At 38.6% G+C, this 69579-nt stretch overlaps 6 protein-coding genes and 4 non-coding genes across 15 annotated transcripts in view; 7 read left to right on the top strand and 3 right to left on the bottom strand.

The window, feature by feature from the left end:
- The window catches only part of usp20 (ubiquitin specific peptidase 20), a 26534-nt gene extending 1399 nt beyond the window's left edge, over nucleotides 1-25135 (bottom strand). The window contains exons 1-25 of one of the 4 annotated variants that reach the window (XM_053618163.1): nucleotides 25032-25135; nucleotides 22006-22128; nucleotides 20392-20445; nucleotides 18737-18799; nucleotides 18490-18624; nucleotides 17925-18027; nucleotides 16437-16506; nucleotides 16145-16258; nucleotides 15890-15968; nucleotides 13407-13842; nucleotides 12677-12823; nucleotides 12142-12254; nucleotides 11760-11932; nucleotides 11126-11220; nucleotides 10951-10984; nucleotides 10755-10800; nucleotides 10468-10648; nucleotides 9594-9720; nucleotides 9170-9339; nucleotides 7303-7384; nucleotides 5547-5655; nucleotides 5364-5466; nucleotides 2811-2879; nucleotides 2555-2713; nucleotides 1-1004 (exon numbers count right to left, since the gene is read on the bottom strand). The exon at nucleotides 1-1004 is cut by the window's left edge and continues 1399 nt beyond it. In XM_053618163.1, the coding sequence (XP_053474138.1) occupies nucleotides 2559-2713; nucleotides 2811-2879; nucleotides 5364-5466; nucleotides 5547-5655; nucleotides 7303-7384; nucleotides 9170-9339; nucleotides 9594-9720; nucleotides 10468-10648; nucleotides 10755-10800; nucleotides 10951-10984; nucleotides 11126-11220; nucleotides 11760-11932; nucleotides 12142-12254; nucleotides 12677-12823; nucleotides 13407-13842; nucleotides 15890-15968; nucleotides 16145-16258; nucleotides 16437-16506; nucleotides 17925-18027; nucleotides 18490-18624; nucleotides 18737-18799; nucleotides 20392-20445; nucleotides 22006-22086 (2739 nt within the window). In that variant the 5' untranslated portion in view covers nucleotides 22087-22128; nucleotides 25032-25135 and the 3' untranslated portion in view covers nucleotides 1-1004; nucleotides 2555-2558. The remainder of the gene's footprint in view (nucleotides 1005-2554; nucleotides 2714-2810; nucleotides 2880-5363; nucleotides 5467-5546; nucleotides 5656-7302; nucleotides 7385-9169; nucleotides 9340-9593; nucleotides 9721-10467; nucleotides 10649-10754; nucleotides 10801-10950; nucleotides 10985-11125; nucleotides 11221-11759; nucleotides 11933-12141; nucleotides 12255-12676; nucleotides 12824-13406; nucleotides 13843-15889; nucleotides 15969-16144; nucleotides 16259-16436; nucleotides 16507-17924; nucleotides 18028-18489; nucleotides 18625-18736; nucleotides 18800-20391; nucleotides 20446-22005; nucleotides 22129-25031) is intronic. The other 3 variants (XM_053618166.1, XM_053618165.1, XM_053618164.1) reach the window with 3 other exon arrangements.
- Nucleotides 25136-27531: 2396 nt separating this feature from the next.
- c28h9orf78 (chromosome 28 C9orf78 homolog) lies at nucleotides 27532-37759 on the top strand. The gene is made up of 9 exons (XM_053617823.1): nucleotides 27532-27722; nucleotides 27931-27990; nucleotides 31479-31530; nucleotides 32382-32452; nucleotides 32579-32650; nucleotides 33010-33207; nucleotides 34840-34976; nucleotides 35183-35281; nucleotides 36771-37759. Exons 1-9 carry the CDS (start codon nucleotides 27640-27642, stop codon nucleotides 36863-36865), a joined length of 867 nt encoding a protein of 288 aa, XP_053473798.1. The 5' UTR covers nucleotides 27532-27639; the 3' UTR covers nucleotides 36866-37759.
- Nucleotides 37760-37804: 45 nt separating this feature from the next.
- med22 (mediator complex subunit 22) lies at nucleotides 37805-46199 on the bottom strand. Of its 3 annotated transcripts, none has more exons than XM_053617825.1 (5): nucleotides 46126-46194; nucleotides 45717-45872; nucleotides 43608-43688; nucleotides 43270-43478; nucleotides 37805-38337 (listed from the first exon to the last, which is right to left on the bottom strand). In XM_053617825.1, exons 2-5 carry the CDS (start codon nucleotides 45837-45839, stop codon nucleotides 38148-38150), a joined length of 603 nt encoding a protein of 200 aa, XP_053473800.1. In that variant the 5' UTR covers nucleotides 45840-45872; nucleotides 46126-46194; the 3' UTR covers nucleotides 37805-38147. The 3 variants fall into 3 exon arrangements, with proteins under 3 accessions (XP_053473800.1, XP_053473801.1, XP_053473802.1); XM_053617826.1 differs by lacking the exon at nucleotides 46126-46194 and adding an exon at nucleotides 45975-45993; XM_053617827.1 differs by lacking the exon at nucleotides 37805-38337 and having other exon boundaries at nucleotides 40828-43478; nucleotides 46126-46199.
- A 42-nt stretch (nucleotides 46200-46241) lies between these two features.
- rpl7a (ribosomal protein L7a) lies at nucleotides 46242-50691 on the top strand. The gene is made up of 8 exons (XM_053617824.1): nucleotides 46242-46262; nucleotides 47165-47285; nucleotides 47486-47635; nucleotides 48185-48325; nucleotides 49583-49662; nucleotides 49938-50068; nucleotides 50277-50346; nucleotides 50525-50691. The coding sequence occupies exons 1-8, from the start codon at nucleotides 46260-46262 to the stop codon at nucleotides 50627-50629; spliced, it is 801 nt and encodes a 266-aa protein (XP_053473799.1). The 5' UTR covers nucleotides 46242-46259; the 3' UTR covers nucleotides 50630-50691.
- On the top strand, nucleotides 47341-47410 carry LOC128603952 (small nucleolar RNA SNORD24). Its single transcript, XR_008385113.1, has one exon. It is a non-coding gene; the product is annotated as a small nucleolar RNA SNORD24 (small nucleolar RNA).
- Nucleotides 47753-47821, top strand: LOC128603954 (small nucleolar RNA SNORD24). Its single transcript, XR_008385114.1, has one exon. It is a non-coding gene; the product is annotated as a small nucleolar RNA SNORD24 (small nucleolar RNA).
- LOC128603966 (small nucleolar RNA SNORD36) lies at nucleotides 49729-49805 on the top strand. The gene has a single exon (XR_008385126.1). It is a non-coding gene; the product is annotated as a small nucleolar RNA SNORD36 (small nucleolar RNA).
- LOC128603951 (small nucleolar RNA SNORD36) lies at nucleotides 50119-50190 on the top strand. The gene has a single exon (XR_008385112.1). It is a non-coding gene; the product is annotated as a small nucleolar RNA SNORD36 (small nucleolar RNA).
- On the bottom strand, nucleotides 50537-63056 carry LOC128603416 (surfeit locus protein 1). Its single transcript, XM_053617822.1, has 9 exons — nucleotides 62864-63056; nucleotides 59856-59925; nucleotides 57414-57541; nucleotides 57001-57083; nucleotides 56712-56903; nucleotides 56488-56560; nucleotides 56075-56237; nucleotides 54596-54677; nucleotides 50537-52377 (listed from the first exon to the last, which is right to left on the bottom strand). The coding sequence occupies exons 1-9, from the start codon at nucleotides 62924-62926 to the stop codon at nucleotides 52311-52313; spliced, it is 921 nt and encodes a 306-aa protein (XP_053473797.1). The 5' UTR covers nucleotides 62927-63056; the 3' UTR covers nucleotides 50537-52310.
- A 56-nt stretch (nucleotides 63057-63112) lies between these two features.
- On the top strand, nucleotides 63113-69363 carry surf6 (surfeit 6). Its single transcript, XM_053617821.1, has 5 exons — nucleotides 63113-63339; nucleotides 63494-63601; nucleotides 64688-64912; nucleotides 65003-65082; nucleotides 68265-69363. Exons 2-5 carry the CDS (start codon nucleotides 63508-63510, stop codon nucleotides 68973-68975), a joined length of 1110 nt encoding a protein of 369 aa, XP_053473796.1. The 5' UTR covers nucleotides 63113-63339; nucleotides 63494-63507; the 3' UTR covers nucleotides 68976-69363.
- Nucleotides 69364-69579: the final 216 nt, after the last annotated feature.

Below are 69579 nucleotides of genomic sequence, written 5' to 3'. Positions count from 1 at the left end.
AGTCAAACAGTGTCTGACGTGATAGCATTAGCGTTGAATGAGTCAGTACTGTTTTGATCACATTACATGGAAGTCAAACGGTGCTCTGATGTAAGTGCTAAACAGTTCACTATGACTCAGTCTGAAAGTAGGATAACTTGCCACATATACCTCCTTTAATCACATTAGCAGCCACCAGAAGAACACATTATAAAAATGTGGAGGACTGACCAAAGATCAGGTGTATTGTGGTTTAGTCTGCAGTCTGCTTGGGTATAAGGTTAGTAGTATCACTCTAAAAAGCAGCAACCAGGGTTGGGTTGAAAACAAGGTAGTCAATCAGCTGAAAACAAGGAAGAACTACAACAGCTGAATTTGAATGAATTATTATCTGTGTGTGTGTGTGTGAGAGAGAGAGAGAGAAATAGAGAGAGGAGTATGAGTGAGTGAGAGACACAGAGCGAGAGAGAGAGAGAGAGAGAGAGAGAGAGAGAGAGAGAGAGAGAGAGAGAGAGAGAGAGGAGTGGACTGGGTTTTCTTTTGCGTATGCACATATGTGGAAGTGTAGCTTTATGGTACAGTAGCCTTCATTCCTGCTACAGTAAGTTATGCATCAATCCCAGTTAGAACTTTGTTTGCTGGGAGTAAATATTTACAACCTAGAACGTTGTGTTCATACCACAAAGTGCATGAAAAGCTTTTTACTGTATATGCTTTATTCAAGAGAACCTGTGCATTACTGCACATGTGTAATCTGAATTCTGGAAGAAATCAAGTTTAAATGTGAGTGTGAGAGATCTGAAGAGAGGAAATGGGCTCAGACTCACAACTGCATGAAATGACTGACTCACTGTACATGACACTCTCCAGAAATGTAGACCTTCTAGTGTACCAACCCTGTGTGACTAGACATCCAAGTCCTATAGAGGTTACAGACCATGGCATTAGGTGCGCTCACAAAGTGCTTACAGGAAAGCAGGCGTAAACATGGTGCAAATAAAGTTCAGCCACATTCAGGATGCCACCTACATGGGAGACAAACAAGAATTAGAAACCATGCTTGGAGTATAATCCTGCATTTCACAATGACAGAAGACAAAGTGACATATCATACATATCGCAAGACGAACATAAATGAATGTTTTAATACTTGGTTCAAAATTCCCTGCAGTCAATGACTACGTTTACATGAACGGCGGTAATCTAATTATTGACCTTATTCTGATTAAGATAATATTGTGATTAAGGTGTTTACATGAGTTGCTTTTAGAATACTCCTTTCATGTACCCGTTTTACATGTTCTAGAACAGAGATCAATTAACAGCACACGTCATTACGTTCCCTCCAGAATTTCACGTATCGACATACAGTTCGTCTTCGTGAAGGTACAGTTTTGGGTGTTTCATTTTAAATTTTACGAAAGCCTCAAGTGCAGTTAATTATTTGTCATGCTATATGTGCTAACAGACTACTGCTTGAAGCCGTGGGCTGCGCCCCAAACCGTATACTTAACTACTACGTAGCAGCCGAAACACATGTTTTTCGCCTACTATATAGTAGGTAAGTACACGGTTTCGGACGCAGCCGTGCTCTCTGGTTTGGTGTAAAACGCTTGATGCAGTGAAAACTCTCACACAATGTTAATAGTGTGATTAAGGTGTTTACATGTCTGTAATACACGTCGATAATGCAACTAAAACAGGAGTACTCCATGTCTTAATTCGATTTGTGTTTACTTCGTGTATGACTTTAATCGGATTAAGGTAATTAAAAATTGCTGTTTACATGGTAGTTTCTTAATCAGAGTATTGTCTTAATCGGGTTAATATTGGATTATTGTTGTCCATGTAAACGTACTGGCAGACTGCCTGAAGTCTGGAACCCTTATAAATCACCAGACGCTTGGTATCTTTGCTGATGATGCTCTGCCAGGTCTTTACTGCACCTGACACCAGTTACTGCTTGTTCTTGCAGTGCTATCCTTCACCTTTTCCTTCAGCAAGTGAAATGCATGCCCAATTGGATTCACAGAAAATGACACTTCTTTGCTTTTAAAAAGTTTTGGGTTGCTTTTAAAGTATGCTTTGGTTCATTGACCATCTGCACTGTGAAGCACTGTCCAATCAGTTTAGAAGCATCTGGCTGATAATGTTGTTTATCTGGCTAACTGTTGTGAAGATTTTGTTTTCCATCATCAGGTAAGGAATTCATCTGTCATTCATCACAGTTGTCTTCCGGGCCTTTTGTGTTTTCTGAGCTCGCCAGTGTGTTCTTTCTTTTTATGAATGTACCAAATAAGTGATTTGACCTCAGCTAAGGTTTTTACTATCTCTCTGAAGGGTTTGTTTTGATTTTTTTCAGCAGAATCATGGCTTGCTTCACTGGCAGTGACAGCTCTTTGACCTTCATATTGAGAGTTAACAACAACAGATTCCAAATGCAAATACCACAGTTTAGATCAACTCTGGAATCTGGGTCACATCAGGGACTTGCACCTTGCTGCTGTGAACGCAGTGTAATTGATATCTCTATGGTCAGATCTTGTTTAAATAAAGTGACCGTGTTGAGTCTTACTCGCTCAGAGTGCTCTAGTTTCTGCCTCAATCTTCCTCTCGCCATGTGTGTCTGATTCAAGAGTACTGACGCTCTGCCTCACCGCAATCTCAGGACCGCCACCATAAATTCCCAACAAGTACTGCCATGTCTCCTCTGAGATTTGCCCATAGTCAGCCCCTGTTCATGTACACACACACACACACAAAATTGTGTCAGTGGACCTACAATAACAGCATTCAAAGACTTTAAAATTGCGCTCGTCAATCAAACTCACCGTGTTTTAACTGTGCATGTCCCCCCTTCATCACTGCAATCTTGCTGTTGTCAATCGGGCCTGGAGGCTCTAACACAAGGAAAAGAGAGAGAAGATGACTGATAATAAGAGGAATGAGAGTAGGAATGAAACATGAGAAGAACCTTACATTTTACTGTTTACATTTTAAAACGGAGTGTGTAGGTGGTCTTGGCAAACCTTTGATGGTATCACAATGTTTTTATTATAGACAGTGTGTGGCTGACAGAGAGATCTGAAAGGCAAGAGTGTAGACTATTTGGAGCTCGTAAAGTCTGTTTGTTTATAGCTCACTTCAGTGTGTGATGATTCAGGCATGCACTGCTAAACTAGCAGCTAAAATCCTCCCTTACTAGTTAGCTACATTAGCCTCATAGCTTTAGTTTTGACTAATATTTCCAGTGCATATATCCACTTCAAATGTACAGAATGTCTTTTGACTTCGTACTTATAAATTTTTTTTTTTGGGGGGGGGGGGGGGGGAGAGAGAGTATGTATTCAATCATATGTATTTAAGTATAAACAAATGCATCGTTAAAAAACAAAACTGAGGGGGGGGGGGGGGACGTCAGACAGCTTTTTGCGACATTGCATTTCAATTTTGGCAATTCATCTTCAATTCCCCAAGATTATGGGGGTCCTTCTGATATCCTTGGAATTTCTAAATCCTCCCTAAAATTTCAATGGAATTCAAGTCAAGAGGTGCGAGGCTTTCTTGAGGTATTTTGGCTGTATGTTCTGCCAAGATTCAGTTTCTTGGCCGATGAAGTTAAATTATCCTCAGATATGTCCCAGTACATCGCTCCATTCATGTTTTGTCATTTGTGCTTTCATTGCTTCATTCATGACTTGTAATGCTCCAGCACTGTTTGCAGAGAAGCAGTCCCACATCATGGTGCTTCACTGTGGGTGTGGTGTTCTTGGAATCATACATGCATCCCATTTCTCCAAACATGATGAGCTGAATTATTGCCAAAATGTTCTAGATTTGTTTTGTCTGAACGGAGCACATTGTTCCAAAAGGGTTCTGATTTGTCTAAATGCTTTTATATGCAAATCTCTGTGCTTCGTTTTTAGCAGAGGAATTCTGTGTGGGGTGTAGGAGCAGAGAAGGTTGTGGTGTAGTTCTTTGCTTATTGTTCTCTGTGTAACTGTTGTTATTCAGATGCTTACCTTCCTTATCATTATTAAAGGTTTACATATACCAAGTCGACTGTCTCTTTAAACAGTTTGCAAGATTCCAGAAATTTAAATAATGACTTTTAGAAGCTTCTGATTGGCCAGTTGTCTAATATAGCCTACGTTTGGAGACAGTGCTTTTTTGGTACTGTAGGAAAATCCAAGCAACTCAGCCATGACCTCAGAAGAAGATTTGTGGACCACGTGTGTGGTTACTTCTTAAGAACAAGTACTAAACTGAAGACACCATGAGTTTCTGTACAAACAACTGTATGCAAATATAAAAATCCTGGGACCACACAGACACTGCATCGTTCAAGAAAGAGGCAAAAAAATAACACCAAGGGATGAACAAACTTTAGTCCAAAAGGTTCAACTGAACCCCAAGACAACAAAAGAACTGGTGAAGGTGTTTGAGGCATCAGGTACCAAAGTATGGTATGGTATCCACCACTAAGAGTATCTTACATCGCCATGGCTTGAAAGGTTGTTGTGCAAGTAAGAAGCCCCTATTCTAAGACCAGCATAAAAATCCAGACTGAAGTTGGATTGAACTGTTTGGCAATAATGATCAGTGCTTTTGACTAATTTCACCAGTGTTTTTGATTTTTATTCCAAAGAACACCATCCCAAATGTGAAGCATGGGGTTGCATCATGATTTGGGTTGTTTTCCTCCAGTCTCCTCTTCAGGTGGTGAAATGCATGCTCAATTGGGTTAAAGTCTGGTGATTGACACCCCCCCCCCCCCCCAACACTACCATGACACCAAGCCATGACACTACCTCCACCATGTTTCACAGATGAGCAGTGGACTGGGATATGGAGGTTGTTGGTGATGTCTGACTGTTGTTTTTGGCTTTTTCTTCAGAGCTCTCACAATGTTTCTCTCATCATCTATTGTTGTTTTCCTTTCTATGTCTGTAGCTCAGGATATTAGTGGTTTCTTTCTTTTTCAAAACATTCCAAATGGTAGTATAGGCTTTCTTCTCATAGACAGCTCTCTGATCTTTATGTTGACTTATCCTGAAATTCTTTATTAACTTCTCACATTCATCTTTTGATCTCAAACCCAAATGTCTTCAGTCTACAGCAAAAACAAATGAATTGGCCGTTCCATTAGTTTTAGAGGGGACTGCATACTATGAATAGGAATCCTGAGGTGAGCATAGGATAGTGTTTATGTTCACAAAAGCAGCTCTTAGGAAGTATAAGACTCTGTGGTATCTAGCTATATAGTCATTACAAGACTAAGCCAATACAGTTTCACTTATAGAAAGTAAAAGCAACCCTGGTAAAACAATGTAGTTTTTTTTTAGTTTTTTGTAAAAGTCAGATGTATTTTCTTATGTTCTTACCATTGTCTTTACCCTTGACAAAGTTCTCCCACTCTCTGAACCACTGCATGCTGATACACAATATAACTGTTGGAGCCTCCTCAGCCTGGAACTCCTTATTGAGCTATATAGAGAGAAAAGTGACTAAGTTGCAAGCCAAACAAATAATAGTTACATACTTGTTGCGTATGTTCATGTTCTGACCTTGATGAAGGTGTCAATCTCAGTTTTCCTGCGTTTGGCTAAGGCCTCAATCTCCACTTGGCAGGTAGTGCACACATACAGATGATTTACAGCTGGACCTCCTCCAAACCTGCATTGTGGGAGAATGCAAGCATGTTGCACAATTTTATTGCTGTCTGGATTATGAATTGACTAAGAAAGAGGATGTATGTGGGATGATGCTGTACTAACAGTGCTGAGATGAGGTCAGAATACTTCGTCTAGGTTTAGGTTTGTTTTTTTAATCCAACCAACTCCACCGTCTCACTAGATATATCTACTAACTATTCTTCTTGAAATATTCAAATGTTTTTCAAATGAATTTGTCTGTAGAATATGTGTGATTACCACAGACAAAAATTTTAACATGTTTCCTGTACTGAAATTTGCATTGAATAGTACAATTTTACTGTAAAATAAACATATTTTCAAAATAAATTAAAAAAAAAAAACCTGCTCATAGATTGCATTACACTGATCAGCCATAACATTAAAACCACTGAAAGGTGCCGTGAATAACATCGATTATCTCATCACAATGGCACCTGTCAAGGAGTGGGTTAAGTGAACAGGCAGTTCTTGAAGTTGATGTTCTGGAAGTAGGGATGTGAAGGTGAGGGACCTGTCCAAGCAGTTAATCAACATGCGACAACACCGGAACTATTTGGGGGGGGGGGGGGGGTAGTAGACATCATAGCTTCAACAAAACAGCAGGTCTTGTGGAGTATTAGCAGTATGCAGTGGTTAGTTCCTACCAAAAGTGGTCCAAGTAAGGACAACCGGTGAACCAGCGATGGTCTCGGGTGCCCAAGGCTCACTGATGTGCGTGGAGAGCGAAGGCTAACCCATCTGGTCTGATCCCACAGAAGAGCTACAGTAGCTCAAATTTCTGAAACGGTTAATGCTGGCTATGATAAAAAAGTGTCTGAAAAAAAACAGTGGATCACAGCTTGTTGCGTATGGGCTGTGCCCATGCTGACCCCTCTCCACCACCCTTGTCCACCCAAGGAAAGCGCCTACAATGAGCATGTGAGCATCAGAACTGGACCATAGAGCAATGGAAGAAGGTGGCCTGGTCTGATTAATTTTCTTTTACAACATGTGGACGGCCGGGTGCGTGGGCATCACTTACCTGGGAAAGAGAGAAGCACCAGGATGCATTATGGGAAGAAGGCAAGCCAGCAGAGGAAGTATAATGCTCTGGGCAGTGTTCTGCTGAGAAACCTTGGGTCATTTGGATGTTACTTGAACATGTATCAAATACCTAAACATTGTTGCAGATCAAGTACACCACTTCATGCACCCTGCCACACTGCAAAAATTGTTCAGGAATGGTTTGAGGAACATGACAAAGAGTTCAAGGTTCACTTGGTCTCCAAATTCCCCAGATCTCAATCCGATTGAGCATCTGTAGGATGTGCAGGACAAAAAAGTAAGAATCCATGGAGGCCCCACATCGCAACTTACATGACTTAAAGGATCTTCTGCTAACGTCCTTGTGCCAGATACCACAGCAGAAATTCAGATGTCTTGTGTAGTCCGTGCCTCGACAGGTCAGAGCTGTTTCGGTGGCACAAAGGGGACCTACAATGTTATGGCTGATCGGTGTGTACTGTGTCTTTGGTGTAAAATGCAAGGACATGTGTTACACATCTGCAACAGATTTAGTGAATTGCGATTAGGATGAAAAATGTGCAAGAGTTCCTTTAATATACTCAGAATTGATTACCATACTCACCTGTTGTAAAGGTATTCCCACACATTCTGAGGCAGAATCACCACCAGATCATCCACATAGTGATATTTGGTAGGAGGGATTCCTGAACAACATGGCAACTCAAGTAAGCATTCGTCCAACTACACAGACATGGACCCTGTTCAGACTTGGTATTAACATGTGTACTGGGTGATCCGATCACAAGTGGACAGCCGAGATAAATAGCTGTTTACGCCTGGTATTTACATGCATCCTCAGGAAACACTTGTACTGTCAGTAGTTTGTATTGGCTCTAGTCTGCATTAACCATCATTGTCAGATCCAAAGAGGTTTGAGCAAGCCCCTCATTGTCTGAGTAAATTAGGAAATAGAGAAATGTGCTGGGATCAATAAAATAGGTAATGTACAATTTAAAATATATTTAAAAAAAATAAAAATACATTAAAAAAAAAAAAAGAACAGTTTAGGATAAATGGAGATGAAATAACTTTTGTCTTTTGGGGATTTCACATCAAACAGTCTGTATTCATATAGTAATGAGCAGAGCTAATGTTAAGAACAGTAAGAAGAAGTCTGTATATGAGAAGAAACCTTGCATGTTTTGTTAAAAAGATTTTAATTAGTGTAATGTATTCAAAACACACAAGCTGTCTGTGACAAAGAAAACAACCCATTACATGTCTTAACAGTTGGGCTGGGCAGTTCAAAAGTAGACTGATTCCACTAATTTAGCATCACTCAGTGACTAGTTGTTGTTCTTATAATGTCAGGGACATTATAAAATGTAACGGTGCCACATGTGTCCCAGACCTCCACAAGTGGTCACAATACACTACTCACATCTCAATTTAATGTTGTTCACTTGTGATCAGATCACCCAAGATGGAGGTCAATACCAGGTCTAATGTCAGATTCCTCAGCAGTCAAATGTTTCCACCCCAGTTTGATTTGTGGTATATACAGGAATGTAGTTGCTTAGCCAAAAAACAACAACAAAAAAGAAATATATATATATATATATATATATATATATATATATATATATATATATATATATATATACACATATATATACATATAAATATAAATATATATATATATATATATATATATATATATATATATATATATATATATACACACACACACACACACAGTACTGTGCAAAAGTCTTAAGCACATGCAAATAAATGCTGTACATTTACTTGCCTCCAAAAATACTGAAATTAAATGTTTATCCATTTAAATAAACACTATAAATAGTAGTAAACAGTAATAAATTAAACAAAGGCAATATTTAGTGTGACGACCCTTTGCTTTATATAAAAAAAATTAAAATAAAAATTTTTTTAAAAGAAGTCTCATGTAGAATTTGTGCAGTTTTATAAGGAAATGAGGAAATTTTATTGAGCATCTTGCAGAAGCAGCCACGGTTCTTCAGGAGACTTTGACTATCGCACTTGCTTCTTATTTTTGCAGCAAAAACCGGCAGCCATCATTGTGGTTTTTTTTTTTTTTTGTCTGTAAAGTGTCTCTTACCTAATATGCTGCTTTCTTTACTGACATACAAACATTTTTCTGTAACATTTAATTTTATGCTGGAAAACTAATGTTTGGAAATCTAAAATGTTTTGTACTGACTTGATAATGTAGAAGTCATAAAATAAGAAATCTATAACAAAGGTTATACTAAAAAAAAAAAAATTGGGTGCCTAAAACCTTTGCATAGTATACATACACATATATTAAATAATAATAGTCTGAATAATTAAACCTTCAAGCAAATGAAAAAATCATTATACTCTTGCCATTTTGTAGTTCAATCAAAATATTTGAAACAAGTATGGTATGCATTGGAGAGTAGATGTGTTTATGTGTATTTGTATACCTCCATGCTGACACAGGAAGGTATGATTAGTGATGGGTCCTGGTTCGGTAAATGTGTTGAACTTGTTGAGCCATTCTCTGGAAATGTAAAATTGTAAAAGGCTGGGCTCCTTCAAATTAGCCAGAGCTATGACTTTCTGCCGTTCTCTTACAGATTCCTCACTGCTCTTCCTTGGAAAAGGAAAAAAACAAAGTCATAAGCAAACATGAGGAAAATGCAGTGCCTTGGTCTTGTTCCAATGGCAAGCCATGGCTATAAAAAAAAATAAAATAAAAGGGATTATCAACTCATCTGTAAACAGTCTTAAGTTTACTTTAAAATAACTCTATGATCAAGGGGTTGTAGATTTCCATCACAAACAGGTCTAACTAGTCAACAGAAAAAAGGCAGGAAGGCCGTTTAATGTAAGCCGAACATGTCTCACCTGTAAAAAAGGACGTAGGCCTCTGCGTTCTGCACGACCGTCTCATGGACCTCTGTTACATACTGGTCATCAAACTCGTACCACTGGCCATTGATAACGTTCTGACAATATGCTATGTAGTGGCCACCTAAGAGAAGGTCAAAGCAAAACATATATTACACACCTGAGTGTTCGAACACAAACACATGTTTATGTAAAGGTATTTATGTAAAGCGCTTCTCAACCTTTTGTAACTAAACTCTGAAAAACAGGGTTCACAATTCTCGTGGAAAAAAAATCCCCCTCAAACGACATATTTTGCATATTTATCTTTAGAATTAACATGTAATCTTTAATATTGTCATCAAACATTCATTTTAATCTGATTAAATTCTCAATTAATTCTAAAATTCTCCACTTACAAAGAGCAATGCAGCAGCGCTTTAATCCTGTAGTCTGAGATTAGCTGCCTCACCTCATAATCTGTACACTCTGCTCAAACAGATCAGCTTCCAAAGCTTCAACATTCATGCTAACACCACCATCAACACCACTGTGCTTCTCATCTCTGCTGTAACCCAACTCAACTGTGGCGTACAACTGCACTTCATTCTGAAAGTCCCGCATTTCCTTTCTCCACTACTTACACACTGGATTTCTCGTTAATATGACACTGAAGATTGTGAGTGGGAAAAGAATTGAGTGAGAAACAAAGCACTTGTTCTTTTGTTTTTAGGTTCAATCAGCACAACCCAATTGTTATCACTTAGTCAACCAACAAATTAATAAGCGCATCTCAAATATTTTAATATAAGCATATTTATTGCATTTGAGATTAGAGGTTTTCAAACGCTTATAGAAATGTGTAAGTGCCAGTCAGCAATTGTTGACTCACTTCCAGCTGTGCCGTGGTGGCAGATGACAGATAGGAGATCATAAGTAGTAATCTGAGAAGGGCTGTCTTTGGCCAAGAAGGGCTGCAGGTCCAAACCCTCCAGAGGGAAAGACACGTGGCTGCTGATCTTAAAGGAGTACATCACCTCATGCCGGAAACGCTTCAAGTGAATGCACAAAATCTGTGTACAACATATGAGGGAGAAATATATAGAGTTATAGAGATACAAAGGCTTTAAACTTCCTCACGATGCTCGGTTCTTAAAAATCATGGATGCAAATGTTTACCTCTGGGAGTTGTAGGACTTTACAATATTTCACACCATTTCTCAACCTATAGTCAGCAAAAAAAAAATGCATATTTGGTCACATGATCAAACTGGCATAATATTATAGCTTCTTTTTTTTTTAATCGTGTATTTATAGCAGTAGTACAGCAGTAGGCAATATGATCTTAAATATGAACATTTGAGGAGGTGCTTACTTTTTACATCGTTCACAGCTGTACATGTTATCCCCTAAGACAGAAAATGATCATTACAAAAAAGATATACATTTTTGTTGTCACAGAGAATGACAAAAGTTTCAAAAGTAAAGTGGAGATTAAAATCATAAAATAGTCAAATAACACTAGTGGGGGATTTTTCCAGGTGTTTTACCTTTCAGTTCATCTGCAGCAAAGAAGGCAGCGAGGCAGTCCTCCAGTGTCACCATGGGACCCCAAAACCAGCTGGGGATACATGACACTACAAACCTGAATACACAACACACACAGACACACACATACATGGATGTGCGACAGTTCAAAAGAAAAAAAAATGGTGGCTGTGTTATTCTGCGAGAAAGTTTTGCTGTCATGGTCACCTGAGAAGAAACTAAAATGACACTAAAAGTCACTAAAAACTGAAGTTCTTCTGAAGTTCACCTTCACCCTATAATGAAGCATTACTATTCTGACGAGAGTGGCCTTTTCTAGGATGACCCCACCCCATCCACACGACACAAGGACTTACTGAATAATTTAATGAGTATAAAAATGATGTAAATTATATGCTACGGCCTTCACCGTCCCCAGTTCTCAAGCCAGTTAAACACCTACTGGAGATTTCAGACTGACATGTTAGTCAGCACTCTCCACCACCATTATCTAAACACTCAAAGGAATGTAGTGACTACCAAAGGAAGCGAGGTTCTGACCACACTTGTAATTTCCTTTGTGTACAAGCATCTGCTAAATAAAAGCAAACAGACAGTTACGTGGAAATGTGAATTTTCTCTGTCTGGTTTTCACACCTGCGTATCGACTCCATAATGTAGGAGAGCCAGCCCTGGGCAGCATAGGTGTCTGTGCACACACCCATCTTGGCTGGAGTGCCCTGGTGGATGGAGGAGTGGAGTTTAGCCAGGTCTTCTTTACCTGGAATTGGCAGAGACAAATCCTGAAAGGTCTCGACTGTTGTTGACACCTAGAGAAGAAGAAAAAGCACCGTTAATACTTTCACAAAACATTAACACATTAATATAGTTACTGCATTCTAATAATTACTACATTTATTTTAATTCAAAATATTTTCCAATTAGAGGTCTTCGAGGATTGATGCCCTAATGTATCACCACAATCTCTTATACACATTGCTGGTGCTGCCCTCTTGTGGAAACACATGAGCTCCCTCACCCGGTCACACGTCAAACACTGGACCAGGCTCAGAATGGAGCCGTCAAAGATGTCGGAAATAACGCTCCGGAACCGAGACTGCTTCTTCTTCTTGGTGCCCAGGAGCATCTGAGCTGTAGGTTAAACAAATATGAGTGGTTGTGAATAATGCAGTGTACATTTTCATTTCTTTTAAAGACTTGGGAAAGCATACTAAGGCTAAACAAAATCAATAAAAAAATAAATAAAAAGCAAATGATGCAAATAAATACATTAAAAACATTAGGAATATTCCAGCATTTGTAACATACTCTTATAACATCAACTGCCTCTGTATCAACAACTATTACTACAGACAAGAATTGGCACAAGTACTGAGAATAGAAAAAAAAAAGTTGTTTTTAGTAAACAGTATCTCTGTCACGTAAACATACTGTAATTATTTTCAGATACACAACTGAGATAAATTAGATAACAATTAGCAGTATATAAAGATTTGATTACAAAAATGCTGCAACAATATATTACAAACAATCATAATTGTTCAATATCAGACCTTTCTTGAAGGCATAGGCGGGGCCGGCCCGTAGAGGGCTGGACCTGGATGGGCTGCTTGACAGTTTTGAATGAAATTCCTGCACGCTGTGAGTAGGGCTACAGGGACGAGAGGACGGGTGATGCATGGACACCTCGTTGTCTGGTTCTGAGAAGGAGAAAATGTGAAGAGGATAAAAAAATTTAAAAATCAACTTATAAATGACTGTGATGGATTAATATAAGATTCCCCTAAGAAGAGGATAATGAGCCCAGTGTTAAGAGGACCCCATAATAAATCACAATGTAGCTACTAAAATATTATAAATCTATTGTAGGACTCATTCTACATTTATTATTTAAAAGGTTGTCCTAGTGACAATGGTGCTATGGTAGAAAGTCTAGAGCCATGGTTCTCAAAGATTAGCCAAGTGGTCCGTGATTTTATAATTCTGTTAAAGTTGGGGAAATCATAGCTCATCATTATCAAAGTTATCACGCCTGTGTGTGGATTTCCCTCTAGGATTAATAAAGTAATCTATTTATCTATAAATAACATGAAGTGGAATCTAAATACAATTTCAATAAAAATGAGTTTTATGATTGGAAAGCTCCGAATGAAAAACTCTTAGCAGACAACGTATTATTGTACATATTTAAATATTGTGCCTTTTTTTTTTTTTATCAATTATTATTTATACAACTTAGTACAAAAGTATACCGTATTATATACAGTCGGTCTTTGTGTGTACCTGTATTTCCCTGAGCTCTGCTGGTCCCCATCTGCTCTCCACCTCTTTCGTTCTGCTCCTCCTGCACTGCCGTGTCCACATCAGCATCCTCATCCATCTCTGGTGTTCTCTCCTCTCCTCGGTCCTCCCTCCGTCTCTCCTTCAGCTTCTCTTTCTCAGAGATCCCGCCGCTCTCCCTTGCTCCTGAGCACTCATCCTGAATAAGAAGCTCGGTTTCACCTCCTGCTCTATCTCCGTCACCTCTCTCGCTCCCCGAACCCGAGTCACATGACAGGAAGTCATCCTCGGAGGGGCTACGGTCTCCGTCGGCATGGTTCTGATTGTCGTGGTTGCTCTCTGAGTCATTATCAGTGATGGAGTTGCTGCAGTCAATGAAAGGCTCCTTCAGTTCCTCATGCAGCTGATCCATCAGACAGCGCAGGAACTCCTGAGTATCCTGAAGGGCACAGAGCACGCTGAGAAAGCTAAGTTTAAACTGTTTGCAAAAGATTCAAATGCATTGCTTTGCATTGAATAATATTGGTTGCTATAAACCGGACTGTTTTTCACATATTACAGGGATGGATCAATCATAAACATAAGCTAGTGAATGACATTAATATAGGTTAAGGAACACAAAGAAGTTTATGATCATCATTCCCTTCTAATAAACAACACATTTTTTCTCTTAACAAAAAGTCAGCAAGTCGTTAGACCAAGGTTTAAGCTATGAGATGTGGTGTTCTGTCATCCATTCAGACTATTTAATCTGTCTAGTAAATAAACAGTTACTACTATCTGATCACGCCTTGGGCAACATGTAGTGCAGTAGGCAGTGGAACGCGAGACAAGTAGCTGGAGAGAGGTGCACTGTACCACCGTGAAGTACTCTGAAGATGAAAACTTTTATTTTGCAAAGGTCAGTAAGACATTTTGTTGTTCTCCTTGGCCACATACAACAAGCAATTCAAACTGGTGTCAGCATGATGTGTGAATTCTGCTTCTGATAATTCCTCAACCTCAGCTACATCACTTGAGTTCATAACTGATTGACAAATTCAGTTGACTCTAATTCACATTAAGGATGCTATAAATGCACAAGTAACTCAGCAGCCTTATTTAGACTACTGTGACCCTGATCAGGCATTTACTAAGGATGGTGATGGTGATAAATGTATCATGCAGTTTTGCACATTCTTGTAAACAACGTGATCTGACAGTTTCACTGTGTATCTCCTATTTGTATCTGTTTAGAACACATTATCTGTTCATTCAGAATAATGTATTAGGTAGCATCTCTAGTACTAAACTGTAGAGTTTTCCCTAGGTTTTCGGAGGGCTTAGGTGCTGGATGGCTTCCGAGGGGTGATGGTGGTTTGAAATTATTTGAAGGAAATTTGAAGTTTTTTCCTGTTTTTTCAAGTCCTTACCATATTTGTGAAAGAAAGCTGCCAACTCTTATTATACTTACAGACAAAAGTCTATTAATTTCCCCGAATACCATGTTTGAGATTTAATGCAAATAAAATGCCTTTTTACGTTCACGCGACATAAGGTGCTCCGCCAAAACACACGGGTTTCTATTAGAGATGCACCGATACTAAATTTCTCATCCGTTACCGATAACCGATTATTCAGAGTGATTTCGGCCGATAACGATAACCGATAGTTCTGCCTTTTATGCCTTCTTTTAAAGTAATAATAATTAATTCCACAATTCTGAAAGAAATGCAAATTTCTCCATTTCAACAAGTTGTTTCACAGTAACTGGTCTCAAACAGAAAACACATTACTCTACTTAACATTAACACATGAACTAAATTCTGAAGATTAAAGTAAGATTTCTCAACTTATTGACTGTTATTAATTCATATTAACAGAATTAATTGACTGAATTCTAAAAAACCTCCTGATAGACTCACATTCACTCAACTAACAAAAGCATTTCTACTTCATCATTGACATCAAACTGGTATTTTATATCATCAACTTTTTTATACAGTAACATTAACTGGATATGAAATATACTACTCTACAAATATATTTTTCTGTGCAATATATACTTTTTTGTCAACTCATCTTCATTTACATCTTTCAACGGTGTACTGGCGTGTTAAATCAGAGCGAGCAGCACAACAAAAATAATAATAATTAGACTCGACGCCGAAACTCCCGCTTCAATGCTGCTACGTCCAGTGTAAAATTTTGGCAGTGCAGAGCTTACAGAGCTTACAAACTGCAGTTTTGTCGTCATTCTACACAAGAGACATCTTCTTTACACACAGCATGAAATCAATGTGTTTTCCCGCCCTCTTTTGATTGACAGGATATAATCGGCCCTGATCATCGGATGTTTTAGCGTGAAAACTAGCTTTTAATTGGTATTGGTAGATCGGTGCATCTCTGTGTGTGAGACAAAGAAAATCCACATTGCTCATTGCTTAGGAGACTAAACTGCTGTGAGTTAGTGCATGAGTGTGTATTGAAAAGTATTCTTTACAAACCTGTTGCGCATAGCCTCGAAACATAGGATTCACCAGTTTAATGCCATGAAACAGACTAGTGGGGACCACGTAACTGGGTCTAAACGGGAAGAAAGAAACAGGAGATGGAAAGCAACATAAGTAACAATTTTAATGCGGATAAAAAAGGAGACAGAATGAATTATGACTGAATCCATTAGACTATCCCTAAAAATAGAAAAGCCCTTTTTCAACCTAGGCATATTACATTACGTACAGCAATGGGTGTGTGTGTACCTTTTTTTATGCCAGAGCTCAGAGATGAGTTTCTGATAGCTTTTGCACAGTGCAGGTTTCTTGTCTGTGCGCACCAGCCCACTGCAGTCCAGGAAAAACTGAGTCAAAGGAGGACTGGTAAAGAGACAGAATTGAAAAGAAATATGAGAATGAGAGTATGAGAATTTTGTTTTATAAACACACAACAAACAAACAAAAAAAAAAATAAAAGGGTTCCGTTCCATCATTTTGAACAAAACTCCATCCACTCTCCTCATATCACTAATTAGGATAAAACGAATGTTGAACACACCAGTTTGAGAGGGCCTGCAATGCTGCGTTCATGTAACACGAATTTCCAATGTTCTTCATCCCCGTGAGGCCTGCAGAAAAGGGGGAAGAAGTTATAAATACACAAACATGGATACCCTAAAGAGTTGCACTTCTCAAAAGCAATGTATGCCCAAGTCCCAACCTTCCTTCAGTGGAAGTCCTTCTCACATGCATATTTGCAGATTTTTATCCCAGGACTCTTATTAACAGTGGTCATACTGAACATCTTTTGTACAGTAATGATTTTGGGTGTCACCCAGTAGAGGATGGGCTCCCTTTTGAGTCTGGTTCCTTTAAAGGTTTCAACCTCATGTCGCCTGGGGGAAGGTTTTCCTTGTCACTGGCTTGCTCATTACGAATGTAAATCGATATCCAGATTTCTGTAAAACTGCTTTGCGACAATGTCTATAGTTAAAAGTGTCAGAAAATTGGACTGAAAAAGGGGGCCAAAAAAAAAGTTCTCTCTCATATATCAGTTACCCAAATCTTCAGCTAACATTTTGCTAACTCGGCTAAAATCACAACAGGAGCGACGTTGTGACAAATTAGCTGGAAGGCATTAATTTTTCAACCACTGGCAAAGCAAAGTGGGGGCAGGGGGAGGAGCGATGAGACTGACCAACGTTTAGCCTGATGTAAATGAGAAGCAAAACAATGTGGCGACTACCGAGGAGTTGAGGATGATGAGACTCAGAACACCATATTTTTCCCCACTGTGAAATATCAGATATTCCTTCCTAGATGAGATGGAGGAGAAATTGATTGATGCAATATATTGCTTCAATTGTATTATGATGTATGGCTCCAGAATCGGTACTATTACACAGGCTGTAACGCTTTGCTTAAATCACTGCTACTTTATTCAGCTTGTCACTAAACTGTTTTGATTGTGTATGGATTAAAACTGAGTGAGGCTAAATAAATAACATACACTATATGGCCAAACGTTTGTGGACACCTGACCATCACACCCATATGTGGTTCTTTCCCAAACCGTTGCCACAATGTTGAAAGCATACAATTGTATAGGATGTTTTAGTATGCTGTAGTATTACAATTTCCCTTCACTGGGACCAAGAGGCCCAAACCTGTTCCAGCATGACATTACCCCTGAGCACAAAGCGAGGTCCATGAAGACATGGTTTGCCAAGGATGCAGTGGAAGAACTCGAATGCACAGATCCCTGACCTCAACCTCATTGAAACAGCTTTGGGATGAACTGGAATGCCGAAGGTGCCCCAGGCCTTCTCAACCAACATCAGTGCCTGACCTCACTCATGCTCTTGTGGCTGAATGAGCAAATCCCCACAGCCACGCTCCAAAACCTAGTGGAAAGCCTTCCCGTGAAGTGTAGCAGTTATTATAACAGCAAATTTGGAATAAGATGTTCACACAGCACATATGGGTGTGACGGTCAGGTGTCCACAAACTTTTGGCCATCTCAGAACTGCCAGTTGTGTTTATTTACCTCTGGGCTTAAACTCATCTTCCTCAGACTCCGAACCTTCATCATCCGCCACAGCAATCGGCACTGCCTTTAACGGGTGACGTGCATTCTGGGGAGAAGAATCCTGGGAACAACAAACATTTTTTGGGGTATAAACACAGTGTAATTTCACTTGCAAATGTATTCCGTAAAAAAAAAATATATATATATATATATAAATAAAAGATATGTCTTCGATCCTTTACACTAGAGTTATAAAGTCAATTTAATACAGTTTAAAAAATACAGACTAGAATAAGGTCACAAAAAAGGTCAACGGTGAAAAACAAAAATTCACATTCACGTTACTGGCCTTCCCTGTTAAACACTGATCTTTCTTGGCAGACTTCTTTTTTTTTTGTCCTCATAAAATTAAAAAATGTGTTGACAACAATGCTTTCAAACATGAAAAGTGGTCACACACCAGTCTGGAAAAATGCTACCTGGCTGAAAAACTTCCCTGTTATCAATTGAGGAGTGTTATGCACAACATCTTCAAGTTCAGGATTCAAGTAAGTTCAGCTGAGGATAGGAGATATGAGGATACCTGTTCGAGAGGTTTGTAGCGTTGAGTTGCTGCCACTGGGCTTACAGGCCTCTGTTCCAGAAACACCTCTCTCTCACACACATAACACCATACCCTGAACGTAGTCAGATTCACTGTCAGATTGTGTTTCTTCGCCTGGAGACAAAAGGGAAGTTACACAGACGAATGAATAAGCAGAATACACACTGAAAGATGATACTGAAAAACGATGGAGAGAGGCGTGGACGTATGTGAGGTTCAGAGTTACCTGTGCATGTGTGGTGCTGTGGTCCGAGTACGACTCTCCGCAGCCCACATAGGGACAGTCCCACTGAAGAAGCAAGCACTATACATTAATCTCAATTGCGCTTAAGGTAATAAATAAGATTAATTAATAAACTTGATAAGAAACACAATTATATAATCATTTCAAATATAATAATTTCAAAATACAGCCTTTGTTCATAGACTACAGACTCTTTTTAGTAGTCCAGCCCATCTATCAATCATTCCTTTTTGAATACTACTACTACTAATAATAATAATAATAATAATAATATCCCCTATTTTATATAAACAAGGCAGCCAATATTTGTGGAATATTAGAAGTCATTATATTTACATCTTAAATGCATTTATGAGCACTTAAAAACACTGCGGTCATTTCTATGTTATCTCATTTGGAATGATATTAAACTCATTAAACAAGCAAACACCCTGCCTACCTCTACATCTGTGACATAATGTACTATCGGGGGAAAAACAAGAGAACATCAGCGACGCATTAGTAAAATTTAATTCAAAAATAACATTCAGTGAGTTCTGTTCTGGTGGCTAAATTTCCCATAGTTTTATTATGTCCTTCAAACATTTAATCCTTTGTTCACTGTCATCTGTGCAGTGTGTGTGTGTGTGTGTGTCTCAGACAATCTGACAGCCAGCTGATTACGTCCATTTCACATGTAGCAATCCAACAATTTCATCAAAACAGTGATATTCACTGTGTGAGGAAGTCACACTTATTTACCAACGTTTTAGACATTTTTAGGCAGACTGACTGCAAGTCTAGTCCTTCGTGTTATTCATTTGTAGGCTATAAATACCCTTTAAAAAATACTTCAAGGTGCGCCGGAGTTGTGCGACAGAAAAGCGCATAGGAGATCACGAGTTCGAATCCCGATGATGCCACAGCCATCCGTGACCGGGAGACCAAGAGAGCAAAATTGGCAGCTCTCTCAGGGTAGAAAGAATGGCAATACTCTCTCTCCCATGTGAATCACAGTGACACTACCGTGTGAGCTCATGCATGCAGAAGGGGCGGAGTGTGTTACATCGTCCCATGATGCAGCATGAGCAGCAGTTCAAAAGCCATCCCAGGTTGATAGCTGTTGTATGAGGGGACACCAGGCTGGTGGGTGAGAATCGGCCAAGATTAAATTAGGGACAAAGTTCCGCTACTGGGAACCTATTGAAAAAAAATCCCTATTTCAGACAATTGATCCTGTTAGGATCATTACCAAAATCTAATCAATTCATCTGCTGGTTACAACGATAATCCCAAATAAATCCTATAACCATTCCACCACACCGTGAGAAATCACGCTAGAGAGATTCTCGGACAGACAGAGGGGGACAACCTAAAAACATAATGCCTCCACCAGCAGAACCATAAAAGACAAGAAAAAAAACAATCTCTCAAACAATCTAAACTTTAGGAAATAATAAATATTTGCTAGAATCCAATCACTGCAACATCCAATGGATTTTCCCAGACTGCCACGTAATCATAATAATATCATACATTTGGTGGACTACACATTCATGCTGATTCAGAATGCAGGAACAGTGTAGCAAATGCAAGCAGAACATTTTCATTCACCAAGTAAAGGGGGGGGGGGGTAATCCCTTAATTTTCCTTCTCACCTGAAGACATGCCCAGAGGTTGGGACCACCTACCCCACATGATTGACAGGTGCCCTATAAGTAAAGGAAAATCGAATGTTGAAATGCCTTTCACAAATACAGTTGCAATCAAAATTATTCAACCCCCATTGCAAATCAGGTTTATTGTCAATATTTATATACTTTCAGTTTGCAATGAACAAATCAAACAAAGCAATTGAAATAGTTCAACAAAACAAACGCATCAAGTGGTTTCTCCAAATTCAACTGAAAATGCAACTTAATAATAATAATAATAATGATTTCACCAGTTTCAAAATGATTCAACCCCCTGAATAGAATCCCTCACAACAGCACAAATATACAAAACAGGTGCTGTCTCAAGCACACCTGATGCAACTAATCAAGGGCTTCATTAGTTGCACCAGCTGTGCTTGAGCTGGAACACATGAAATACCTGAACTGGCTAGGGGTAGAAAATGCATAAAATACCTGGACGGGGCAGAAAAAGGAAGCTATCAACGGCTACAACCAGATTTCTGAGAAGGCAGGTTGTGAAAAACCCTCGACTGACTGCAAAAGACCTGCAGCAAGACTTGGTGGCAACAGGCACTGAGGTTTCAGTGAGAACAGTAAGGTGTGTACTAAACGCAGGCTTCCATGCCAGAACTCCATGACGTACACCACTACTGAACCAAAAGCACAGGAAAAGTCGCTCAAAACCAAATAAATAAGCCACAGAAGTTTTGGGATTCTGTTCTGTGGAGCAATGAAACAGAACTGGAACTTTTTGGCATGATGGATCAGTGGTACGTCTGGAGGAAGAGGAATGAAGAAAGAACACACTGTCCAAAGTCAAGCATGGTGGTGGCTCGGTGATGCTCTGGGGCTGCTTTGGAAACCTGCAGCGTGTGGAAGGCAAGATGGATTCAGTGAAGTGTCAGGAAATCCTAGGAGAAAACTTCATGCTGTCTGTGAGGAAACTGAAGCTTGGCCATCATTAGACCTTCCAACAGGACAAGGATCACAAACATACCTCAAATTCCACCAAGGCTTGGTTGCAGAAGAAGTCCTGGAAGATTCTACAGGGCCATCACAGTCACCTGACTTGAACCCCATAGAAAATCTCTGGTGGTATTTGAAGAAGGCGGTTGCAACACGCAAACCCAAGAATATTACTGAACTGGAGGCCATTGCTCATGAGGAATGGACTAAGATTCTTCAGGAACGCTGCCAGAAGCTATGCATCTTGTTCACAGCAGGTCCTAGCAGCAAAAGGGTGCTCTACCAAGCACTAAAAATGCAATCCCATGAAGGGGTTGAACAATTTTGAAACTGGAGAAATCATTATAATTGCAATTTCAGTTGAATTTGGGGAAACCACTTGAAGCATTCATTGTCTTGAACTATTTCAATTGCTTTTGTTTGATTTGTTCACTGCAAACAGATAAAAGTCTGTAAATTTTGAAAATATTCCTGATTTGCAATGGGGGTTGAATAATTTTGATTGCAACTGTATGTCATGTAAAATTCAGCTTGTACATACTGACATTTCTACAGCGTAGTGAGTCAACCATTACAAATAAGTAGAAGTGACCAGATTTAATATTAGTTGTATTGACATTCAAGCTATACCTTTGATTTTTGCAGAAGTTCCTCCTTGGTCACTTCACCTATGGAGTCCAGGTGAGGACAAATGTCTCCACAGTCTGTCATGTTTTGGCTCGAATGTTGCAAACCAAAAAATGAGGCGTCGAGCTAAAGAGAAGAACCACAACTAATTACACATTGTATTTACCAATACTGTAAACAACAAGCTGTCACATATGACAAAGATCACATGGTGTCGGGTGAATTCAGGTAATAAACAAACAAATAAAACGTTTCTTTACTTCATTGTCAGAACCATATCTCTAAGTGTTGTATATACACCTCTTGACCAATAAAACATGACTTCAAGATGGTTCGAGAGGGGCGGGGCACACATCCAAGCACAGAGACCTCATGTAAACAACATGAGTTCAGGTAAAAAGGGACACGTCTTAGTATAGAAAACACTTTTGGATGTAACCTATTACTTAGCATTTAATTTGTACTAAATATTATTTTACATGAAAAATTGTAAAAAGTATAAATAGGCTCGCAGGCCAAATTATTTATTTTGCCAACATGCAGACAGACAGATTGCAAGCTGCAGGAAAAAAACGGTGGCTCTGTAGAGACACTGCAAATCAGTACATCTCCTCCATCGAGCTTGAATAATCAGGCGTGTTAGACAGTGCTCTCTTTTGGAAGAACGGTGCTCATCCCTCAAGTACAGTTCCAGAGACCTGTAGAAACCTATGACAAGGCACGTTGAAGCTGTTCCGACAGCTCATAGAGGAAACGTACTAAAACTTTTACCTGCTTCATCACGTGGTCTCGGGTAACCTGTGCTAAACATCCTTCTGGATTGGCAGAATTATAATTAGAAAGAGTTTGTATGTTATTTATTCACTGTTTCTACTTCATCCTGGTCAGGGTCCAGGAACATCGGAGGACCCACACACACTCATTTACACCTAGGGGCAATCTAGAATATCAGTTCCACCTACTGACATGTTTTTGGCAGGTGGAAGGAAACCGGAGAACCCGGAGTAAAGGCCCGTTCACACCAAGGACGATAACTATAATGATAAAGTTCTAAAAATCTCTCTGAATATAAAAGAATAGCAGAGTCCACACCACAACCATAACAGCACAGAGAAACAATATCGTTGGAATTTTTTTCCAGCTGATGAAAGATAAAAACGTTGACAGCCAATCAGAATCCATCCTGCTTTAAAGAGCTCGAGGACTGAAAGCAGCAGGCGACATAACTGCAGCGCGTGTACGCTAATATAGTTATCGTTATTGTTCTTGGTGTGAACGGGCCTTAACCCAGGATTGAAACTCAGACCCCTGGAGCTGCAAGGTAGCAATGCCTGGTTGCATGTTATGTTTGCAACAAGTGCTTGAAATTCACTTTGAAATGCATGTTAACACAGGGATTATGTTTATGAGACTTCCAGCACGATCATGTTCCCATTTTCTATCTCTCACAATTAAGCAGTCTTGAAGCTTTCTGCCGATAATTTTCTAAATTTCTACCCAATGTTATTTGATCCACATGATGATAGGGAAAGTCAACCACTTTCCATTTATCTAATGAATATTTCGCAAACCCAGCAAGCGTTTTTCAACGTTCGTTCTTATCCCTAAATAACGTTATATTACAGAGGAAATTCTCCAAACATTCATTATTCTTGGATTTCTGTTCGATTTTATTCTGAATGGCATAATTTTTTTAAGCACACCTATTATAGTTTTGAAACATGCCTAGTTTTGTTTTAAAGCTCTCATACAGTAGATTTACATGCATCCAAGGTCAAAAAAAACTTTATTGTGCTCATAATTTAAACTGCAGCATTATCCCCCCTCCCTCCCTCCCTCCCTCCCTCCCGCCCTCACATACTCTGCTCTGATTGGTCAGATGTCCCAGTCTGTTGTGACTGCTCTAGCGCTGTCAGCATGTGTAGAAAAGGAAACGCCCTCTACCACAACGAGTTTCAGCTCAACCTATGAAGACCAGATCCAGGGATTTTTGTAACAAACCTACGTAGGTTAGTACAGGACGTAAATCTGGAATTACTAACGAATCGTTTCAGCTGTTCAGAATCGGTTCCTTCTTTTGGGCGTCAATAACTCCGTTTGTTGTGCGCTTTGATTTTGGAAACTTTGCAGACTTTTTACATTCACAAACAGCTCTATTAACACGAGGTAATATTTGAAAGAGCATAATAGGTGCATGGTGGTTTCTTGGTTCAACAACAAATAAATGATTTCCCATCAAACTTTTGCGTCTTGAGTGTCTTCGCAGAGAAATAAATATTTCATTTAAAAAAACAACCATTTATGAAGTATGTATAAATGTATGACGTATAAATAAATGTCAGTTTAATGTCAGAGTCTAATAGAAAACATACTTGCAGGAACATCAGCAATAAAGTGCTGAAGATGAACTGCTCTATCTTTTGTTTAAAAAATAATAATAAATGACCCAATTCAACTGTAGTGTCTTGCATTAAATGAAAATCTCACTGATATAACATTACACAATGTTTTCAGAAATGTACACTGTGAATGTTCACCAAAACCAAAACAATCATATCTAAGTGTTACATCAGACAGGAGTTAAAACATGCTGGACAAGCAATACTTCGGCTTTTTTTTATATATATAATACATGTTATAATCCTCTTTTGATTGTAACAGTAATAATACAAGACAGCTTCATGTCTGTGACACATCATACACAATGCTCCTGTGGTGTTTTTGTGTGTTACCTATAAGGAAAAACATGTTCCTTCGACATCATTGCTGCTGTTTCATGACAACGACAGCACACAGACCTCTGGCAGGAACATAATTAGCTAGTTATAATATTATCTGCTGCATATAAACACTCAATAATAATTTTATTAACTGACACTCTGAGGAACTGTTAGCAGCAAAAGCCCTCAAAAATTCATTTAAACGTCTATAATAGCGCAGGCCACTGCCCAGAGAAAACCGCTCGACATGAACAAAAATAACACACAACGACTTTTCTGTTCAGTTAAATAAACAGTAAACAAACGCACCTCACCAGCAAATCCAAAAGAAATGTTCAAAAACGTTCATTTTAGGCCAAAATGAAATGCGCAAATTCCCTCTATCCTCCTGCAGCACTAGCAGGCTAAGCTAACCAACACAGACTAGCAGTCAAAGCGCTGATGATGCGCAGGGTTGCCAGGTCTTCACCAAAACAACGCGTTTTGCAGTAAAACAAATACAAAAACTCGATATATAGAGACGATATATCTTATATTGTTGTGTCTGGAAAGCATTCCTAGAAGAGTGGAGCTTATTATAACAGCAATGGGAAATAAATATGGAATAGGATGTTTAAAAAGCACAGTTATGAGTTATTAGAGTTATGAGTTATGAGAGTTATGGGCGGGTGTCCACAAACTTTTGGCCATATAGAGTATTAATGTATAGTACTGTGTAACCTAGGCATTTACTGTTTGCTGCTTTTTTTTCTTTTCTTTTCTTTTTTAGCTCAGCCTACCTATTTGACTTAATCTGACGTATGCAAAATTCCCAACCGTCAGACAAATTCTCAGACACAAAACAAACAGTATAACAAGGGAAGTATACAAAGGGACCTGGCAACACAAAGAAAAAGTGGCTATGTGCAGGATGTGGATGAATCTTATTTTTTATTTTTTTTTAAAGTGTAGTGACTGACTGTACTGGAACTAAAAATAAATAAATATAATAATAATAATAATAATAATGATAATAATAATAATAATAATAGTGTCTGCTGCTCTGTTGTTGGAGTGTTAATGACAGTACAGTTTTAATAATAATGATGGCATATCAATTATGGGAAATGACCTTCATGAAATGAAAATCTCACTGATATAATATTACACAATGTTTTCAGAAATGTACACTGTGTATGTTCACCAAAACCAAAACAAACATATCTAAGTGTTACATCAGACAGGAGTTTAACATGCTGGTCAAGCAACACTTGTGGGTATAATAACAGAAAGGTAATAAAATGTCGAAACCTCCTGAAGCATAGAAAGATGAGACTGCTTATGGAATGTATGATAATGTATAACAAAGAAACCCCTCAGGGAAACTAAGCATGGCTTTATTATGGTAGTGAAACCAAGGTTAGTGTGGTTGTTTGTTAAAACATGGCTTTCGACCGTGACATCAGGGAATAAGAGTGCAAAGCATGCAGCTAAATGAGTAATCATCCATGGTAGAGCTGGTATTGAAACACCAATAAGTAAAGCAGAAATGAAAAAGGTCATATGGAATATAATTATTAAGAAATTGGAGCAGAGTTGTGAAAGTGAGAGAAATGGAGGACAACTTTTCAACATTTAGAAGAAGGGTTGGGGCATTTCACAGAAGTGAAGACGTTCACTATATTGTGAATTAAATCCATCCATCCATCCATCCATCCATCCATTTTCTGTACCACTTATCCTACACAGGGTCACAGGGGAACCTGGGCCTATCCTAGGGAACTTGGGGCACAAAGCAGAGATACCCTGGATGGGATATCAACCCATCGCAGGGCACAATCCCACACACCAATCACAATCAGCCTACAGTGCATGTCTTTGGACTGAGAGAGGAAACTGGAGTACCCAGGGGAAACCCCTGAAGCACAGGGGGAGCATGCAAACTCTGCACACACAGGGTGGAGATGGTGTGTGGTGAACATGCTAACCATTAGCCACCGTGCCCCCTGTGGATTAAATTAGACTTTTAAAATGATTGGGACGCATAATCCAGGGAGGTGAAATAGATGCCAGGCAGAAGAGTCAGTGTAGAAAAACAAACTGAAATGTATGCTAAGAGAGAAATGAGTCCAAGCTAAAAATTCTACCACAGGATGAATCGAAGTAGGTTAGCACAGTACTATTTACATTTTAAGGAGCATGGGGTTGGTGAATAGGACATAGATCCTGTGATGCTTGACTGTTGATTTATTTGTTTGTTGTTGTTGAGTTCATTGTTACATTGATGGAAACCCACCATTATGAATGTATATGTATATGTATGTGTGTGTGTATATATATATATATATATATATATACACACACACATACATATACATATACATTCATAATGGTGGGTTTCCATCAATGTAACAATGAACTCAACAATATATATGCTATTGAGTTCTTATAGCTATAAGCTTGTTTGACCAGTCACTTGAATTGCAAGGGATTCATCCAAACCTCAATAACTCAAACACAAGTTGGCCTAAAAACAATGTCAGCTTAAATCTAATGTTTGTTGTTAATCTGTTGATGGAAAGTTCGGAAACAAAAGCTCTGTGGCTCAAATAAATAGACAAATTTTTGCACACATTTGAATAATGACCCTGATATTTGAATAGATGGATTCAAACAAATTCATGAAATTGGTATTATATAACAGTTAAAGTTTATTTGTTTCGTCTTGTTTTTTTGAGAACCCTGGTTTAAACAAACAAAAAACGAACAAAAAGTACACATCAAGTCCAGCAGGTGGCGGTAATCAATCACAACGTCGGATGTCTCCCTCGTCAGTTAGGAGAAGAAGTGACCATTGTTTTTTTTCCCTCAAAAACGCTTACGGTCAGGAGCAGGAGAGATTTACCTTTCATAACAATACACAGTGGAATATCAGATCATGCCAGCGGGTAAACATTTCAGGAAAAGGAAAGAGGAATCTTCTGATGAAGAGGAATCTGACGAAGTGACTGCTGAAGTCAGGTTAATAATTCGGCCGCCGCATTAGCTAATTGCTAATCGATCTTGTAACGTTAGCTAGCTAACTGTCTTTCTGTTTTGCTAATAAACCGAACCAGTGTTTGTTTGTAGGCTACTTTAAAACTTTTTCACTCTTATTCTGATACTGGCCCAATATGAAGACAATGTGCTGTTTTAACTAATGTAATGTTTTAAATAACTACGTCCACAGGACTAAACTTCATGAAGTAAAGGAGCTGCAAAGTTTACGGAGGATACAGAAAGGTGTGAGGTAAGCAATATTCTGACAAAAAAAAAAGACAGAAGAGATGTTATCCAGTCACATGCTGTTTTTGTAGGTTTATACCACTGCGCGGTTGAATTCTTGATTCTAAAGGTGTTGATTAGTTTTATATAACAGTAGTTCCGGCTGCATGGCAAATCACAGCTTTATATTAATGCGCGCGTTATAATACGTTCATATATTATCATGTGGTACGCCGCCCCATATTGGAGGAGACCAGGTATAATTATTAACTATTGTATATTTTATAGCTTTTATGACTTTTATAAAACTATACAACGCACAGGTATTGAACATGAATGATCAAAAATGTTTCTGAACACTATAACCACTTTTGAACAAGAGAACTAGGCTGTAATATTGTGGATTATTTTACATGTAAAACATGTTGCACTCAATTCATCTTGCATTCTAAAAAACATTCACATATGAATGATGTAAATTGGGACTAAGGGCGCGTCTCGTTATCCATGACATTGTTAAATCTCCGGCTCTCAGCCCCTCACTGAACAGAGCAGATGCAGTGAGAGGTGTGAGTGCAGCCGGAGAGCAAGACCTCGCGCTTGCAGGACAGTACTGGGGATATTTGGAAAGTTGCTAAGGTTTGGCTAAAAAGTCGCTAGATTTGTCATTAGACACTTTTTTTAGTAAAAAAAAAAAAAAAGTCGCTAAAGGGGTCTGAAAAGTCGCTAAGCTGGCATCACTGGTCTGCACTGACAGCTAGATAAAAGGCAGACTAAGCTCCGCCTCTCCACAGCAAAAAGAAAATACAGGGAGAGGGAACGTGGGGTTTTTCATTTATGCACATCCTATTTGAAAAGCAATAAAATACACAGAGAACCCCAATAATGCCCTGTCTGTATTTTTTTTCTTGTGAACAATTCGCGTCCCGCTTCCGCCTGGTTTGAGAACCACTGCGTTAGCAGATTGGATTATGGGCATTGCTCAAGGGCGCAACAGTGGTAGCTTGGCAGTGCTGGGTGCTTGAACCCCGACCTCCTGATCACTGATCAGATCCTTAACCGTTGAGGCACCACTGCCATTCAGAGTTGGGTGTAACACGTTACTGTATTCTAATTACTTTTACTGATAATGCAGTAATGTAATGCATTACATTTTAAATTTATGTAATTTGATTAGTTACTGATTAAAATTACGTTGCTTGCGTTACAAAGTTATTGTAAGAAAACAATATTAAAGTAAAATGCATTTTTAAAAGAAATCAAATTGTTCTCTGACGATTTTTGCTTTAGTCCTGAATAATTCTCCACGTGGAGCAGTTTGTCACTACGTATCTGAACGTCAGTAAAAGAAGACCGACTGTAATTTTATATCTTCAGTGAGAGGAGGCAAGACCAATCAGACAGGGTTTACAGGAAAATACATGGAAACACTCGTGTATTATTGGTGTATTATCTCAATTCTGCCAATGCTAGCTCACACAGTTAATGTGAGGAAAAATGGATATACGCTGATTTATTTTTATTTTTTTAAACCAGTAAATGAGTTGAAACTGAAACCGTAACATCCTCTGACTCTGAGCAGGAAAACAAGGTGTGTAAATATCTATGCGTTCCAGTTCATGTGAACATGATATGAGCAGAGCATAAGGAAATATGATGTACTTTGCATGGCATTGTAGCAGCTAAACCCATACAGTGATAGCTTGGCTGTGCCTCCCCTTGGCTAGTGACTCCAAACTAGCCTAGTTAGAAAAGTTTTATGTTTTATCGGTCTGGTAGTTCTACAAACAGTGACAGCACCCAAGACAAGTTTTATGATAAATCCGACTTTTTCTGATCATGTGATACATTAACATGCGCTAAAATTGCTGAAAGAACTGAGTTTCACTTTGTAGTGTATTTTTGTAGGTTTGATAGGTTTTGAAAGTAAAGTAATTAGTAATCTGATTACTTTTTCCATGCTGTAATCAGATTACAATTTTAAAGTAGTAATTAGTAACCTGTAGTGGATAAAATTTTTTGAGTAACTTACCTTTTTTGAGTACTTTCACTGCTGGTCATGGCATCTCTTAAAGGAAACCTCCAGCCTAAAACACAGTATGTTTATATTGTAATATTTGTGATGTGCTTAGAAACTGTTTTTTTTTTTTTTGGTTGGTGCTGTATTCTCATTATTCCCATGAGAAGTTACATCACAGGGGAAAGGGACCTACATGTACTTGAACAGTATCGCTATCTTGCCTGGAAGATCTTTGCTTTATTTATTTATTTATTTAAAATGGATTAATTAGGTTGTGTATCTCATTTCAAGTTTGATTAATCCACATATCTATGGAGCCGTGAGGGTGAATGAGTTAAACAGTGCGTAATGTTTCATTTTACCATAATGAACCTTAATCTGGTTGAGGTGCTGTAAGTCAGTAGTAGAATCAGTAGTTCAGAATTCACCATGTAAATTCGTATTTAACAACATTTTACCTTGCTGTGAGGTTTTACCCTATATTTTACCAAATATTGAGAAAGAACTGACTGTTTCTCCTCGGTTGCGATATCATACGATTAACAGCAGCCTTCTGCCTTTCTTCAGATAACATCGAGGCACTGGTTTATAATTATAATGTTCAGAGCCTTGAATAATCTTAACTTGTTTTGTGGTGGTCAATTGGAGCATCCGCGCGGTCGGTCTTTGCACAGAGAGAGGTGTTTGTGTAGGGAATCAAAATGGTGGACAGCAAAGTACACACGTTTTGTCATGTCGTATGTTGGGACGTACAGTGGCTTAGTGGTTAGCATGCACGCCTCACACCTCCAGGGTTGGGGGTTCGATTCCTCTCCCCGTGCTGCGGGGGTTTCCTCCGGGTACTCCTGTTTCTCCCCCAGTCCAAAGACATGCATGGTAGGCGGATTGGCATGTCCAAAGTGTCCATAGTGTATAAATGGGTGTGTGAATGTGTGTGCATGGAAGGAGCCTCTCCTGGCGCACCCTGAGCAACGTTCAGTATCATACTGCTGAGCGGCTAATCCTTCCACCCCGATGGTTCCACTATGAAGTGGAACCTCGACACGAAAAGATGATGTCGCATGAAAACAAATGTAACTGACCTCAAATAAATATGATCACAGTCCAGCTTTGTTGTTAACTTCTAAAACAAAAGAGCAAGCACTTTTTTCTTTTCTCATTCAGTGTTTTCCAGCAACGTTCAGTATCAGTTAATGAGGAAACCAATGCAGAAGTAGTGCAGCACTTTCTTTTTCTGTTTTAGGACTTCCCACAGGTCTTATTTTGACTGCTAGTGTCAAAAGGGATAAAAACTTTTGTCAATAAGCATAAATGCTGAATTAGACAAAATTGTTAGAATTCTTGATTGTGTTGTAACAGTCGTCGATAGGAAAAATATGATTAAATGAACACAGAAGTCAGTTTTCCCTCTGTTATTTGTGTTCCTTGTTATATAGTAATGGTAGTACAAGGGTAACATTTTAAGATTTTCTATTTTTTCTTTTTCTCCCCAGTTTAGCATCATTACTTGTGGGAGAGAAGTTACCATTGGAAGCAGAGATAGAGGTATGTGCTTATCTCATGATTGATGATGTTAGATCTATATCATCATCATCATCATCATCACAGTTTGTTGTAAATGTAAGCATAGTGTTAGGTGTTTAAATAATATATTGACACTGACTATGTTTACATGGACAGCAGTAATGTAATAATTGACCTTATTCTGAATAAGACAATACTCTGATTAAGGTGTTTACACGAGTCACTTTTAGAATACTCCTTTCATGTTCCCGTTTGAAATGTTTTAGACCATATATCGATTAACAGCACACGTCATTACGTCACCGTGCCATGCCGTCCGACGTTCCCTCCAGAATTTCACGTATCAACATACAGTTCGTCTTCGTTATGGTACCTTCTACAGTTTTGTGTGTTTCATTTTAAATTTTTACGAAAGCTTCAAGTGCAGTTAATTATTTGTCCTTATTTTTCACGACTGCTTGAAGCCACGGGCTGCGTCCCAAACCGCGTACTTGCATACTATATAGTAGCCGAAATACATGTATATCTCCTACTATGTAGTAGGTAAGTTGCCGTGTGTGTGTGTGTCCTGTCGCAAAATGCGGTGAAAACTCCCACACGACGTTAATAATGTGATTAAGGTGTGTACATGTCTATAATGCACTTCCATAATGTGACTAAAACAGGAATACTCCACATGTCTTAATTCGATTTGTGTTTACTTCGAGTATGACTTTAATCGGATTAAGGTAATCGGAAATCGCTGCTAACATGGTAGTTTCTTAATCAGAGTATTGTCTTAATCGGATTAATATTGGATTAGTGTTGTCCATGTAAACATACTGATTGATGCAACAGAGTTCTGTGTGAGGTTTTTACTTCCTACATTTCAGGATGATCCATTTAAGCTCAAGACAGGTGGCATCGTGGACATGAAGAAAGTGAAGGACAGAGCTGCAGATAAGTAAGTGTCCCAGTGACTAAATATGAAGGCCAGTGTTTGGCCAGGTTTTATCACAGTGGGTGTGTGTGAGTGTATTTGTAACCAAGGCTGCATTTAAAAAAAAAATTTTTTTTTTCTTCATTCCAGTACAGAGGATGATCTGAACCTGGGAACTGCTTTCTCTGCTGAAACAAACAGAAGAGATGAAGATGCAGACATGTATGTATACAAAGTTATATAGAGACAGAGCTCTACGGTAACAATTTTTTTTAGGAGCACTTGTGCTCCTAATTACAAAAATTTAGGGGCACAGTCAAAAATTTAGGAGCACAGTTGAAGTTTAGTTTTTTGTTTGTTTGTTTTTTTAGAGATGATAATGTTAATGTGCCACAGTATAAAGCACAAGTAGGCATGAGAAAACTGGAGCTTAATAGACACTTGCATTAATAATAAATTAAAAAACGATTTTTTTGTGTGTTTAATATAAACTGTTTAATAAGGAAAAATAAGGGAGGGATGAAAATATACATGATGCTTTTTGTACCTTCTCATCATTGATCTATTTTTCCTCGTTTCAGGATGAAGTACATTGAAACTGAGCTGAAAAAGAAGAACGGCTTATTGGAGGCAGAGGAGCAGAAGGTGAAGATTAAGAATCCTGAGGATCACCTGTACGAACTGCCCGAGAACATCCGTGTCAATTCTGCCAAAAAGACAGAAGAGATGTTGTCCAATCAGATGCTTAGCGGCATCCCAGAAGTGGACCTGGGAATCGAGTAAGTGCAAGTGCAGCTTTTCCTCATACATTGAATCTGATAAATAATTAGGAATATGCACAGCTGCTGAATGGGAAGATCGTGAGCTGAGGCCTATGAAATGAAGGAATCTTGACACACTCAGGGTTCAGGTAGCCAGCTTCTTGTAATCAAATCTCCACAAGCTGGGTTAATTGAGGTCACAACGGGGCTATGACATCCCCAAGAGAATTCTGAGATCCCTTAACAGCACATTGTGACATGTTTTATTGACACGCTTATACTACAGTAATTAAATGGTCTGCACTTGTATAGCTCATTTATCCAAAGCACTTTACACTGTGTCTCATTCACCCATTCACACACACCAGTGGTAGCAGAGCTGCCATGCAAGGTGCTAACTTGTCATCGTGAGCAACTTGGGGTTCAGTGTCTTGCCCAAGGACACTTCGGCATGTGGAGTCATGTTGGCCGGGAATCGAACCTCCAACCCTACGATTAGTGGACAACCCGCTCTACCACCTGAGCCACAGCCGCCCTAATTATTATTAAAGAACGACACACACATAGTTCATTCAGTGTTGTGAAAAGTCTGCAAAACAAGTTAGTTGTTGTTAAGACTTACCTTATTGCAGCTATAAAATGAATCAGAAAAAAAAGCAGCTTCTCGGGTGAGTGATATAAAACACACAGTGCAACATAAAGTCCTCTGCCCTGAAAAAGCTTTCCCTCGGACTGTTACAAGGCTTTGCCCCTCATGGGAAACCCCTCAGTGAATGTTAAATCAACGTCTCTTCACAGAAAACTGAACTGTATTAACGTTTGTTTACTGTTAGATATAGAGTCTTTATTGATCACATATACATTACAGGACCATGAAATTCTATTCTTCGCATACCCCAGCATGTTAGGAAGTTGGGGTCAGAGCGCAGGGTCAGCCATGATACAGCGCCCCTGGAGCAGAGAGGGTTAAGGGCCTTGCTCAAGGGCAACTGTTACTGTTGGACCTGGAGCATCCGCTGTACTCTCCGAGATTTAGTTATAATCTAACTCAAACCCGTGGTTTGCCGTGTGGCCAATGCTGTCTTAGCGTGGCCAACGCTGTCTTAGCGTGATGTAGAAAATTAGTCAGCACTTTCTGACCAAGCAGAATTGAGAATTCAACAGTGCTGTAAATATCCTTATTTTGCACCAGGTGAACTGTCAATAATAATGGACAACTATGAGGAATTATAGCTGTAGAATACGGTTACCATAAGTATCCCTAATCCAGAATAAAATAATAGTAGTCTATTGCAGTGAAACAATCCTATGAAGACATTTCAATTTCAAAAAATGACATAAAACATTAAGATCCCAACACCAATAATGCGCATGCATGCATGCATCCAGGATATCCGTTCATATTGCATTTCTACTGCACAACATAGAGGGTCATTTCTGTAATGCGTATAATCCTGGGAGACACATTAGCTCGCTAAACATAAACGCTAGCATCATGGTACACTCGTATGAAGAGATTAAGAATGTTTGGGAAGAAATGTACGAATAGTCACTGCTTTTTCTGTAATCTGTTCATTGACCTTTTCTGCAGTGTAGTAGTGTCTGTGTGTGTGTGTGTGTCTTAAACTGTTTTGTGTGTATCCTGTGCAGTGCAAAGATAAAGAACATAATCAGTACAGAGGAAGCCAAAGCGAAGCTGATTGCTGAGCAGAGGAATAAGAAGAAAGACAGCGGTACTTCATTTGTTCCCACCAACATCGCCGTGAACTACGTCCAGCATAATCGCTGTGAGTACTATCCATCCGTGCTTACATACACTCATCCTACTTCTATATATCTGTTCACATCTGTCCATTTCAGCATTCACAGCATGTACACTATGAGCTTATTCACAGCTTTTTGTCATTCGTGGCTGTTAAAAAGATGAGCGTTTTGCTGTATGTCATTTGAATATATGAGACAGTGCAGCAGTTGATGGTTACTCACTTTTCAGTCTACCATGAAGATGTGAACGCGCCTCACCGACGCCACCGAGAAGAGCCTAAAGCACGACCACTGCGTGTTGGAGACACCGAGAAACCAGCACCGGAAAGTAAGTGCAAAACATCACACTCGCACGTGAAAGACTTGCAGAGTCAAATCCGTGTTTGTCCTCTTATGAATATAGGTGTCAATGTTTATCACAAATACACGACCGGTCGAAAGTTTAGACACACTCTTTCTTTATATTTATTATAAAGATAGAATAATAATAAAGTCATCAAACTCTGGAGTAACACAAATGGAATTATGTTGTGATAAAAAATCCAAAATAAATAAGTAGACCCCCTTTTTGCCTAGAATTTCTAGAAATGTTTTCTTGGTGTTGTCTCAACTGATTTCTTGAGGAATCCCCCTGAGATGCTTTTCAAACAGTAGTAAAGGAGTTCCCACCTACGCTGGACACTTATCGGCTGCTTTTAGGAATATTTCCCTCCAAGTCGTCCATTTAAAAATAATAATAATAATTTTTTGTAAATAAAATGTTAGTTTTATAATGAAAGAAATGAATATGTTGGCACAGCTATATATATATTTTTTTTATCAACAACACTGATTTCAAACATCTAATCATACACCTTCAGATCAAAAGGTTTTTAAGTTCATGAACATTTCAGTCCAGTGTCTCCAAACTTTTGACCAGTAGTGTATGTGGTAATCAAACTGGGCACCCAGGCTTAGGCCCACCTGTTAAAGAAGACTGTTTAATGAGCGAGAGCGAGAGAGAGATTTTCTTTATCAGTATTATGGTCCAGGCATTGTGTGGAACACTGTATATTTAATGAAGCTGGAACACTGCGATTGAAAACAGAAATGCGTAACAACAAAGAAATGTCTTGATATTTTAAAAAAGTAAATACAGAAATACTAACTGCAATAATTATAATGTAAATCTAACTTTATCTGAAATGTGAACAATGCAAATAAAAAGAAACATCTTTAAGGGGTATTATCAGTTCCAGGAGTCCAACAGGCAGGTGAGTTAGAGAGAGCTGAGGAAGTGGGCGTGTGTGTGTGTGTGTGTGTGGGGGGGGGGGGGGCATCCATGCATGCATCGGACCCCGTGTAAAGTTGAGCTGCTGCAGGTGAAACAGTACAGCGACTCTTAAACAGAGCTGCATTAAGTACAAGCGTGTAAAACCAGAATAAAAGCAGCACAATATAATAAATACACAGGACAGTATGGAAAAGAACACAGTGTACATTAGCTATATTCCGATGGTACTAATGTTGAACAGCAACTTGTTACTCTTTTTAATTGCATTAACTGTAGATCAGTGGTGTTCTGGTAAAGTTGCAAGGTCTAAGCAGATGTAAGTTTTTAGTAAAAAGAGAAACACACATGGTACTTTGCTATTGTTCACATCATAAAAAATGAATCCAAAACAACTCATCACCAGTGACTATAGATTCTGTTCACATAATGCAGAGTGTACATTTTGGTCTATCTTGCCCATTTTTATTAATTTGCTATTTAACAGTATATTACATTTAATGGTTCCTGGTTTTACTGTGATGGTCTTTTTTCCCCTTCCTCTAAGAATCACCACCCAACTACCGTAAGAGACCAAACAACGAGAAGGCCACAGATGACTATCATTATGAGAAATTCAAGAAGATGAACCGAAGATACTGATCCCTCATGACCTTTGCAAAAAAAATCAGCTCTGATGCTGAAATTGTGCCTCTATTAGATACCATTTTACCATCTAGATAAATGATTTAGGAATCCTCAAGTGCTAGTGGGATAATTAGCACATTTCTTATTGAAGATCTGGCAAGGAAAGGTCATTTTGAAAATAATTATGTTTGTACAGATAAAAGAAAAATTTTACCTGTAAATATAATGATGTGGGATACTTACTGTTATTTTATTTTGATTGAATGTGAATTACTTCATGTTAATGTTGCATTGTGTACGACTTCATTAAAAGCAGTCAATCAAAATTATTTGATTATCTTAATCAAATAATGACTTATCTCACAAAGGATGATACGTGATAACACTGCCCAGAGAGCAGCATTGCTGCTCCACAGCTCCAAGGTTTTATCCTGAGCTCGGGTTACTGTCGGTATGGTGTTGCGCACGTTCTTCCAGTTTCCGTGTTTTCTGGTTTCCTCCCATCCCAAAAACATGCCAGTAGGTGTACTCTATGCTGAATTGCCCCAAGGTGTGTGCGCGTGATGCCCTGAGATGGACTGGCGTCCCATCCAAGGAGTATTCCTGGCTTACACCCAGAGTTCCTGGGATTCCTCTGGATCCACCATGACCCTGGTCAGGATAAAGGACAATGAATGAATATGAACATGATGTATCTCTCTTCATGAGTTCCTGGATTTCTTGCTTAATGCTACATACAGCATCCTTAAATGCTATTTCTATTAATTTTGGATGATGCGTACATATTTAGTTGAACAATTTCAATGTGTGTGTTTTTATACAATATCTTTGCATTGCAAATACAATTAGCGAGAACTGTGAACACTTAATATACCTACGTTGTCTTTCCGAGGAAATAAAACTTCAGAAACTTAATACTTTTCAAGCCATTTTATTCATAGTGGATATACCTAAAGGGAAATGTGCTTTCAAATGGCATCACAATGAAAATTACACAAATAACTGAGATTATATGTGCTAAAGTATCAAGTAAAGAACTAGGAAAAAAAACAGTGTAAACAGATATCTAACTGGGCCTTCAGGACCCAAGAGTGATAAGTCATGTATGGTAAACATACACACTATAATACTTTGAGGTAAGAGAGAATGTACAGTAGTCAGACATAGAAAAAAAGAATCCAGTATTTGTTCTACTGCAGATATGTAGATGAGTGTACGTTTCATTTTTTTTTATTGGCTCAGGAATTACTGTAGAGGGGAGAGATTAAGTAGCTTATGTGATCGAACAGATCTATTTTCAAGACTGTTCATTTGTGCTGCTTCCATGGCCATTGAGGTGATGTGACATTGTTTCTGTAGCGACAGGCCTTTCCGAATCATCTGTAATGGGGTTTGAAGGGTCAAGGGCCATATTCGGTGACCCCCAACTGTCTCGCTGACGAAACGCCTCACAAAGTGGCAACTCGACACCGTCCCATTGTCCACAGCTAGAAGTGTCACATATAAACACATTACAACCACGCACACCAAACTTTCCTCTTCAGAAATGTTCATGCCTTACAACAAACACAGGTTCCCAACCCTGGTCCTGGAGTTCCCCCATGTCCTCCACATTTTAGTGTTTTCCCTGCTCTAAAAAAGCTGAGTTGAAGTGGTTGTTTTAAAGCAAGGAAAACACTAAGCTGTGCAGGGGGTATTCCTTGACCAGGGTTGGGAACCTGTTCAGTAAAGGAAAACTCTTTGTTCATCTTCCACCTCACCTCTGTAGCCTGTGTGTAATTACCACAAACAAGAACTGATATTTCCCTGTATTGAGGAAAGAACAGAAAAACTGTATACTGGAAGTATAAATAAGTAAACCAACATTCAGAAACCAGGTGGGAAAAAATATGTACAGCCTTCCTACTGCTGCAATCATTAAGAGAGTAATTAGCAACCAGGTTTTATTAATGGTTTTAATCATCAAAAGTGTGACTACTTTTGGCAGTTTGGTGTTCTGGAGCACTCAGGTGTGTGTCTACATCACATCATCTCAAGAAGAAAGGACATCAGACAAGACCTCAGAGAAGCAATTGTTGCAGCTCATCAATCTGGGGAGGGGTTATAAGGCCATATCCAAACAATTTAAAATTTCACCATTCTACAGTGAGAAGGATCGTTTACAAATGGAGAGCCTTCAGGACAGTTGCCAACCTTACCAGGAGTGGGTATCCCAGCAAATTCAGACCAAGATCAGATTGTCTAATGCTTAGAGATTTAAGGAAAAAAAAAACTCTACAAAAAAAAAAAAAAACCTAGTAGTATGACTTAGGTTTGCAAAATTGCATCTGGACAAACCACAAAAGTTCTGGAACAATATCCTTTGGACTGATGAGATCAAGGTGGAGATGTCCAGTAATCATGCACAGTGCCATGTTTGGCAAAAACCAAACAATGGGCATTAGCACAAACACCTCACACCAAGAATCAAGCATGGTGCTGGAGGGGTGATGATTTGGGTTTGTTTTGCAGCCACAATATCTGGGACACTTGCATCATTAAGACATCAATGAACTTTATACCAGAATACAAATCTTGAGATAAATGTGAGACCATTTGTCCAGCAGCTTAAAATGGGCCAAAATTGAGTCATGCAACAGGACAATGATCCCAAGCACACCAACTAATTGTCATCGGAATGGATAAAGAAATAAAAATAATCAAGGTGTTGGAATGGCCAAGTCAAAGTCCAGACCTCAACCCCATTGAGATGCTGCGGCAGGATCTTAAAGTAGCTGTGCATAAACAAACACCTTCAAACATCAATGAAGTGAAACACTGTTGTAATGAACAGTAGGCCAAAATTTCTCCACAACGATGTGAGAGACTGATAAACTCCTTCAGAAAATGTTTACTTTGTTATTAATAAGTAAGTTAGTGTTGCTAAAGGTGCTTCTACATGTTCCTGAATTGTAGGGTGTACTTACTTTTCACACCTGATTTCTGAAAGTTGGTTTACCTTTTGGAGAAAATGACTACATATTGAAATCTGTTGTGTTTGGGTTTTTTTTACCTCCACCTGAGGTTATGTTAGTTTAAAGAAGTTAGTGGGGACCACACAATTGTTATTTAGGCCCTGATGAATAAAAACTTAGAATTGAGGGAGGGTGTACTTTCTTTTTCCCCATGACTGTATATTGGCAAAACATAATCCCAGATTCCTCCCTCTGAATAGTAGTGCTGCATTTTAAAAGCTTTTGTTTTTTTTAAAGAATTTATGAAAAAGTGTTTTACCAAAATATGTGCTTTGCATAAACATGTAATGCGAGTACATTTTTTTTGTTCTTGTCTCAATACAAAAGAACCCTCATTCATGGTAAATGCATATCCACTACAGATGTTGTAGACAATGATTAGCTTGAAAACTGCTGGAGCATTCCTTTAAAAATCTGAAAGCAAGTAAAGCAAAAACACACAAAACACAAGCAGAAGGTACTGAAAGTACTTTTAAAAGCATGCAGGCAGATAAAAGCTGAAAGAAATAAGTCCTATATAGACCAAGTGAGATTAAGCCTGGTTATGATTGTAAAAATATTTCAATGTTACATATTACAACTCTGCTCAGTAACATCACTCAGTAACGTTTCTAATCGCAAAGATACTGAGTATTATTTGTGATGCCACTTCGTAGCTGAAAGAAGAAAAAGGTTAGAGTAGTAAAGACTTTTCAGAAGACTGAAGCAGAGGCAGAAAATACCATTTGGAAGAAACCAATAAATACTAAACACATCAAAGTTGCTCTCTTTCCTTTCTGATTTATTTGTTAAGTTTAAAATGGCCTATCAGGCCCAGTGGAGGGAAAATGTTAACATTACAACACTCTGAACAGTAATGTTATTTATCCTTAGCTGATATCTTACACTGTGTTTAAGCTACTCGTTTCTAGTTCAAGGAAGAACTGCTAATGAAAAAAAATCAACTCTGCTTTAAAAATATGATCAGTGTAAACATTATAGATTTTATCACTGCAAGCTAAATATGTACTTGTATAAAATCATACAACTTTTCATTAACATTTTAACAGGACACTGATAATCTCTTTTAATCGAATACAATAAAAGAAATCTAAAAATACAGGCCATAAAAGTACAAGAATTGCTCAATGTTATTAAAACTCCCAGAGTGCTCCTCGTTTCAGAGGTACAGGGTCTACATAAATACCTATTTTAGTACATTAGAACATCGGTTCAACCCATTCAACAGCACAAGATATAATAAAAAAAGCCAAATCACCAGTGTTACAAAATTTTAGCATCCTAAGACATACAACTCATTCTGACGTGCAAATTCTCTGTAGATACCTGTGTAAAGTTAAAGCTTAAGCACCATTTACAATTAGGCACCAGCAGCTCAATGTCCTCCAGCTTTATTTTTAAAGTTTAACTAAACTTAATTAACATTTCTCTTAGACAAAACCAATGGCCAAAATAATAGCCTTGGGCACTATACAGGAAATATTATAATATAATAGTATTTGACCATATTTGTGGTAAATTTCTAAGAATCTTTTGATATTTTTTGATAGGAGAGTAAAAAAGAAACATATTTGCACTGCTCAAAGTGTATAAAAATCACCTCACAACCACCCACAAATAAATGAAATACACAACCTAATGACCAGACCTAACCTTGCATTTATGTATACCTTAAATCAGGAGTCATCAACTGGTGGACGGTGGTCGAGATGCAGACCCGGCAAAGTATTTCACCAGACTGAAATGAGTACTTGGGAAAAAAAATACTGTAGCAGAAATGATAATAGTACGGAAAAACCGTCGGAGTTTTCTAAACAACCAGCTCGGCTTCTGCGGCAGATCCTCTGTTGTGGCTTATGCCATCATGTACGTTTGTGTAAATTATTTAGCTAAAGGCAGCTCATCAGACCAGAGACTAGCTACTGGGCTAGACGCATTTGGGCAGAAAGCAGAGAATTTTCAGAGACTTTCATTTCATTTTTTTATCCTCTCTAGTCCGATTAGTGGCATGTTTAAAATAGCCCCAGAAAACCTAAATCTGTAATTGTTTTATTATCGGGTTAATGTTGGTCTTTTCAGAGCATACTATAATGTGTACAGAGTATGTCTATATTTTACCATAATTTCTGCCCTTTATGATATACAGTGGATGGATGTAATCTTGACTAAAGCTTGTATAAGCTTCACTCTGGTTGATATTGATCACCCTGTAGACCTAGCTTTGATGAAATATTCACTGAATCTGAGCAAGCAAAGCAAACTCGCTCTTCGTTTATAGCACGGGTCTTTAATCTTATCCTGCAGAGGGCCGGTATGGCTGCAAGCTTTCATTCCGACCAAGTGGCTCCCGTGTTGCTGGAATGAAAGCCTGCAGCCACACCGACCCTTTGCGGATAAGATTAAAGACCCCTGATTTATAGCAAATTCAAAATATGCCTAGGCTACGTACAACAAATATGGCATGTTCTAGCAGTGGAACAGTAACATGACATCTGGTTTGAACGACCTTACAAGAAGAGAAATGTAAACTAATTATGAGAAAAATACTGGCCACAACTGTTTTTCCTAAGATATTTGTAGCCACTGTGTTTAATTACTCTCAGTGCATTTATTAGTATTTTAGTGACAGAGATCATAAACTGCGATTAGTCATGAACCTGTGCCACTCTAAGGGAATCAACTGCGCTTCTTAGACTGTTAAGCCACGTGCAGTTTGGCCAGTTCAAACATGAGTCTAATCAGTGAGCTCAGCTGCTTTCTAAGCAGTGCTTTATTTTTTATATTATTATTTATTTATTTATTTATTTAATACATTTTCCTATTTAAAATGCTGCATGTTTAATACAACACTGAGCTTTGAAATCACACAAACATTTGAATATTTGACATTATGTTCCTAGGATCATTAAGAGGACTATAATGTATATTTAACATTATCATATGTGTAATAAGGCTCACCTTTTCTAGTATCCTTTTTTTAACCTTACGTTCTATGATGTGTACTGTATGCATGTTTTCTTTTATTTGACTTTTAGTAGTAGTACACTCATTTTCACAAAATGTATAACATGAATTTTTCCTTTATAGCATCCAAGCACACTTTCACATACTTTTTTTACTTTGGTAAAAAAAATGTTTTGGTGTTCACAAGATCCTTTTGACTATCCTGTTATGAAAATATGATAACAAATGTTTAAATTACAAGTTTAACCCGTCTTTATCTTCTTGTTCCATTTTAAAGGCAATACAGGTTGTGTCCTTATGCGTGAATTTGGACACTCACAGACACACACAAGTTGTGGTCTAAGGCACAAGGGTATGAGTTATAGGGTATGTGCGTATAAGAGAGTGTGCATATGATACTCGACTACAGGATTGCAGGGTCTCTGGAGGATCTATTTGTACCTGGAGGAGTAATACTCTTCCTCGAGCTCGTATAGGTCAACGGCGATCTCATCGCGCAGGGAGATGAGCTTCTTGTCGCATTCCTCCTGCAGGGCACGCAGCTGCTGGTTGCGCAGGCTAATGGCCTCGTTTACAGAAGGGAAATCGTTCAGAATCAGGAACTGCTTCAGGTCTGACACCAGCTTCATCAGAGACTCACCAGCTCGCACCTTTTTTTAATCATATGTACAGTTTAACAACCAATGAAAAAGACAAAGAAATAATAAGATATTTATGTATTTAGTCAAATTTAGGCTTTAAAGAATCAAGTTCTTGACGGAACATAAAAGACTCCTTACAATGTTGGCAGCTCTGACGTGCATTTCGTAGTGGTCCTGCTCTGCTTGTGTTGCTCTAGAAACCTGCGTTTCATCTTCTACCTGAGAAATCATTCAACATTTGTTTCTTACACAGAATCCCAGTGACTCAATGCAGGAGCCCCTGACTGGTGGGTTTTGATTGGTCAATTTGGTGATTTTCATGTTTGAACACACCTCATTTTCCTGTCCACTTAATCACAAGCAGCCAGGTACACTAGTTAATCTGTTAGCTATTTGATCGAGTGTCAATGTAGAAGTTTACATATTCCATATACAGAAAAAAAAAAAGAGATGTGGACCACCAATACTCAAACAAAAAAGAAAAAGGAGGTGTCTCTAATCCAATGTTTATTCAGAAACTTGCCTTTCTTACATTAGTGTTCAAGCATTCTAGCCTCTCTAGCATGTGGCTTTGGAGAAAATACTTAAGTCAAGGCTGTATCAGCAAACCTTAAGTCCCTGTTTAACTGTTGAGCACAAACTAAATATATAATACTGCAGTTTACAGCATGGCAAGATCATGGCTCTAGTGTTTTCTGTTTATGATGGATCATGTTAGTTACTGGACGTAGACTGTGAAAAGAAGCACTCTGTGACAGTTTTAATCCATGACCACGTTACGATGCATCTTAATGTGCTATACATAGAGTGCTATTCATCTGTTGACAAGATTTCATATTATGAAAATGGGTAGACAAAAATCGGATCAAAAGATCATTGCTTTACACATGTATGGCACAATTATTGTAATAAAATTTTTAGAATCCAAAAATGTCCACCAAAATTACTCTAATAGTTTAGTTAGTGCTTTGGGATGAGGATGCAGAGGTGGGGGCAGCAAATACGCGCAAGTGTTTTAGTCGGTCCACAAGTGGTGAAGAAGAACACCTACAAACACACGGGAAAAACTACAGAAGATTAGCTAAGCTTAACAAGTTTAGCTCCACCCGACTTGAAAGCTAGTATCGGTTTCTGGTGTGCAACCGATGCTATCGTTCACTTCAAACAAAGCGAGGAAACACCTGGAATTTGGCGAAGCACCTGAAAGACTGAAATTATGTTTGTTTGAGGCAGCTGGCATTGTGGCCGTGAAACCAGCTAACGTTATGATCCATGTAATGTTAGCGATAGTCAGTTATTTGTTAACGATGCTAACAAATTGCAGTGTTATAAACTACCTCCTAATGGACCACCATGCATCGCCATTCAGCCCATGTCCTGTCAGCTAATGTAGCCTCATGTCACTAATAATTATTCAAATGTTCATGCTTTTAATAAATCTTTTTGGCCTGCCACCATATCAGTGAATTTAAACTAATGCTTGCATTCAGAGTATAAGGGGTGTGTGTGTGTGTGTGTGCGCGCACGTTTAGGAGTGCAAATCATTGTCAGACAGTGTTTGATAACTAAAATAGCCCCCCTCTCCCTCTCTTTTTGCCAGTATCAGCCAGAGGAGAATGTCCTCCAGGAGAGCTTTTTAAATTTTATTTTTTAAATTTTATACCACACTGTGGTATCGACTTTGGTATCGAGTACTTTTGGTGGTGTCGGTACCGACTACTAGATTTTTGGTATCGTGACATCCCTAATATGTATGTATGTATGTGTATGTGTATGTGTGTATATATATATATATATATATATATATATATATATATATATATATATATATATATATATATATATATTAAATGTTATAGTTTTCAGCAAGGCTGGTGCCATTTATTCTTACAAAGCTACAACTAAACGAAGGTTTGGGGTTTACTCAAAAATTCTAGATAACACTAAACTATCGTGTTTAGTTTACGAAAATCCTAAAACTGAGTGCCAGCACATATCCGGTATAGTTTCAGTTACGACTCACATTTGCAATTAGACATGCTCACTTGTCTGACGCTTTTATCCAAAGGGACGTACAGTTGAGACCGGACACAACTGATCAGTGTCTTGCTTGAAGTCCTAACAGTGGCAGTTTGGGTGTGCTGGGATTTAAACTCCACAACCTTCTGATCAGGAGCCCAAAGCGTTAACCCCTGAACCACAACTCCCCAAGATATTATTAAACTGTCATGTCTCACATAGACCCACCTTGGCAGTTTTGATGATCTCAGTGAAGTTATCCAGTATGGATCTGATGTCATCTTTCAGTCTCTTGTTGTAGTTCTGCAGAAGAGTCTCTTTACTTTGCGGGAGCACCCGTTGTGTGGCCATTTTATTTTTAATTCGCACTGCTCAGCTGTCTCACTGGAAAGAAATGAAAACAACATGAATCTTACTGTTTTGAAAGTTGGCACTTCACTGTCGCCCCCCCCCCCCAAAATCCGCAGCTCAAATTCACGTTCATACGTCGGACTTTTAGTTTCTACAACACGGCTGCATATGAGTCTGAACTAAAGCTAGTAAACCACCCCAGCTCCACATGAAGCAGTGAACTCCACTCAGCCAATGAAACAACAATGAAAACAAACATTACTTCATTAAAAAAATACTCGTTTACGTGCATTCTGTAAACAATTCTCCCAGACAACCGCTCCGTGTTCTTCTGTCGCTTGATAATGACGTCACTTCCCAACGTCGTGCCGCTTAAAATTACCCACAAGCCCCTTCTTCTTCCTTTTTGTCTGAACCAACATGGTGAGTGTCGAGCTGTTTGTTCACTTGGAAAACAAGCTTTTTAAAATCGTCAAACATCCGTTATATATCATCGCTCAGGTTCACAGGAATGAAGTGTATGCATTTTAGACGGTTATTGAATCATTTATCGACATGTATTACGAAGAAATAAAAGGTAATTTAATAGTTATTTAGGTCTTGGCTCAGTGAGATGGTTTCCAACTCCGCAGTGTTTTAACGCATCGGTGTGTTTTTGCAGGCGGTTTTCGGAAGATTTTCGTGTTGGGAAATTTGCTGTATTTGTTTAATTTCTCCTGTAGTTTTTGAGTTTGTTGTCAGATGTTAGCTGTGATGTAGCTTGCTAGACCAAGGACGGCCTCTCGTTTAGCCGGTTAGCTTGCTGGCTAATGAGGGAAATCACACGTTTAGTTGTTTGACTGCAGTTCCGATCCGAAACAAACTCTTTAACATGGGATAATTTCAGCTGCAGGATGAAACACTTCTTATTCAGGGTTCTCGTTGTTGTTTGGAAAGGTATGGATGTAAAGTAAAGGCCCTCGTTTACAGATTGTAACAACTGATTAATTGAGGCAACATGTTGAGAACGTATTGATCTTCAGAGTAATCCAGACCTGTCACTGTAAACATTTATTTCTGGAACAAATGCTGCTATCAGTTCCTCACATTTCAGGATGATTTATTAAACTACTCATAAAACACAGCATAACCCTGGATTTTTATTCGTCTGTAAAGGCAAAGTTAAGAAGCGTGTTGCACTGATGTGGGCTGTAGAGATGGACACATGATGGGTTGAAGTTGTTCACCTATAATAAGTCAAATATATTATTATTTTTATTATCTGAACATAATAGCAACTGTTTCTTTGATCATGGGTTTATCTGAAAGAGATTTGTGTTTTCCAGCCTAAAGGAAAGAAGGCCAAGGGGAAGAAGGTGGCACCTGCTCCTTCTGTGGCTAAGAAGCATGAGGTCAAGAAGGTTGTGAACCCCCTGTTCGAGAAAAGGCCGAAGAACTTTGGCATTGGTGGGTAACACTTCAGTCCTGTAATAAACATTTTACCTTACTTTTTCACAAGTGGTGCAGATGATGTTAAAGAATATTTGCTATCTTAACCGCAATGCAGACATCCCACCAAGATCGCTGATGCACACTGGTGTTAAGCTCTGATCTGATTTGTGTGAAAAGCGTTTATTTTCCCTCAAGTTCTTCCTTCATTCCACCAGGTCAGGACATCCAGCCCAAACGGGATCTGACCCGGTTTGTGAAATGGCCCCGGTATGTTCGGCTGCAGCGTCAGCGGGCTATCCTGTACAAGCGTCTGAAGGTCCCTCCTGCGATCAACCAGTTCAACCAGGCTCTGGACCGCCAGACCGGTATGTCACCTAACATCAAGTGGGGTTGATGGTCCTGCGGGAGGGTGGGTCCAGTTTTAGCTGTGGGGTTCTGCTTTTGTTGCATTACACTCCATTACAAATGTCTTTGAAAAGCTGTGCAAATGATGTGAAGAGAAACTGATTATTCAGTGCTGACACTTTTCCCCCACCAAGATCACTGATGCACTATGATTGATCTTTAGCAGAGGTATTTGACTAAAATTTGAACTGCCTAAAACTCCTTGCTTATAAAGGTCTGGATAAGCAACTAAACTAATGTAACTTAATGACAACAATTATCTTTAGTGATTAGGTCATATAGTCCTTTTTCCACAACAAAGGATTTGCTGCAGAAGCCATGATGGCATGTGTGTGTGTGTGTGTATGTGTATATATATATATATATATATATATATATATATATATATATATATATATATATATATATATATATATATATATAATATAAAAATTAATTTGGGGTTGTTGAACGGCATTGCCATAGATGGCTTACTTGTCTGAATGAAACTTGTCTTGTTTGTTCTCCAGCTACCCAGCTGTTCAAGTTGGCTCACAAGTACAGGCCTGAGACCAAGCAGGAGAAGAAGCGCAGGCTGCTGGCTCGTGCTGAACAGAAGGCTGCAGGGAAGGGAGATGTCCCAACTAAAAGGCCACCCGTCCTCCGTGCAGGTGAGCAGATTTCTGTCCATGTTACAACTTGCGTTTGATGACAAAAGGAGCTAGAAGTAGCAGGAGACTTGATGTACGGAATTGTGCAGAAGGAGTGAATTTCCAAAAAGCCCTTTTTATTAGAATAAATTTACTTGTTCAATATTAGTTCAGCTGATACCTTTTCAGTTGTGCTGTCTGCATGCTGCTGTCCCATCTGCTGACACACTAGGACTTGTCTCTCCTTACATTGCATGTTGTTGAGATTACTCGGGTAGGTTGTTTTTTTGTTTAACCAAAAGGCAGTTGTTGTGCTAGCAAGAAAATTATATGGCCATTTTCTGCAACAGTTTATTTTGCTTGGTTTCATCAGTTTTTCCACTTCGTATGATCCTGATTCTGCGAATCTATGAATATAAACTGATCCCAGACCTGTAATCTGCTTGGGTTTGTGATTTACTCAGCTGTGATGAGATTAACCTAATCACCCACAATAATGTTTATTATTTATCAGGGTGCTGAGAGTGCTGGAGTTGTCATTTAGTGTCTAGTTAGAAATACATGAAGATCCATCCATTTTCTATACTGCTTATGCTACTGGGTCACAGGGAACCTGGAGCCTATCCCAGGGAGCATGGGGCACAAAGTGGGGTACACCCTGGACGGGGTGCCAATCCATTGCAGGGCATGTTCACATACACTCTGGACACTTTGGACATGACTATCAGCCTACCATGCATATCTTTGGACGGGGGGGGGGGGACCAGAGTACGTGGAGGAAACCCCTGCAGCACGGGGAGAACATGCAAACTCCACACACACACAGGGCCATGGCGGGAATCAAAACCTCAACCCTAGAGGTGTGAGGCAAACGCGCTAGAGAATGTGCTCGATTCCTTGAGATCTACCTTCCTGTAGGTTTAATCTCAAACCACAATCGAACACTTGTTTTAGTTGCTCCAGAACTTCTAAAGGTGATGATTAGATGGTCAAGTGGGCACTATTATGGTTCGTGCTAAAGTTCCTAGAGTTGGTGACCCTTTTGATTGGCTGTGCCAGTGTTGGCTTTTTCCCCCTGGACTCCAAATCACTGTTGGATGTAACTGGGTTGGTACAAGGTGCTTTTGAGGTACCACAGTATGGGTTTTTGATCATATTGCAGCGCAGTAGGGAAATGCATCTGCTTCAGTTGACCGTGGACAAAGCCTACAATTTGTTTTTTCTTTTGAAAGTTTGCAGTGTTTAACGGTCTGTTGTTTCTCATTTTTCTTCACCCAGGTGTGAACACAGTCACATCACTTGTAGAGAGCAAAAAGGCCCAGCTGGTTGTGATCGCACATGATGTCGACCCAATCGAGGTCAGTGTTCTTTCTATCTGTGAGACATCAGAATTAACGATTAGCTGTAAAATCCTGTTGTGGTTGCTGCAATGATGTTTTGAATTTCTTCACCTGAATGCACCATGAAGATCAAAATAACGAGCTTTTTAACCCTGAGCGACAACCACAGCAGTTCCATTCATGCGTGTTGCATATTGTTAAACTATTTGAGTTAATGTGCACTTGGTGGTTTGGGTAGTATCTAGTTTCGTTTATTATGAACAGTGTACAGACTCTTTGCTTGTCTTGTTTAGCTGGTGTTGTTCCTGCCTGCTCTGTGCCGTAAGATGGGTGTCCCATACTGCATCGTTAAAGGAAAAGCCAGACTGGGCCGACTTGTGCACAGGAAGACCTGCACCTCTGTCTGCTTCACACAGACCAACCCGTAAGTAACAGATTTTTTCCCCCTTCACATGTATGCATACTCAGCCTCTTTGGCAATGATGTCTGAATTTCTTCACCTGAACAACCATGTGGTTTCAAATGAGCTTTTTAACCCTGAGCAAAAGAGGTGTTTTTTTTTTTTTTTTGCTTTAATGTGCCGATGCATTTCACTAAAGGATTTATGATTAACGAGTGTCCCAACCTTGTAGTGAGGACAGAGCGGCTCTTGCCAAGCTAGTGGAGGCCATCAAGACCAACTACAATGACAGATATGAGGAGGTCAGTGCAGTGCTTTTTAGTGGCTTTAGTTATTTTTGGATTATTGCTTTTAAAACTGTCATACTCTGCTATAAGGCATGGTGGTGATCATGATTTTACGTCTCTAGAACTGTGCTGGAGATACAAGGTTAATATAAATATGCAGATGCTCTAATGTATTCTTTTTGTTCTCTCTCAGATCCGTCGTCACTGGGGAGGTAACATCATGGGCCCCAAGTCGACTGCTCGTATTGCCAAACTTGAAAAGGCAAAGGCCAAGGAGCTGGCTACCAAACTTGGCTAAACTCCTAGCACATGTGTGTTTATTAGTAAAACAATAAACAAAAAAACCCCAAAGAAAACAAATGTTATGGCTCTTTATTTAGTGACCTAAAACTGTCATCTGGCAAAAGCAAAGTAGATGCACTCTATTAGTGGGTGTAACAGCTGGACAATTTCGATCAATGTTTAAAAGGCAATGAATGAAATTAATCAAGGCACCAATCATAGCTTAGCCTGACTATAAATCATAAAAAGGATAAACCACTGGTGTGTTTATAAAGTAACTTTAAAAAAAAAAAAGGGGCGGATGTGCAAAATTTAATTGGCTAGTAAAGTGATTTGCCTGTAACTCACTTATAAAATGATCATTCTCTTAACTTTCAGATTAATAGTGGACGTACCCCAGATTCTGAACAAAGTATGTTAATCTATTGTTGCAGATTCAGTGGTATCAAACATTGAATCATTGCCTTATGAACTGAAATTGTATTGTGTTGAAGCCTGAGGTTTACACCTCTAGTACAGTCTCAAAGATGGTTAGTATCCATAATGCCACAGATCAATTGTGCCTTTGTTTCATTTATATTTAAATTATAATTTACCATAGTCCTTAACTCCTGCATTAGGACATTCTGCCTTAAATTTAATTTCCCTGATATACATATTAACATGAGAAGAGTAGAATTCATACTTGTGGAATCACTTCTGTAACATGAACAGCCTTTGGCCACAAAACATGGACAACAGGTTTTTGGTTGTTTTTTTTAACACAAAGAAAAGGTGAAGAATCTCAACAAAACCTCACATTTACTTGGTACCACAAAGAAGTGTTCTTGAACAGTGTTTCTAACCCTGGTCATAGAGTACTGCTGCCCTGCATAGTATTGTCTTTGTTAGATAAATATTCTGTCTATCTGACAAAGAAACCCACTTGGGAACAACCCTGAGGATAGAATTTAAGATCTGTAAAGCTCAGTTATTGACTGGATTTTTATCAATAAACATGCATTTATGGCATTTTGTCATTTGTCACTACTCGAGAAAGTTCCAACTTTCTCCAACAAGCTTGATGGGGAATATTGTTTTTGATTAGTGAAGTCCATGCCTCAAAGAATTCAAACCGTCATAAAAGCCCGAGGAGGAGCAACGAAGTACCAATTGTGATTTTTTTGATGATAACATAATCTTTTTCCTTACGATTGAGTGATTCCAAAATTGTTTCTCTACTTGATCTGAAAAAAAATATGCCATTAATTAAAACCATTTCATTTAATTTGTTTGAGGTAGGTTTCACAAAGCCAGAACGTTCAGCTATTGAACATTTTTTGTCTCTTCTGTGATTTGTTTATTTGCTACGAAGTTAAAAAGCAGGGTGAACATCCTCTACGTGTGGTGATTCTATAATTTGTGCCAGGGATTGTAAGATGAAGACATTTTGAATTTGGTGTGTTAGAGCAGGAGAAATGGATGACGAGCAGGGCAGGGTTATTGCAGTACTAAGAACTACTATTTCAGAAGTACTCTGAATACACAACTGTGAACTCCAAAAGGTGTTGGAACTGTGTTGTACAGAATAAACAAACAAAAAAAGGATGGTTACAGTCAGGTGCTTTAACTTTTGGTTCATTCAGATACTTCACCAACAATACAAAAAATACATTTCGATGTCTTTACACCATGGTTTACCAAGATTGGTTAGTTAGTTATAAGCTAAGGCGTTTGATGAATTTTGCATACCACATGTAGGAAGTAACAGCACATAGTCCATACCTAGAAGGAAAAAAACTCCCATCAGATTGAAATCTCATCTCCAAGTGATGTTTTACTTCCTATACTGATTCATGCTCAGTTGTAGACCACATTTATTAATTATTCTTAAACTGCTTTTATTGTGGTGAGGCGTTACTTTTTTCAGTGTGATGCACCATGTAAGACTATAATATGAGATCATAGCTGCTTTTTGGAGTTGAAATAAAGCAAAATGTAGAATATTAAGGGTTTTCTTCAATTTATTCATTTTTTAAAAAATCCTTGACTATTCAAGACTTAAGACGGCCTCAGTAAAGCATGACCAAGCAAGACAGATCTAGGTCATTGCCATGAGTTGCTGGGGAGGGTTATCTCTTGTAATAACACAAAATATACAGTATCTCACAAAAGTGAGTACACCCCTCACATTTTTGTAAATATTTGATTTTATCTTTTCATGTGACAACACTGAATAAATGGCACTTTGCTACAATGTAAAGTAGTGAGTGTACAGCTTGTGTAACAGTGTAAATTTGCTGTCCCCTCAAAATAACTCAACACATAGCCATTAATGTCTAAACCGCTGGCAAAAAAAGTGAGTACACCCCTAAGTGAAAATGTCCAAATTGGGCCCAATTAGCCATCTTCCCTCCCCGGTGTCATGTGACTTGTTAGTGTTACAAGGTCTCAGGTGTGAATGGGGAGCAGGTGTGTTAAATTTGGTGTTATCGCTCTCACACTCCCTCATACTGGTCACTGGAAGTTCAACATGGAATCTCATGACAAAGAACTCTCTGAGGATCTGAAAAAAAGAATTGTTGCTCTACATAAAGATGGCCTAGGCTATAAGAAGATTGCCAAGACCCTGACACTGAGCTGCAGCACGGTGGCCAAGACCATACAGCGTTTAACAGGACAGGTTCCACTCAGAACAGGCCTCGCCATGGTCGACCAAAGAAGTTGAGTGCACGTGCTCAGCGTCATATCCAGAGGTTGTCTTTGGGAAATAGACGTATGAGTGCTGCCAGCATTGCTGCAGAGGTGAAGGGTGGCGGGTCAGCCTGTCAGTGCTCAGACCATACGCCGCACACTGCATCAAATTGGTCTACATGGCTGTCATCCCAGAAGGAAGCCTCTTCTAAAGATGATGCAGAAGAAAGTGTGCAAACAGTTTGCTGAAGACAAGCAGACTAAGGACATGGATTACTGGAACCATGTCCTGTGGTCTGATGAGACCAAGATAAACTTATTTGGTTCAGATGGTGTCAAGCATGTGTGGCGGCAACCAGGTGAGGAGTACAAAGACAAGTGTGTCTTGCCTACAGTCAAGCATGGTAGTGTGAGTGTCATGGTCTGGGGCTGCATGAGTGCTGCCGGCACTGGGGAGCTACAGTTCATTGAGGGAACCATGAATGCCAACATATACTGTGACATACTGAAGCAGAGCATGATCCCCTCCCTTCGGAGACTGGGCCGCAGGGCAGTATTCCAGCATAATAACGACCCCAAACACACCTCCAAGACGACCACTGCCTTGCTAAAGAAGCTGAGAGTGAAGGTGATGGACTAAACCCTATTGAGCATCTATGGGGCATCCTCAAATGGAAGGTGGAGGAGCACAAGGTCTCTAACATCGACCAGCTCCGTGATGTCATCATGGAGGAGTGGAAGAGGACTCCAGTGGCAACCAGTGAAGCTCTGGTGAACTCCATGCCCAAGAGGGTTAAGGCAGTGCTGGAAAATAATGGTGGCCACACAAAATATTGACACTTTGGGCCCAATTTGGACATTTTCACTTAGGGGTGTACTCACTTTTGTTGACAGCGGTTTAGACATTAATGGCTGTGTGTTGAGTTATTTTGAGGGGACAGCAAATTTACACTGTTACACAAGTTGTACACTCACTACTTTACATTGTAACAAAGTGTCATTTCTTCAGTTTTGTCACATGAAAAGATATAATCAAATACTTACAAAAATGTGAGGGGTGTACTCACTTTTGTGAGATACTGTACATTATAACCTTGGGTACATAGGCATGTGTTTTTAATTACAGACAGGCATTTATGGAAAGTTCTGTAATTCAAACTGAAATAATTACATCTTGGGTGTATGTAGGAAGCTCTAATAAAGGATGTTTTTCCAGGTCTTTGTGCCTGCCCGCATCTCATTTCCAAAGCTTTAAAAACCAGAGGAAAAGCAGAATCTTACAAATACGTGATGGAAGTTGCTGACTCACCATGTAATGATGTACTGCATGTGTTCGTTGCGCAGTGTTACTCTTGTCTGGCCTCCTACCGGTCCTCCTGGTATTGTACTCTCTGTATGGGAAGTTAGGATTTACATTTGGTTCCAACATCAGTTACTTTATTCATTATCCAGCAGATTTGTGCAAAGGTAATTGAATATTCATTTAACCATTCCATGTGTGACTATTAAGAAATGAAAACACTGTCAGTATATTCCTGCATCACAGGAAGTCAGATTAAATATGATGGAAATTAAGGGGGGGGGGGGAAGTGACTAGCTATATTTTGAGATCTGTGGTGTGCAGATTATTAAATATCCAACATAAACATTTGAACTAATAGTAATAATAAAAGCAGGGTGCTTGAAGCAGCATGCTGCCTGCACTTTCTCAAGTAAGTGATAAAACTACATTTTTGTCAAAAAAGTTTAAGCTATAGGGCAACAATTCACTGAAACACTAGCTTTTTTTTTTTTACCAACAAAACTTAGGATGCATATTCCTAATAATGAATATCATTAATAATGACTCATTTGGCTGATTGTTCAAAGCTGAAAAGAAGCTCTCTGGAAATCCAGGGATTAACCCTCTTACCCCGTTTGGCCGAAAAACCGGCTTGCCCGTCTTTGATCTATTCCCGTAAGGATGACATACCGGCTTGGTCGTCTATGCCAAATCCCCGTAAGGCCGATATAGAGGATTTACAGTGTAAACGTTATCCCCGTAAGGCCGGTGTATTGGCATTACTCTGCTATGATTCCTTACTTATTTAATTATTATTTTTTGACCCAGAAGGTTGATGACGTCACAACGTGATTACGTTATTATGCCGGCATTACGACGAAGCTGATCCAAGCGTGAATATTGGTGTAATAGTAGAAGTGAACTAAAAATGCCAAAGCGAAAAGCTAATCGTGTTCCAGCTAAAGTTACACCTACAGTGAACACAGGTACATTTAAAACACTGCAGGGGTCTGGAGTCATAACGGGACCATCTCTGTGCATTCGTGAAAACACTACCTGCTGGTCTGATTATCACCAGAAACTTGACTTTAGGCGCTAAAATGCATTTATTTATTTATTATTTACTTGAATTTATTCAAAGGCATTGACCACGCTGATGCTCGTATGGTACTTCTAAATGAGTAGAAGGATTTTAGCGAGCATTTTTTCGTAATTTCTCTAGTTAAGAATTGTGCTCTAAGTTTAGTAAAAACACTGAACTGCTTCATTTTCAAAGTAATATTACACAAATACATTATTATAAGTTGTTTCAAGGCCTAAAAATGTTAAAATTAAAATGTTGATTTTGGCCCAGGAACTCAGGGTTGGCGTGCTGTTTCTCTGGGGAATACAGGGTTATGGGACATAATACTGTGGGAACTTAGGGGTAAGAGGGTTAAAACCTCTTGGTTACTTGTGCAGAACCAGTGTATGAGTGGATTAGTACGATTAAAAAGGAACTCTGACCCAACACGGCATCGATGAAGATCTCCTCGGCATCAGTTGCTTTCGCCATGGCCTCCAAATCACGATAGTGCCACCGATTCGCCTCAACGTTGTTCTGAGGGACAAACGGTTTGCGCTGCTCTGTCAAACGCACCACACCCACCAGGTCCACTTCATCTGCCACCTTCAAATGAAACAGCAAAACAAGGTCTATATATATGCACCTTCAGTAAAATCTCACCTTGCATATGAGCACTTCTTCAGATTAACACTTCTCTTTGCAGTTTACACGACATAGACAGTAACCAGAGCTCAGGTTACATATGAGCTGTATACAAATGTTTTGGCTATGATCTGACAACCGCTAACACCTTGTTAATCAAGCCCTGAGTGAGTGAACACAATTAATAAAGTAAAAAAAAAAGTTTATTTACCTGCCCCTTTATCCTTGTTTCTGGTCTAATTTTATTTTTGGGTACATAACCTCGGTTCACCAAGATGGTAATCCTGAGGGATCGAGAATGGTGACATAACTAAAAATACTTCAGATTTCTCAAAGTTGTTCCTTAGCAAAGGAGTCTAATGAATCATTTTTTTTTAGTAAGAATGTACAGTATATGAAATAGAGAAGTTAGGTGTAGTGTGTGTTGATACACACCCTAGATCAGTACAGTGGAATGGCGTGATAACGTTAGCTCCACTTTCTGCACTGGATGACAGTCTGCCTGCCTCTCGAGCTTCTCTCTCAGGATCCACTAGCGAACGTGGCAGGATGTACAACTCCCGAGAGTGATCAAACCGGCCACGGACCTTCACACGCCGGTACTCCAGATCCTTCAACTCTCCAGGACTGCAGCATATAAAATTTCACATACAAATTATATTAATAAGGCAACTGACTTTCCTAGCAGTTTTTATGGTGTAGGACAGAAATTGCCCAAACTCACTCTGTGGGCAGCGGGATTGGATCTGCTGTCGTCAATATATGAAGGTCTTTGATCAGCTTCAGCTTCCACTGCCTCCGCTTTACCTTTAAATGTATAAATGCTATTACCACAAACTATTCAATCACAACCATTCACTCATCCTCAGTAACCTGAAGTCCAGCTCGATCCTAGTCAGATTGCACTGGGTCAAGAGTGTTGTGCGGGAATACACACCAGATGGGACTCCAGTCAGTCACAGGGCACCATTCACACACTCATTCACACCTAGAGGCAATTTAGAGAAGCCAATCCACTTATCAGAATGCTTAGAGAGGTAGGAGGAAACCGGAGAACCTAGAGGGAACCCACATGAAACGCACCAACCTATTCATGATCGAGAAGATTTATTAGGGTGAACACAATGAAGGAAGTACCTGCCATGTTCCAAGGCCAAATGTGGTGATAGGGATCAACAGCAGAAACCATTTCAGTATGGAATCCTCACTCTTTTCTTCCTGGACAACAGTGGATTTGAACTGTTGACGCTTGACTGCAAATTTAACTGTAAAACAGATTGAAAGCTGAACTCATGAAGAGCAAATATTTCCTTTTATTACTGGGAACTTACAGAAATAACTATGGATGTTACGATACATCGTGATGCACAAATGTGATGCTGTGCATCATAGAAATGTGTGATATCAGCATTCTATTAAATATGCATTTAATGGAATTGCACTGTTTGAACACCAGAGGTCAAATTATACATTATACATTTAAAAAAGAGCTCTTTAGTATCTTTCAAACAACACCATCCCTGTGCCTCTATGATCAACGGAGCCTGAGAAAGCTGGCATTTTAGTCGATTTTGGAGCTCTATTTCTGTGTGTGTGTGTGTGTGTGTGTGTGTGTGTGTATATATATATATATATATATATATATATATATATATATATATATATATATATATATATATATATATACACACATACATATACATATTACAGGTAAACACGTGGAAATACTTGCGTCCTATTAGCTGACAAGTCTCAATTCAGCCAAACTCTAGCTCACACAGTCAGTCAATGTGAGAGGAAAATGGATATAAAGGGCTGAAACTGAAACACTGAAACACTAACATCCTCTCAGGCTGAGGAAAACAAGGTGTGTAAATGTTTATTTGAGTTTCAGTTTACGTGAACATGATATGAGCAGAGCATAAGAACAGCTAACGTACTTTGCATGGCACTGTAGCAGCTAAACCCATACAATGATAGGTTAGTTGTGTCAGCTAACGGAAATGTTTTTTCACTGACAGATTTAGTTTCCGTTAAGTTATATATATATATATAAGTTGCAATTCAATACTGCATTACTTGCATGACTAAAATGATTATTGTTTACTGGATCATATGAATGTCATGATTCATCAAAAACCTACATTTGGTGTGTCTGAGATTTGATTCTCAAGGATGCGCACAGCTCACAAAATAGTTTATTGATAATTTACTAAAGGGACCATTTTAATACTGTGAACGTGCGCCATTGCCCCTGTAGTTCTCTCAAAACTTCAATAGTCCTGAGAGAACATAATGGCTTTGATTTAGAAAATCCCAATTCCCTATGGTTTTTCTTTGTCTTTTTCATTTTGTCTTAAATGTATGCAAGGTTTGCAGTTTCTGAAATACTCAAATCTATGTTGTCCTGCTGCCTGATCCTGTCCTCCCAGATCCTGGCACACTTCTGTGGTCCCTCTCACAGACCTGACTTGCCTGATTTCTAAACCTTAGCAAGTAAAAATCTTGAATATAGTCCAATTCATCTAGTATTTCCTATTATAAGACTGCAAGAAATACAAAATTATTTAACCTATTTCTAGACAGTGTTTCTAATTTCAAGCTTGAAATGATCTTGTTCTATTATCTATAGATAATTCAGTAAAGTTTAAGCATTTTTTTTTCTAGAAAGAAGCAAAAATCTACCTGCCAATGGAATAAGAAGCTTTAAATCTTGAACTGAATACAAATGTCTAAAAATCGGTTTAATACTTTTTTAGTTGGTTTAGTTAATTTCATAATAGGAAATACTGGATCAATCTTTTTTGCAAAGATTTTTTCCCCCATTTTGTGCAGTGTTAAAGATTTGCAATTATTCCCAAAAACAGTTTATACGCAAACATCGCCCTCATCTCAGCTGGATACTGTAAACTTGTATCTAAAAACTAATGCTGTAATCATAAAGCCTGTCCTGTGCTCTTTCCAGGACATTTATTCACAATATGCTCATACTGAACATCCTTTCAACACACTTAGTACTGTTTGACTTTATAGTTTACAGTTGTACATTTACATTTATTAATTTAGCAGACGCTTTTATCCAAAGCGACTTACAAATGAGGAAATAGCGATATATCAAGCCGAGAACAATACAAGTAGTGCTACCATACAAGATTTATAATTGTAGAAGAGTAATGATTTATAATGTTACTCTCTGATGTCACACAGAAGAAGACAGGCTGCCTTTCGATTCTGGTTCCTTTTAAAGTCTCAGGGACTTTGTCCTTGCCACTGTCGCCTCTGATTTGCTCATTGTGGATGTAAATCTACGTTCGGATTTCTGAAAAGCTGATTTGTGACAATGTCTATTGTTAAAAGCACTCTTCAAATAAAATGTAATTGGACTGGATATTGTGCCGCCTTAGTGAACAGACCATTTACTGTCACACACAAACTTTTAGACCTGGACCTACAGTGTTACAAAAACACTTCTTATGCCTCTCTAAACAGATAGTAACAGTAAGACAACCTGAAGAAGAAGAAAAAAAAAAACAATCACAAGGCAAAGAACAGGACCATTGTCCAGATAGCTATTCTTACCATGCTCATGTTTAAGGAGATCCTGTCGTGACCTGTGGAAAAGATTCCTTGTGGGAGTGAGTGTTTGAGCCTAGAAAAACAAAAATATGGACTGTGAAGAAATGTAAACAAATTTTAAAAAAATTACAATAGATTTTATAAAACGGATGCAATGGACATTCCATAGGCTAAATATAAAATAAAAAACCCCCACCTTTTTCATAGTTTTATTTTCAGGCAACATTTGTACAATGTCAAGGTACAATGCCCAACAATTATGTGGAAATATAGATTCTATGACAAAAAGCGATACATATAAAAACAAACAAGCAAAGATACACTATCGTACGGGTTTTAAATTAACTTGAAGCTTAAGCTGAGCAATTGCATTTATAAAATTTCTTATCTTGTTGAAAGTGTTGATGTGGATATAGCTAATATTATACAACCAAATGTATTGATTGAAGTATTAATCAGGTCTAAACAAAGGCTTGGCAAAGAGAAATACACACACACACACACACACACACACACACACACACACACACATACATATCATATATGTATATGTATACAAAGTGCCCTCCACTAATATTGGCACCCTTGGTAAATATGACCAAAGAAGGCTGTGAAAATTTTTTGTCTTTATTGTTTAACCTTTTGGTCTTTTGTTAATAAAATTCACAAAAATACTCTGCTCTCATGGATACCAAACAATTTCAAACAAAACACAGGTTTATCAAAAAAAAATCTTTGTTAAATATAGGTGTGCAACAATTATTGGCACCCTTTTAGTCAATACTTTGTGCTACCTCCCTTTGCCAAGATAACAGCTCTGAGTCTTCTCCTATAATGCCTGATGAGGTTGGAGAATACATGGCAAGGGATCTGAGACCATTCCTTATAGAATCTCTCCAGATCCTTCAAACGCTGGTGGACTCTCCTCTTCAGTTCAGCCTACAGGTTTTCTATGGGTTTCAAGTCAGGGGACTGGGATGGCCATGGCAGGACCTTGATTTTGTGGTCAGTAAACCATTTCTGTGTTGATTTTGATGTATGTTTTGGATCATTGTCCTGCTGGAAGATCCAACCATGGCCCATTTTAAGCTTTCTGGCAGAGACAGTCAGGTTTTCATTTCATATCTGTTGATATTTGATTTTGAGTCCATGATGCCTTGTATCCTAACAAAATGTCCAGGTCCTCTGGCAGAAAAACAGCCCCAAAACATTAAAGAGCCACCACCATATTTAACCGTGGACATGAGGTACTTTTCCAAATGGCTACCTCTCTGTGTGCACCAAACCACCTCTGGTGTTTATTGACAAAAAGCTCTATTTTGGTTTTGGCTGTGGTTGTTTTGTTGGGGTTGTTGGGCGTGGTGTTATAATGTGTAAAATACAAATTTCCAATAAAAATTCTATGATCAAAAAAAAAAAAGCTGTATATTGGTTTCATCTGACCATAGAACCCGATCCCATTTGAAGTTCCAGTAGTGTCTGGCAAACTGAAGACGCTCGAGTTTGTTTTTGGATGAGAGTAGAGGTTTTATTCTTGAAACCCTTCCAAACAACTTGTGGTGATGTAGGTGAATTCGGATTGTAGTCTTGGAGACTTTCTGACTCCAAGACACAACTAACTTCCGCTATTCTCCAGCTGTGATCCTTGGAGATTTTTCAGCCACTCGAACCATCCTCCTCACAGTGCGTCGAGACAATATAGACACATGTTCTCTTCCAGGTTGATTCATAACATTTCCAGTTGACTGGAACTTAATTATTATCTTAATTATTGCCCTGATGGTGGAAACAGGCATTTTCAATGCTTTTGCTATATTCTTATAGCCACTTCCTATTTTGTGAAGCTCAACAACCTTTTGCTGCACATCACAGCTATCGATGTGTCTGGGTTTCTTTGGGAGGATGCCAAAAACGTCCAGTAGCACTTGCTCTCAAATCAAGCACAAGTAGGCAGGTGCTACCTCATGCATAATTGTGCACGCATTTGTTAATAATTTTGAGACTAATTTCATCCCATATTATTTGCCCTCAACCGGGAAGCAGCATATAGTTCTGGTTAGTACAATACCGAAATTGTGCCATTTAAGACAATACTACTCTTACAAAATTCATGCACTAGATGGCAGAGTGTATACTACATAGAATAAATGTATAGTGTACAGTATAAGTGTATAGTGTACAGTATAAGTGTGTAGTGTATAAGTGTATAGTATACAGTGTATTGTATAAGTGTATAGTGTACAGTACAAGTGTATAGCATACAGTATAATTGTTTAGTGTATAAGTGTATAGTGCATAGAATAAGTGTACAGTATAAATGTACAGTGTACAGTATAAATGTATAGTGTACAGTATAAATGTACAGTGTATAGTATAAGTGTATAGTGTACAGTATAATTGTTTAGTGTATAAGTGTATGGTATAAGTGTATAATGCATAGAATAAGTGTATAGTATACAGTATAAGTGTATAGTGCATAGAATAAATGTATAGTGAACAGTATAAGTGTATAGTGTACAGTATAAATGTACAGTGTATAATATAAGTGTATAGTATAATTGTTTAGTGTATAAGTGTATAGTATAAGTGTATAGTGCATAGAATAAGTGAGTAAGTATAGTACATATATAAGTGTATAGTGTACAGTATAAATGTACAGTGTATAGTATAAGTGTATAGTGTACAGTATAAGTGTATAGTGCACAGTATAAATGTATAATGTACAGTGTACAGTATAAGTGTATCGTGTACAGTATAAATGTATAATGTACAGTGTATAGTATAAGTGTATAGTGCATAGAATAAGTGTATAGTGTATAGTATAAGTGTATAGTATGTCATTTGGGACACAACTTATGGCTCCACTTTAAGTAAAAACAGAACACAGGGGTTAAAGGTTCCTACAGGAAAAGTTTGAATGATTAATAGCCGCCCAAAGTTTTCATAGCTAGAGTATGTTTATCAAAATATTGACAGTTGCTCAGTGTCATAACTAATGAAAAGAGACTTACATTATTCCGAATGATCCTGCGGCTGTAATTGCACAGCGTCAGCATAAATTTGAAACTGCTCATGATTACACACCAGATATTTTAACGTGAAATCTTCAACGGGTTCTTATGGATCTTTTTAAACTTAATTTAATAAGCAGTAGGTCAACAAACACCCATATTAGCCTCTAAAGCGTGTGTGTTAAAGGGACTGTTTTCAGTGTAACTATTTCCGGGACGTCAGGAAATTTGCGCATGCGCGCTGTAAACACACGTGTCTGAGCTGAAAGTTACTGCAGAGGCACGTTGTTTTATTTTATATTATGTTTTGCATCCCATAATGTTTATGGTTTGCTCTAAGTTTCAGAATTTGCTACGATTTAAATGTTTGATCTAAAGGGATAAGTAATGTAACCACAGACTGCTCACTCATCCAATACGGAACATATAGAAGTACATTTACAGTTACTGGAGGATCTTTCTAAACTTCAAAGCAGGTAAGTAACAATACATTTAATTTTAAGATCATTTTATTGTTGCATTTTCGGTAAATAACAATGTTTGTGAATATCAGATGCATGTCGGCTTGTATCTCTAAAGTAAGGCCAAACGTACATTGTGTTATTGTGTTACGTGTAATTTTATTTACAGTTCAGTCTCCAAAGATGTCCAGCCTCGTTGCCAAATATGAATACCTGGAGAAGTTTACCCGCAAAAGATGGCATTCTGAGGATCAGAAGCCCAAGAAGAGAGGCTATGGTATGGAATCACTTAATGCTTAAATGTTTACATACAACCCCAGTTCCAAAGAAGTTGGGACGCTGTGTAACATGTAAATAAAAACAGAATGCAATGATTTGCAAATCTCATAAACCCATATGTTATTCAGAATAGAACAAAGAAAACATATCAAGTGTTTAAACTGAGTAAATGTACCATTTTAAGAAAAAAAAGAAAAGGTCATTTTGAATTTGATGGCCGCAACACGTCTTTAAAAAGTTGGGACAGGGCAACAAAAGGCTGGAGAAGTAAGTGTTACTGAAAAGAAACAGCTGGAGGTTCATTGGCAACAGGTCAGTAACACAATTGGGTTTAAAGAGTATTTTAGAGAGGCAGAGTCTTTCAGTAGTAAAGATGGGCAGAGGTTCACCAATCTGTGAAAATCTGCGTCTACAATTTATGGAACAATTTCAGAATAATGTTCAACCTAATATCAAAAGTAACAGTCAGTATGTGGTGGCTTCCAGCTGCTTTAAGTACTACAGCGCATCTCATCCTCATGGACTGCACCAGATTTGTCAGTTCTTGCTGTGAGGTGTTACTCCACTCTTCCACCAAGGCATTTGCAAGTTCTCAATCACGTCTGAGGGGACGAGACATGGTTACATGTAATTTTCCACTACAAGGACGATCAGCTGTCCTTCCTGTCTCTCTGTAGTACTGTCTTAGGCATCTTACATTACAGACATTGCAGTTTATTGCTCTGGCCACATCTGCAGTCCTCATGCCTCCCTGCAGCAGGCCTATGGCATGTTAACACAGGTGAGCAGGAACCATAGGCATCTTTCTTCTGGTGTTTTTCAGAGTCAGTAGAAAAGTCTCTGTAGTGTCCTAAGTTATTGTAACTGTGACCTTAATTGCCAACCACCTGTAAACTGTTAGTGTCTTAAGGACTGTTCCACAGGTGCATCTGCAATAATTGTTTATGGTTCATTGAACAAGTATGAAAAACATTGTTTAAACCCTTTCCAATAAAGATCTGAATTTGGAGAGTACAGACAGTACTATTGGCTAGGAATGAACACTGTATAGGTCCCCAGGAAAATTACAATTTTTATTTTTCAGTTCCATTTCAAGGCAGAAGTGACTGTGAAGCTGGTCCACACAAGAAGAAGCAAAAGAACAACTGGGAGCCTGGAAAAGGACGTAATATGAACACAAATTACAGGAAGCCAACTCCAACAAGTATTCATAAACCAGCACAGAAGCAAAGCGGTACAGCTGTACAGAATGCTGTCCAGGTCAAAGTTCAGCGTGGGAAACGAGTAAAGATGCAACAGAAGACTGAAGGTAAACCACAAGCGCAAATCTGAATGAATCAGAAAAATTCCTGGTAAATTATGTGCTTTCGTATATTTATTAACATGTTTCACTTCGAAGGTACAAAGTCAGAGGAGTTTAATGCGGTGGATATTTTAAAGAAAAGACTTCATGAGAAGATTGAGGCGTCTCGCGCACAGGTATGTAAACCAGGAGGAAGTCTCAAACTGGAAAACCATTGTTTTACAATTAAGGAATGAAAATTAAAGGAACAATCCTCCATAAACGACTTGCATATTAATCTTTATAATTAACATGATCTTGAATGGTGCACAAGTAGAATAGTGTATAATGAAAAAAGCTGTTATCCCTTATGTTTAACAGCTGCAGCAAAACTGTTATCCCTCTCACAGGAATAATACAGCCCCAACCAACAAATTAGTACCAAAAATACTAAGCACATAACAAATATTTCAATGGAATATGTTTTAGGGTGAAGGTTTCCTTTAAGCTTTGACATTCTGGAATTATTATATACAGTCCCCTCCAAAAGTATTTCAACGGTAAGGCCAATTTCTGGAGTTTTGCTATACACAAGACGTTTGTGTTTGAAATCAACAGGTGAATATGAGACGATAGATCAGAATCGCAGCTTTCATTTCCTGGTATTTAGATCTAGATGGATTAAACAGCTTAGAAACTGGCACCTTTTATTTGAACTCACCCATTTGTCAAATGATCAAAAATATTTGAATATCTGTCTTACAGGTGTACCCTGTTAGATTGTTTAAACAATTAATAGCTCTCAATGTCTACCCTTGGTTTGAGCGCTGAGTGGAAGGTTTTAGACTGGTCACTAGACCTTAACCAAATTGAGCAGCATTTTACCCCCCAACCCCCAGTTTGGTGATGTCAGTGGGTCAATGGCTGGCTTGATGCAGTCATTGCAAGCAAGGAATATGCATCCAAATAGTATTGGTTACTTTAAGACTATCTGTTCCAATACTTTCACTCACCTAAAAGTTGGGTGGTCAGCCACCACAGATGCCATGTTCTAAGTTGTTTAACACATCATAGATATAAATATCAGGAAATGAAAGCTGAAATTCTGATCTATCGTGTCATATGTCTTTTGATCTCAAACCCAAATGTATTCATTGTAGAAAAAAACAAAACAATTGCCTTGCTGGTGTGTATGTATGTGTGTGTGTGTGTGTGTGTGTGTGTGTGTGTGTGTGTATGTATGTATGTATGTATGTATGTATGTATGTGTATATATATATATATATAATCTGAGTGTATGTTAGCCGGTAAATACTGGTTTTTGACCGTAATAAATTTAAAATGTCCGATAAAATAAAAAATTGTCAGACTCGATGTCCGGTAAAAATATTAACACGAAGCAGACATTAGACAAGGTACGTTCGCAATTGCACACCTAAGTAAGGTATCTGTCAGTGCTAAATGAGTCTTTTCACATTTCTCTCCATTATTACTTTTGCTTTTTAGCGGACCGATTCAACAACACACACACAAACACGTCTCTGTACTGGTCGGCTCTGAAAGCAGAAACAGACCCACACAAGGAAATTCAGGCTAACAGCTGACGCTCGACCACGCCACCGCTGCAACAATCGCATATATTATGCATAGTCCAAAACATGGTACTAAATGTTAAGAAACACCAAAATGAGATGACCGGATTTTTTCCAGTTTGTCCGGTAAACTTAATCGTTCCCAGACATGTTGGCCGGCACCAAAATGTCTTAGCGGAAATTGTGAGAGACATTTTATTTTTATTTTTTGTATATATATTTCTTCTGTTTTTGTGTACATCTCCTACTAAATAGTTTTAGATCTTCAAACGAAATACAACATAAAACAAAGGCAACCTGAGTAAACACACGATACACTTACACTGGTCACCAATGTGAAAAACTAATTAAAGTCTGGTTGTGCCACCATTAGCAGCAATAACTGCACCCAAACGCTTCCGATAACTGGTGATCAGTCTTTCACTTACTTCTAGGACTAGGATTTACTCCTATGCTTTGGATCATTTGTCTTGCTGCATAATCCAGTTGCGCTTGACTTTCAACTTATGGACTGAAGACCAGACATCCTCCTTTAGGATTTTCTGGTAGGGAGCAGAATTCATGTTTCCCAGGTTGCCCAGGCCCTCAAGCAACAAAGCATCCACACACCATCACACTTCCACCACCATGCTTGACCATAGGTATGATGTTCTTTTTGTGGAATTCTGCATTTGGTTTACGCCAGATGTAACGGGAACCCTGCCTTTCAGACTGTTCCACTTTCGCCTCATCAGTCTACAGAACATTCTCCCAAAAGGTTTGAGGATCACAAGGTGTGTTTTGGGAAAATTCAGATGAGTCTTAATGTTCTTCTGGGTTAGCAGTGGTTTTCACCTCGCCACTTTTCCATGCATACCATTTTTGCCCAGTGTCTATCTGATAGTGGAGTCATGAACAGTGACCTTTATTGATGCAAGAGAGGTCTGTAGGTCCTTTTGATGTTGTCCTTGACTCTTTTGTGACTTCCTGGATGAGTAGCTACTGTGCTCTTGGAGGAATTTTGGAAGGTTGGCCACTTCTGAGAAGGTTCACTACTGTGCAGAGTTTTTTCCCTTTGGAGATAACGGCTCTCACTGTGGTTCTTTGGAGTCCCAGAGCCTTTGAAATACTAACTTTGTAACCCTTCCCAGACTGATGTATTTCAATCACCTTCATCCTCATCATTTCTGGAATTTCTTTCAACTTTGGCATAGTGTGTTACTGCATAAGACCTTTTAACCAACTTCATGTTGCCCCAATATCTTGTTTATTTATCTTGTTTATTTATCTGTTTATTTATATTATTTATCTTGTTTATTCTTCTTGTTTAATTAATGTACATGTTGGCACAGAACAAAAAAAGGAGTGGCTCTTAATTTCATTGTACATGTGTATAGTGACAATAAAAGGCATTCATTCATTGTTGAAAAAGTTCTATTTAAGTGTTGATGTGATTGAACAGGGTTTGCAGTAATCAGGTCTGGTTGTGTCTAGTCCAGCTGAACCCCATTATGAATGCAGCTTCATATACATAGGGAATTAATAACTACAGGGGCAAATTGCATTTTCAAACAGTCCCTATTGGTATTGGATAACTTTTTTGCTTCAATTAATTATCATGTTTTTGTTTGTTTTTTGCTTGAATATCTGAAATAATTTCACAGCACAGTATGTATGTATGTGTATATATATGTATATGTATGTGTGTATGTATGTATATGTAGTGTATGTATGTATAATTAGTGTGTCTTAAGCCTTGAATCATTTTTTTTATTTATTTATTTATTTATTTATTTATTTTTACATAGGGCACTCCAAAAGATCCCTCCTCAGAGGAAGTGCAGAAACGTCGAGCAAAACGAAAACAGGAGAGGGAGCGAAAGAAGAGGAAACGGAAAGAATTCCGCATGAAGAAGTTAGCGGAGAGTGCTTCCATAGAGGTCAAAGTAGAAAATGAAACAGAACCGGCACCCGTGCCTCAGAGTGATTCTACAGGAAGCAAACCTGCCAAAATGGACACAAACACCATCGTCTTCAACAAGGTAGAAGTAGGGGAGGAGTATGTGGACAAAGCAACACAGTTAAAGGAGAAGAAGAAAAGGAAGGCAAAAAGAGGGCTCACTCCCCTCACAGGCAGGAACGTCAAACAGCTTTTGTCCCGAGTGGAAGCTAGGAAGGCCCGTCTTGAGGAGCTGAGAGAAAAGGATGAAAAGAAAGCCAAGAAGGAAGAAGAGAAAATGCGGTGGACTAACGTCCTCTACAAGGCCGAGGGCTTGAAGATCAAAGACAATGAAGACCTTCTGCGTGCTTCCTTGAAGAGGAAGGAGAAAATGAAGACACAGAGGAAGAAGAAATGGGCTGAAAGGAGTCAGCAAGTGCTGGAGAAGATGCAGCAGAGGCAAGATAAAAGACGCAAAAATATACAGAAATTCAAGCAGAACAAGATGGAGAAGCGTAAACAGAGAATCAGGAAGAAAGGCAGGGTGCTGCCTGAGGATCTAAAGAAGGCTGCTGTGTAAGGAGAGGTAAATAAATGAACTAAGAGAAATGATTGCGTTTAGGTGAAATGTAAGAAAAAGACGAACTCTAAACTGGGTTTCCAATTTGTGAAGTTATGCCCTGATTCAATGTAAATATGAATGTTGGCTACGTTAAGCCAAACTCTTATTTGTAATAGTGGTATCGATACCTCACTGAATAACTTGATCATTATCTGTTAAGTAGGAAAAATACAAAAATATGAAAATATATGGTGTTTTGGAAATAATGATGGAATTGATTGTATGCATTTGTCTTACCACCTATCTTTCTGTCATTAAATTTTCTGTTTGTGAGAGAGAGTTGGTCCATCAGCTTTTTCTATAGCTTTGTAGTTCAATAAATACTGTTTTGTTGTTTACTTTTCAATGTTTGTCTTTTGGTGTGAATCTACTGTGATTCGAAATGTGGTATAATTTTGGAATCAATTTCACTATGAAGGCACTTTACGAGGCACAAAACATGACTTAAAATGTATGGGGCAATCAGCTCATACTGCAGAAAAGTTGGTGCATTGGTTTATGGGTGACATTTTCCTCTCTATTTTGATGGCCTTGCCTTGATTAATTATAACAGCAGATTCAT

The sequence above is a fragment of the Ictalurus furcatus genome, chromosome 28 (assembly GCF_023375685.1).
Source record: "Ictalurus furcatus strain D&B chromosome 28, Billie_1.0, whole genome shotgun sequence".
NCBI lineage: Eukaryota > Metazoa > Chordata > Actinopteri > Siluriformes > Ictaluridae > Ictalurus > Ictalurus furcatus.
This window is presented reverse-complemented; position numbering and strand designations above follow the sequence as displayed.

Coding starts and splice junctions, on each gene's coding strand:
- c28h9orf78 (XM_053617823.1), top strand. CDS start 27,640: ATGCCAGCGGGTAAACATTTCAGGAAAAGGAAAGAGGAATCTTCTGAT. Junction 32,453..32,578: donor AAGGACAGAGCTGCAGATAA/GTAAGTGTCCCA, acceptor TCTTCATTCCAG/TACAGAGGATGATCTGAACC. Junction 35,282..36,770: donor CGAGAAACCAGCACCGGAAA/GTAAGTGCAAAA, acceptor CCTTCCTCTAAG/AATCACCACCCAACTACCGT.
- med22 (XM_053617825.1), bottom strand. CDS start 45,839: ATGGCCACACAACGGGTGCTCCCGCAAAGTAAAGAGACTCTTCTGCAG. Junction 43,689..45,716: donor AGATCATCAAAACTGCCAAG/GTGGGTCTATGT, acceptor ATGATTTCTCAG/GTAGAAGATGAAACGCAGGT. Junction 43,479..43,607: donor ACGTCAGAGCTGCCAACATT/GTAAGGAGTCTT, acceptor GATTAAAAAAAG/GTGCGAGCTGGTGAGTCTCT.
- rpl7a (XM_053617824.1), top strand. Junction 48,326..49,582: donor GCCACCCGTCCTCCGTGCAG/GTGAGCAGATTT, acceptor TTCTTCACCCAG/GTGTGAACACAGTCACATCA. Junction 49,663..49,937: donor ATGATGTCGACCCAATCGAG/GTCAGTGTTCTT, acceptor TGTCTTGTTTAG/CTGGTGTTGTTCCTGCCTGC.
- LOC128603416 (XM_053617822.1), bottom strand. CDS start 62,926: ATGAGCAGTTTCAAATTTATGCTGACGCTGTGCAATTACAGCCGCAGG. Junction 57,542..59,855: donor TCTCCTTAAACATGAGCATG/GTAAGAATAGCT, acceptor TCTGTTTTACAG/TTAAATTTGCAGTCAAGCGT. Junction 56,238..56,487: donor AAACAAGGATAAAGGGGCAG/GTAAATAAACTT, acceptor TTTCATTTGAAG/GTGGCAGATGAAGTGGACCT.
- surf6 (XM_053617821.1), top strand. CDS start 63,508: ATGTCCAGCCTCGTTGCCAAATATGAATACCTGGAGAAGTTTACCCGC. Junction 63,602..64,687: donor GCCCAAGAAGAGAGGCTATG/GTATGGAATCAC, acceptor TTTATTTTTCAG/TTCCATTTCAAGGCAGAAGT. Junction 65,083..68,264: donor TTGAGGCGTCTCGCGCACAG/GTATGTAAACCA, acceptor ATTTTTACATAG/GGCACTCCAAAAGATCCCTC.